The sequence below is a fragment of the Canis lupus genome, chromosome 3, assembly GCF_011100685.1.
Source record: "Canis lupus familiaris isolate Mischka breed German Shepherd chromosome 3, alternate assembly UU_Cfam_GSD_1.0, whole genome shotgun sequence".
NCBI lineage: Eukaryota > Metazoa > Chordata > Mammalia > Carnivora > Canidae > Canis > Canis lupus.
In genome coordinates, this window is record NC_049224.1 from 44,774,077 (window position 1) to 44,846,165 (window position 72,089).

Here is a 72,089-nt window from a genome sequence, read left to right on the forward strand (position 1 = left end):
TGTTACTGAGTACTATTCCATTGTATGAATATAGCACTAGATGATATTTTAAGAAGGATAAAATATGTAGTACCAGAGAAATTCCAGGGAAGAGTTTCTAAGATGACAAGAGGTTGGGGAGGCCAGGGGATTTGAGATATTTACCATAAAAAAAGAGAGCATATTTAAAAAAGGACATGAGAACTACCTTCAAATATCTAACACAAATGTCAGCAAATGTTTTTTTGTAATAAGCCAGATAGTAAATATTTTATGCTTTGTTGGGCCATATGGTTTTTGTCATAACTACAAAACTCTGACCTTACAGTAGAGTGAAAGCAGCCACAGACCCTGTGTAAATGAAGAAGTGTGATGGTGTTCCAATAAAACTTTATTTATGGACACTGAGGTTTGAATTTCAGATATTTTCATTGTCGTGAAGTATTAGGACTTTTTTTGATTTTTTCGACCATATGAGTATTTGAAATCCATGCTTAGCTCATGATCCATACAAAAGCAGGCCAGACTTTGCTAATACCTGACATAAAGGACTGTCAAACTGATGGAGGAATAACTATTACTCTGTTTAAGGCTAGGGGCCATATGAAAACTTAAAGAGGTAGATCTAGCTTAGAGAATCAAAGATCTTTCTATTAGGTCGTGTTGAAATTACTCTGTGTTCTCACCCTGTCTCTCTCCTCCCTGGTCCCCAGGCTGAAGGGACAGGCTCCAGAGCTCCTTAGTTCATTGAATTCCCCAATTTCCCTCTCCATCTAGCTATGTGACCCAGTGCAAGGTATCTAACTCCTTCCCGTTTCCATTGATTCATATATAATGTTAGAGGCATTGTAAAGACTCAGGAAGTTAGTGTATACCAAGTCCGAAGAACAGCACTGATTTACAATCAGTATCCCATAAACTTAGCACAGCGTCTGGCACATGGTATGTGTGAAGTTAAGTGTCATGATCATAATAATTATCATCATGATATTGTTGTTCTGTTAATACCACTGGGAGGCTGGATAGACGTGTATGAGAATTTTGTTGAAGGAATTCCTATTTTTCATGGTAGGCTGATCTAATACATGCTTAGATGCTTTCTAGTTTCAGCAATTAGCCTTCTCTTCAATTTAGTGCCTGAGGCCTCAACCCTGAGACTCAACTACTGTTGAAATTCAGGAAGACTCGGCACAATATTTTCATCATTTACATTCACTAGCCTCTACAATAAGTTAAAAGAATGTTTTGTTTCTACTCCGTCTTTCCCAATTTTGGATCTTAGACTTACCTCTCAGGGTCCCTTATTAACTATAAAGACTTATGCAGCTTGCTGCCTGATAGTAATGCTACTTTAATTTTTTCTCCATATGAGAGAGTGAGGAGGGATCTTTGCTTTGTGATGGGAAATGAGTTACACCAAAAGCACTAAGCAAGGTCATGATTCTTTCTGTGAGCTGTACTTACTTACCTATTTGATGATGCTGAATAACTGGACCGTGGTGGGGGTATCGTGAGATCAGGTCTAGGTGTCATGGGATGTCGTGTAACTGTGTCCCAAGACACCATGATTGCTGCTGCCTGTCGGGAGGAGAGTGATAAAGGTAAAGTTGGCTATGGCAGATGTCCATTGGCACCTCTTCATCTCCTGCTTATAACTCTTGCCTAATATTGCTGTGTTCGTTTACTTGCTCTCTGACATTTGTGTTTCCAAGCCCATTTATCTTTATTGGTGTCTATCTACTTTGCCTTACTTCACTCTGTTCCTGGCTGGAATGATGGTCCCGATGTCTAGGGGTGGTAAAGCACAATATATAGTCACAAAAGAGCCCCAGAAGAGACATGAGAGACTATTAATGGCAACATATTTACTCTCTAGATGAGAAAACCATGGCTCAGATAATATAGAACCTCATGGGCTCCTCATGTGGTCCAGTCCATTGTTCTGTTCATTAGGCCATGTTAATCTTTGTCTATAAGTAGGATCTGGTATTTGGGGGGCATGAGACCCACACTCATGCCTGAAATGTAGAGTTTTGTTACTACTTCCACATGAGGATATGCTACAACTGGAATAATAGTCTCTATTATATTGAACATTTAGTGATGACATTAATAAATATTAAAGCCTAATCCTTTTTTAAGCCCTCTTTGGAGATGTCTTTATTCTTTCCTATGTTGGAATCTCAAAACATGACATTGGTTTCAACCTTTCTGTAACTCCAAAATCCTAGCGGAGAAGAAGGGAGGTGCTCACCACAGCAACCCCCCAAGAAGTTAAGGTGAAAGGGGGAATGAAAAGCTTTCTGGTGAGTGAAGCTCCTAGCCTTTTGACATCAGCAGGAATGGACTATCCTCCTTAACCTCTCCTACTTCCACATCACTTAATAAACACTTCCAATCATCTCATATATATTTTGAAGCATGAAAGAATTTGAATCAACTCTCAATTATTTTCCATCTTGATCACCACATGCTTAATAGCAGAGGAAGCTTCAAGTTTCCACAAAAACAATATCATAAGAATTATTGATCTTAGGAGTAAAGATTATTACCTCTCTCCCTAACTGACTCTCTGGACTTTTTGGATTTGGCAACTATGGCTTTGAATGCAAAGGAATTCTGCCTTTTGTAGTATAATGGAAAATGACACACTAACATGAACTATGCTGATCATTGGCCCAAATTCTTTTTTAAAAATATAGTATAAGGGTGCTTGGGTGGCTCATTCGGTTGAGCATCCAGCTCTTGGTTTTGGTTCAAGTCATGATCTCATGGATGGTGAGATCCAGCCCTGCCTCAAGCTCTGTACTCAGCGGGGAGTCTGCTTGGATTCCCTCCCTCTGCTCCTTCCCCTCTCTAAAATAAATAAATATTTTTAAAACACATATCTATGAAATTGGAAAGCTATCTTACCCTCGTGTGTAAGAAATCTATGTTAATGACATTCGTTTAAGGAAAAGGTCCTTTTTAAGAAGAATAAAGGATTCTGCTGTCAAACAAGTTGTTTGAATTTGTTTATCACAGTGGAGGCTTCAAGATCACACATCTCCATTAGGAGATGCAGGGTCACAGAAGGGTCTGCAAAAGATAGCCAAAGCCAAAACTGACTGTTTTTCCTTTCAAAGTCCTGTCTGTTTCCTTCACTCTCTTCAAAACACCCTTAAGTAGACAGATGTATCTCGAGGTCAAGGTAAAAAAAATAAATAAATAAAAGTCAAAAAAAGGAAAAGACATAGAATAATGAGAGTTTTCTTTTACTATCCAATGGTCATGCATTTTGTGTATTTTTTTGCATTTAAAAAATTTTTATTTAAATTCAATTAATGAACACATATTATTGGTTTCTGAAGTAGAGGTCACGCATTTTAAAAACCTATCATTATGAAGAGAAAAATGAAGCCAAGTGTCTGATTAGAAGATGAGCTGCACAGTAGAACAATGTTCCACGTTGTCAGGATTCTGACTCAGGCGGCAAAAGCCACTGAATGAAATAGTCGAATCCCCACCATGGAGGAAAGATGGCTTTAAAGTTGGAGCAGAAGTATTTGTTTAGTGTGGGGAGAATCAAGAGTTTCTGGTATTTACGGCAGAAAATACAACCACCCCCAGCCTATCTTTCAGAACAGGAATGCATGGTTAAATTGCCCTGCTTGTCCTTAGCAACCTCAATTCAGAGGCCACATTTTTTCTTCTCTAAGAAGCAAGTGGGAACTTGAAAAGTATGTAGCATGTCGTGAAAAGGGAGCAGTGAACTTTGCTCAGGTCTGCAGCCAGCACTGAAATCTGAACCTTCAGAGGGTTTGCGACGGCGGGATTCCCGCCCCCTTCCTCTGAAATCCCTGTATATCCAGTGCCTTTGCAAAATACCTTGGTCTCGGATCAGAGAAGTCCCTACCCCGAAGAGAAAACCTGCTCTCTCAGTATTCCTGATGTCATTTAAAAGGAAGTACTAAAAACAAAAACCAAACATGAAATCCACCTCTCTGATGATCAAATTTCACCTGGTTTTCTAGAGCTGGGGGACGTGTAGAAAGATTTCTTTTTGCATTCATTCTGAAAGTAGCTTTCAAAATTTTTAAAGATTCCCCATGGCGAGATTATCACCGGTTGGAAAGATTTCCCTCCCTATGACCGAGGGAGAAAAAGATCTTGAAAAGCCTGTGCATTCAGGCTGCTTGCAGTACGAATCTTTTCACGACAGCAAGTTACTTGGTAACTTGAGCTTGTGTTCGTTCCTGAAATTCTTTCACATAATTGAAGATTAATTTGATTCCCTAGATTGTTGAGGGTTGTTGACAGTGGGGGGCTGGGGTGGGTGGAAATAGATTATTCAAATCACAAAGAGGTAGGTGTGTCCTAAGTGACTGTTCTATTACTGCTCAGAAGTGTTTGCCTTCCTCAGTATTCATCAGACTCGGAGCTGTAGGATCGCGCTGCTGGGAGAAAGGAGAGGGCCCTGCTAGCGCTCCAAGAGCAGGTGAACCTCAGAGAAACTGAAATATTTTGTCAAGAGAGTTCTATGTATGAATGGCCCCTCCAGAATCCATTACCGCCCAAACAAGCCAACTCAAGGGCTCTGGCTTTCTCAAGTGTCTAATGTAAACAATATGAAAGTCAATAGTGGGGGACATTCCAAGATAGTATTAACACGATTGATTTATTGATGGTTGCACAATGGGAGGTTATCTTTTGTTAATTGACTCGGTAAATAAACTCATAGGCGACAGGGGATGGGGGAAAGTAGCTGGTGCAGGGGAAGGTGAGGCCCCCCTGGATTGCCATTTGTTTCTTCAACTCCCAGCCTTTCTTGGTAAATTGCAAATACCATTCCCTCTGCCAACCTCAAACACAGGTTAGCAGAGTTAATTGTCCCCAGGACTCAGCCTCACCCCCCACCCCCCAGCCTGTGAGGGGAAGACTGCAAAGTCTTGTATTCCTGTCAAAGATTGTTTTGGAAAAATTCAAAAGCTGGTGATACTAGATGTTAAAGAAAGGGAAAAATGCATCGACTCAACTTCTTGTCCAATCTAGAAACACTTGGAAGATGCAGGTGCAGCGTTTGGGATACTTGTGACCTCTGAGCGGTGAGTGGTTGAACACTGGGGAAAACAGAGCATTTACTGCTTGACAGTCATTCTGTATTCAGCTGCTCTCATTTGGCCCTTCCTGGGAGAAAAGACAGAGAAAAGACCCACCACCAACATATGCTGTATTGGTACCACCTGAAGTGGCATCTCCTGGGTGGATGGGTGACATTTTAAACTTGTTTAGATGGATTCGGGAAACTGAGGAAAAAAGAGACAATTATATTTTTTTTCAAAGTTTTATTTATTAAAGTAATCTCTACACCCTGCATGGGGCTTAAACTCATGACCCTGAGATCAAGAGGCACGTACTCTTCTGACTGAGCCAGCCATTCCCCCTCTTTTGGGGACTTTTAAACTGCCATCAGATATGGTTTAAAAATTAAAAACCCTCACAGTTCATTCCTTCCCATCTTCTGGAGCATTTAAGAAACATCAACTTCTCCTTTCAAGATGGCTTTCCCTTCATCCTCTTAAGGCTTTTTTTTTTTTTTTTTTTTTTTTAATATGGTCATGCCTCCAACTCCAGACATTCCCCTCTCTCTGTCCTCTACTGGATCTCCCAATCTCCCCTCCACCTCCTCGGCTACCAGGTGTGCTCTCTGTAGGAGAGGCCAGAGCATGAATCAAGTGCACATCACTTACTGTACCAGCTCAGTTCCCATCTTTACCTGTGAGCCTGGCTCCTCTGTCCCTTCATCCTTCTATTATCTTTGGTCCTAAAAGTTGGAGTCCACCTTGTTTTTCCCTTCCTTTTGCTTGTCCCATCCAAGAAGTACTCAGGTCTTCTAGATCCTGCTTTTTAAAATGTATACACTAGAATGTATCTAGTTTAACCCTCCTGACTGAAATGAAGTGATCCAAGAATGGACTTGTGGTAGGATCTTCAACTGATTGTTGAATGAAGGAGTCAATGAGTGCGTAGCTTTGCCTGCTACTGTATTTTTTTCCATGATAATCATCTCTGATCATATTATTTCAGGGCTTGGAAACTATTGATAATGACTTATTTCCCTAATGAAGTAAATCTCTTATTTTCCAGACACCCACATAGACTCGCCCCCGATTTTATCTTCTGCCAAGCTCCAAAACACCCTATGCTCAATCCAGACTATTCCTGCATCCCCTAAAGTCTTCGTATGTTGCTACCTACATGTTGTAGCTTATCTTCATTTTCTTCGGCTGGAATGTTTGACCAGCTTCTCAAGTTCAAATTTTGCCAGGTTCTTAAGGTCCAACCCACATGTCACCCCCTCCATGGATCTATTTTTAAATTCCGTATGCCTCTCTCTTTCAGCCAAGCTGAATGTGTTCTCCCCCTCTTGATTCTATTCAGCATGTGTCATAGATATTTCTATACCTGATTTACTCTCTCCTGATAGAAGGCAACGCTTAGGGGACAGCAGCTAAGGAAGCAGCTTCCTTCTTTTCCTGTGACTGGATTCTCAACGCCTCCTAAATAGTAAGTGCACAGAATTTTCCTATCTTTGAATCACACTGACTGTTTTTGCTTTCTTGTTGTTGCAGGATTTCTCTTTCTGTTTTGATTGCGTGGTGTTCAGCACTGTGTGCATGTGTGTGGTTCCCCCTGCTTGTTAACCCACGTGGCTCCTCTGGTCTTGAAATACACATCTGTTAACCAATATTTTACCACCGTCTTCAGGATGAGCCGAGGCATGGTAGGAAAACTCCTTCACTGTGGACAAGGCTTGCTTGGGGTTTACCCAACTTGATGCTCTTTCTCTGCCCCTTTTAATGTCTGGGAATGAGTTACACTACAGTTCTACTGTGCGCTGAGCTGCAATTTGAGATGCAAACTCCAACATCGTGGGCTACTTTTTAGAAGGCTGTGGTCATTTGGGGAACAAAGGCAGTCCTGTTTCCTCTTCTCAATAACAATTAAGACATCAGATTAATAGAATCTTAAAATTCTTCAACGATGCTTGCAGAATAGTTTGTGTTTGCCTTAACACAAAGGAATACTTTCCAAGCCATAAAGGTCATCCAAGAAATAAGAGAGAGTGAGAAAGAGAAAGAGAGATAGAGAAAGAGAGAGAGCGAGAGCGAGCTTATGAATTGGGCATGTTTGTAGGTTTTTGGAGAATGCCATGTGTCCGTAGCAGTGCATTCTGGCTTTGGAGCTACTTGGCATGGGAGCACTCTTGTGATCTACTCCAGAGAGGCAGTTCTCAGGCAAGGAATCCCTTGTGTTGAAGGGGCCCGCCTATAGGACAAGGACAGGAAAGGAGGAGGGGGTGGGGAGGAGGAGGTTTCTCTATTCCCATCCAGGGTTCACTTAATGAGTGTAAGATTGTTGCTAATGGGATTTAACCACAATACCCATCCCTAACCTTGTCACCAAAAAGGTAGTCTACATGCTTCTTTTTTCAATACCGTCTGCCTGGTAACTATGCAGAAGTCTGTTCTCCCAATTTTCTAAGTGGTAATCCTAGAATTATCTTGGCTCAGAAATAAATGAAGAACTCGTGTACAGGACTCAAATTTCCCTACAGGGGTTGTAACTGAAACAAGGCTTAAGTACCAGTATACAAAACCTCTCAAGCAGTGGACAACGTGTCAATTGCTAAACATTCTATCGAAGGAGGCCCTCCGTCTTTCTTTTTTATTAAGCTTCGGATCAAGTTTGGATAGGGAGTAAAAAGCAAGGCAATTTAGCTCCTTTAAAGGCTTGCTCCTTGGGAAGGCTGGAGCTATATTTAGCTCGGCGATGGTCTCTCCAGGAAGCTAAAGCAACTAGGCAATGAAATGGTAAAAGGTGTGTGTGTGTGTGTGTGTGTGTGTGTGTGTGTGTGTGTGTTTAGGAGCCTGTGCAAGAGGAAGGCAGGCTTGGGGAGATGATAATAGTTCTCAAAAAGAATCTGTTCAGAAAGATTATAATAGTTGCACAGTATGCAGAGAAAGGAGCCTATCACTTGACCATCTGTTGCACCTCACAAACATTTATTCTGATGTGGTGCAAACAGGGCCTGGATGACTGTAAATTAGCTAAACTCTTACACCTCACGTCCCCTCCCTCTATGCAGCAATAATATTAATAATCCATCAACCATTTATTGTGTAGCTATTCTGTACCAAACACAATGCTTTACTTGTCATGTCATTTAGTTTTGATAACCGTGCTCTGAGAAGCAGATAACCCGAGGGTTTTGCCCCAGATCATGTAGCTACTAAGTGGTTGAGACAGATCTGAATCTAGTTCTCTTCCTGACTCTGCTTGTTGGTGCTTCTCTGTCCTACCTCCTATACTATTTTCTGCTGCCCTGGCATTGCAAGGTTTTAAATTCATATATAAAAGCACTTTGACCTTCTCAGAATAAGGCACAACACACAGGCACACCATCTATATCTAAATCTACATTTTAAGTGGACTGGTATCCTTAAGAAAGGAATAATGAGGGACTCTTATTTACATTTTAATTTACATTCAGATATCCTAGAACTGTAACTTGTACTCCTCTGTTTTGTTTTGTTTTTTTTTTTAAACCCTTTCCCTTCTTTTATTTATGGTGATCTCTGGAGACTTTGCTGTGCTCATGTTTCTAGATATGGGACCACAGTGGTGGGACAGAGATTAGGGAGATAAAAACATGCCAGAAAAGTAAATCAAAGGGTACAATTGAGTGGTATATAACCAGCTCTCAGTGGCTGTTTCTTTCATTTTGTATAGCAAACCTAAGATCTGTTCAGTTCGGCATCTTTGAGTTTTAACCCCAGGTAAATCAGGTAGTCGATGGTGAATAATTGCAAGTAGAAACTTGATTTACGGGAGGGTAAAAGATTTGACTTAATCTAAACAGAGGTTACTTCTTCTTTTTTTGTTTTAAAAAGATTTTAGTTATTTATTCATGAAAGACACACACAGAGAGGCAGAGACACAGGCAGAGGGAAAAGCAGGCTCCCTTCAGGGAGTCCGATATGGCACTCGATCCCAGGACCTTAGGTTCATGCTCTGAACCAAAAGCAGAGCTCAACCGCTGAGCCATACAGGTGTCCTTTTCTTTAGTGGGGGCGGGATTCTTCTTCTAAGGGCATTTTAGTGCAAGGTGATTTTCCTTTTTTATAGCTATCTTCTTACTGAACAGGTGAGAGTCAAGGATTGTATCTTTTGGAAGATTAGTGTTCTTTCATAAACAAACAGAATATGAATAAGAAGTATATTTCCTTGGAATGACAAAGTTGTTGGTTTAATGCTTTATGTGAAAAAGGGATTTGATAATTATTTGGCAAATCAAATACAGAAGTAAACATTAATCTACTGAGGGCCTGTCAAGGTCTCTCTCTAAGTAGACAAACGAATGCGTCCAATCTTATGCAACCTCTTTGAGCCAGGTTGGGCAAGATTACCTCCCAGGCTCTGCTAGCCATAATATTCCATGGATCTATCATAGCCAAACTAGCTTTCGTTCCTGGGCTCATTCCTTGAGGGATGGGGATGAAGTGGTCAAGGAACCAGAAATCAGCTGTTAAGCCCAGATGTAGTTACAGATATAAAACAGAATCTTTCCTTCTCCCAGATCAAAGAGAAAGAGCTCTTAGATCTTCTCAAGTTTGAAGCAGATGAAAAAGGGAAAGAACACTGAGGATCAAAAAATAGTGGTGTATATAAAAATCTGGGCTTATTACAGAGACTTGAGAAGCAACTCTTGGGAGGACATTCCTGCTGCTAGTTACCTGGGATTATTTAATTACAAGCAATTCATGATTACCCGTGAAGGAGAGAAATAGAGTGAAGAACTCCAACAGTAGATGTAGTAAAATCACATCAATTGGCTTGGGGATATTCCATGTATGATTCTCCCCCCAAGAAATTTGCCTTCCTAATTATGTTTTGCTTAGCCCAATATTAAAAATCAGTTGGCTTCCCTAGAGTCTCTCTGAGGTTAAACTGCAGAGAGAGTTGGTTAAAGAGCATGCCCACTGGAATAGAGAAGATGAAACGTTTTCTGGCACTTATGTAAGAAAAAAAAATTCCAAAAGTTATTTTAATCTTAAAGAAATGCATATTTTTCCCCAGCTTTCGCATATTGCCTGGAATGCTATAAACATTTGTAACAATCACGGAAATGAGATTATTTTTACTTAGGTATATTTTTTTCATTGAGAATGCTATGTCCTCACCCCTATCCTTCTTGGAAGCCATAGCAAATAATCACCTCTCAGATTTGAGTGTAGTGCCCTGCACATAAAACAATCTGGAATCTTTTTTGAATAAGTACATGCTCCTGCTTAGAAAAGGCCTCATTCTGTAACATTGAAGCAACAATACTGAAATGGGAAAAGTACAAGTGGCTTGGGAATGCTAGAGTTATTATCACAGGAGTTCTGGACTGAGCTCCTCATCCGTTGCCTTCCTTTCTCTGAAATTCAAGTAATTTCATATTCTAATATTTCTTAGGTATATCAAACTTGAAAGCAGGGACACTCCTAAGTTTATGACTTTGAAACAACTAAATCTGTAACAAATTTACAGATTGCATTCAAGCAAAATGATGAATACCACATTCAAATTAACAACATTGATTGAATGTGATGGATAAAGGTTTGCTGACATTACATTCCCACTCATGGCATTCATATTGCACCAATGGGCGTGCAGAAGATATTTTGATTTTTAGCCTGCCTAAATCTCCATGTGGTATACAAGACAATTCTTCTGGCACTTTCCTCTAATTAAACTACTGCAGAGATTTGGCCCGCACAGCATACTGGAACATCACTTGACCTTCCCTTGGCATAAATACAGAATTTACTTACTAGGTGGAACCAGGTTTTGTGGATCTGAATAGTATACAGTTTTGAGGGCTTTCTTTAATAAAAATGTAGTAAAAACAAAATTGTCAGCACTCTTCCCAGGGCCTCGGAAGGGATCCATGTGCACAAAGAAATCTTAAAGCTCAAGGTTCATTATTTCCAATGCTAAATCCATCTCTGTTCACATATCAAGTCCTCTGTTGTTTCCAGTAAAGCAGTAAGATCTGGCAACAATCAGAAGTAGTGTTACATTTTTTTTCTTAAATTTTAGGGAGATCAGCTTTAAATGGCACATTCATACTTTTAAGATCATGTTCAAATAAAAACAGAGAATTAAGCATTTTCATTTGATAAATACAGAGATGGTTGAGAAGTATCTATTAAATTCTTCCCCCTGATAAATTTATTGGAGGAGGGATACAAGACAAAGCTTGAGGATTTTCCTATACTTTGCTATGTTGGATTTACAGTGGTCAAAATTTGGTGTGGAAATTGAGAGGTCAGCAGGTCCCTGGAATAGCTTTTTTTAATCTGCTTGATTTCTCAGAGCTTAAACTTTGGCCACAGCCACTGTGAGTTTATAAGCCCTGGGCTCCATATCTTGCCTGGCTCCTGGGCGGATGGTGCGGTTGGGAGGACTTGTGGGCAGGTAGAGCCAAAATGAACCTCAGGCTAGTATTTCTCTCAGGGCCAGAGGGACAAACAGAATCCAGACGTCAGGACCTCTCTCAAGGTCAGTGTCTCAGAGCCTAATGGTTGTGACTGAGTATGTTGTGAGTCTGATCTTCAGGTGTCTGCAAACAGCCAGCAAAGGGGGTATGGAAGGGCCAGGTAGGCAGTGGAAACCAGGGTCAGGAAGAACTTGGAGTTGAGACATTGGTTGGCATCATGGGCAGGTATTGATATCACAACCAAGCCAATCTTATGCTTTGGGCCCTTAGTCTCCCTGCCTTTTTTCCCTGGTAGGACTCATGTCTACAGGACTGCACTTATGTTCCTAAACCCTCAGTGTGAAACCACAAATGTGGAAATGGCTGTGGATCTTTCTTAATGGAGAGATTCTGGAATTATTTTCACTAGAGTTGATTGGAGAATAAATGATAGCCAATATCTGTCTTCTCCCCCCTCAGGCTCTCTTCCTTCTTCTTCTCTTTTTTTAAGATTTTATTTATTTATTCATGAGAGACACACAGAGAGAGGCAGAGACACAGGCAGAGGGAGAAGCAGTTTCCTTATGGGGAAGTCTGATGCAGGACTCAAATCCAGGACCCTGGGATCACGCCCTGAGATGGAGGCAGATGCTCAACCACTGAGTCACCCAGGTAGTCCACGCTCTCTTCCTTCTAAGACAGCAGAATCTCCATGGTGCCAGTATCCAGAATACATATTCTGATTTCAGCGTGGTTCCAAGCAAATGTTTATCTTGGAAAATTGTGAGGCTTGTCTTCGGAGACCCTAACTTTCTATCTTCCTATCTTATGGGATTACTGTGAAGTTCAAGTGTGATTGGTAAAAAGCTCATCCTGTGCCAGCTTATTGCAGTCCCATTTCTTTCCAAACGGAGATGTTGGTTTTTGTCTCACTGAAAATTATTTTCAGATGAGATTACATCACTTGACACATACTTAAAAACTTGCGATATAATTGACGCATAACATGTATCAGTTCCAGGTGTACAATGTAACAACTTGATATTTGCATATATTACCAGAGATCACCAGGATAAATTCAATTAATATCCATGAGCACAGTCACAAAATATTTTTTTTCTTGTGATGACAAATCCTTTTTCTGTTTCCTTTTTTTAAATGTTTTTGTTTCTTTTCTATTTCTGGGGAAAAATGATTCCACTGGAAATTTTATATCAGAAAACAATTTTTAGAGAAGGGAGGGTTTCTCAGATTTAAAAGAGAATTTCTTAAAAAAAAAAACTCTCAGTGCTGTTTGAGCTATTAAATAAACCTCTTTATCTAATCAGTTAGGTCTTTCATACAATACACTCAACTGATGCTTGGGTAGAATATATATTTCCAGTCACATGAAGTCTTATCAGTTATAATACAGAAAAAGAATCAGCCACTCTTTTATTGAAAGAGGATACCCGTGGGCTCATTCATTTTTCTTGAAATATTTGGGGTGGGGGGAATCCAAAAGCTTATGAAGTAAACAGCTTGTTTTGTTCAGGGAACATTCTCTGAAATAGTTAGCAGGGTTCATCTGATGACATTAACTGCGGGTAATTTCCATGATGTCAAGGGCAAGCTGGAGAACGAAGAGGGATTAAGCCTACTTGCACGGTCAAAACATTACAGTAAATTGAGTTGGCAGGCTACACCTCAGGTTGGCACCTTTCACCACCTAATCACCTACAATCCAGTTTTGTGGTGTTAGCCTGGGTCCTTTCTCAGAGGCCAGAAGTTGTGAGGCAGGCATGGCAGGAGGTTGAAGATGGCATAAAGGTGTTGTGGGTAGACTTCCAGGACCACCTCACTTCAAGACCACCTCGCCCTCAGGAGCCGCCCAAGGATTAAAACATTAAGGAAAACCTTTTTTGTTGTGTTGTTGTGTTTTGTTTTTTTATTACCCCCCCACCCAAAATGTTTCAGAAAATGAACTTAGTTTCTGTTTGCCTTCCTTGTGCCTACTTCCAACTTTCTCAGAGGCGCTTTGCTCTTCAAACATTTTTTAGTCCCTCGTGTGTTTGTCTACTCTTCTGTGAAAGGAGTCAGGTTTGCCCAGGAACTTCACTGAGTAAAGGTAAGTTTATATTTTTAAAAAGGAAACAGCTGGATGGCAAAAGCCACGGTGGGAGGCAGCTCTTGTTTCATTAGCAAAGGGAAGTTTGGGGGCCCCAGAGAGACCAACTGGGACGGCCGCCACGGCGGGGAGAAGAAAAGGAAACACACCATCATAAAGAACTAATCATGAAAAAATGGAAAAGAGACTAAGGGCCAAGAACAACAAGCAATAAATAGATCTGGGAGGGGGGAGAGAAGTCGAAGAGAAATGCTCCACCAACTTTCAGGAAAGAGGAGAGTGAGACAGCGTGTGCGTTTCATTTGGGGGGGAAAAAAAGTAATAATCCTGAAAATCATTAAAAAGCCCTCTGAAAAATGGGCAAAGTGAACTTTTCAGGCCCAGGTTTTATTTGGGTTGGGTCATGTCAGAGTCGTGTACCATGTGCCCAGAGTGTTTGTTTGTTTGTTCCTTAGTTTTTAATTTCTGCCTGATGGTAGGGAGAGGAAGCAGTTAGTTTGGCTAGGTAAAGTAAAAAGCTGCACTCATCTGGTAAAATCAGGGGTGTTTCTGAGAATAACTCATATCCCTTCTAGCCTTAATTAGAAATATTATGTATATCTTTACCTGTGTGGCAATCACCTAATGCCTATATGTATATAATAAGGGAGAGATGGTTTATACTCACAGGTAAATCTCTAAATATTTTCAGATGAAATTAACATGAATTTGAGGAGGATCTAAGAGGAAAACCAGATCCTAGTCTGTCCTTCATCTTGAAATCTGTTCAACATAATAAAATACACAAACATGGCCAACAGTTCAGGCAGTCCTCGAGAGAAGGCATTTTTTTTTTTTTTTTTTTTTTTTTTTAACTATTTGAAGCTTTCCATCAGTTACAAACAACACCTTACCAATGAAATGGTGCCGGTCTTTTATTTGGGGCATGCTTAAGAAGTCTTTTTTTTTTTTCTTTTTAAATTAGTTTTTAATAGCAGCATTTGTTTAAGGAGGAGAAAATGCTTGGTGTTGAGTTCTGGAATGTACATTAATCTTGTTAATGACACCACAGTTCATGGTTGGCAAAACAGGACTTTTGAATCAACCTGTTTCTTTGTGGTAACTACACTTGAGAAATAAGGCCAGGGAGCTAGAGATATATGCAAAGTGCATGAAGACAAGATACAGGATTTCCTATGATTTTATGTTGTTCTTAATTAGGAAGCATATTGGCAGCAAACACTAACATGTGTTAGGGTGTTTAGTTGTAGCCAAATAAATGTTTTCTATTACAACTCTGAATCCCATGCCTAGTCAGAACTCGCGCTGTTCTGACCATGGCTCACAAAATCCCTTTACAATTCACCTCAAGGGCCAATTTTCTATTGGCTCATGGGGCAAAACTACTTTTCGCCACATGTTTTCCTGAGAGGTCATCTTTAGCTCAGGGTGGAAGTCAAGGATTGAAGCATGGTGACCTCTGTTCTTGGGACTGCTTTGCTTGGTGATAATGAGGGGTCCTTAATAAGTGAAGTCAGTTTGACCCCAGAGTCAGAACTGGTGTCAAGGACCTAGAACAAGCATCCTTTCAGTGATGTTAATGCTTGTCTTAGTGGAGGAGGAGGGAAAGGAAGAAGATGGAAAGTCTAGTGGAAAAAAAAAAGTGATGAGTTAAAGTAGCTACATTAGGGAAACGTTTTCTTGTGTAGACAAGAAACCATGTTATGTTCATTAAAACCATTGTAAAACTCATTAAAAGCAAGTAGAGACTCGGCAAAAATTTAAGTGTCCATAAACATAGGAAGGGAGCACTCTAAAACAGTCAAAAGGAATGAGTTAAGACTATTTGTAACAAGAGGCCAGCTCTCAAAAACATATTAGGGGAAAATCATCATGTTTCAGAATACTCACTGCATCATGACAGCATTTTCATGAAAAAAAAAAAAACAATAAAACAATGGTACATATTTGCCATAAACAAGACTATCCCATCAATTCTGAAAGGGTATGTATCCAGAGCAATTCTGTCTCAAAGGATCTAGGGAACAAATCAATATTGTTAATAGAATCAGTGAGAATCTTTTCTCTTTAATAGTAGATTTTTTTAAAAGAAAATGTTCTACTCCTAAAGTTAAAAGTTAATTGAAAAAAGGAAAAAAGCAAATGATTAGGTACTTGTTTCCTAAAATTCCATATCAAAACATTTTATCTATATTTGAATCTGACATTGCAAACTGGCCGTACAACCTCTGTCATCCTTGGAGAAGTAATGGGTACATAGATTATTCTATCTGGGTCCTAGAAATTTTTAAAACAAAAAGAGTTTCTATAAGTGGCCTTTTTATTGCTGGGCCTGAGAAATTTTACACACACTCATATACATAGATGAAATGATGCAGAAGCTCCATGCTTCCTGCCTCTTGGTTGGAAACATTCCTTAGTTTTTAATGCCAATGAATCAATGAAATCTTGGTTCTAAGGTGATCTTGAGGCATTCATTCATTCATTCATTCATGCTGTGAGCTCGTGCCTAAAAAACTATTCCAATCTCTCTCGATGCCTTTACACACTCTAGTCCCTCTTTTTGGAATCTTCTTCAATTTTTACATGACTTATTTCCTCATCTCATTCAGGTTTCTTATATTTTCCTTCACCCCTGAAACTTTCTTTGGTCTCTCCATCATTCATTCTTTCTTCTCTCTTGTAATCATTTGCTTCCCTTCATTTATCCATTTGTTTTCCCTTTCCTCCTCTAGAATGTACATTTTTGAGACAGGAAGGACTTTTTTTTTCATTGCTATGCCTCAGTGCCCGGAGAGTGTCAGGAACACAGAAGGAACATTTCACTAAATATTTGTTCACTGAATTAACAGGGCCATGGTGGGGTTTTTGTTAACTTGTTATACATCATTTGTAACATTTTCCAAGCCTTGGAAATTACTAGATCATTTCTCTGCATTTTATATTTACAACTCCTGCCATTCCTTTTTTAAAAATAATTATGTATTTATTTATTCATGAGAGACAGAAAGAGAGAGACAGAGACATAGGCAGAAGGAGAAGCAGGGGGATCCCTGGGTAGCGCAGCGGTTTGGCGCCTGCCTTTGGCCAAGGGCGCGATCCTGGAGACCTGGGATCGAATCCCACATCAGGCTCCCGGTGCATGGAGCCTGCTTCTCCCTCTGCCTATGTCTCTGCCTCTCTCTCTCTCTCTCTCTGTGACTATCATAAATAAATAAAAATTTAAAAAAAAAGAAGGAGAAGCAGGCTTCACGAGGGGAGCCCGATGTGGGACTTGAACCCAGGATCTGAGCCGAAGGCAGATGCTCAACCTCTGAGCCACCCAGGCACCCACTCCTGCCAGGAGTCAGTCATACGTGTCTCTTTCCTTTTCCTCATAAACGATCCCACAGGGATCCCTGGGTGGCACAGCGGTTTGGCGCCTGCCTTTGGCCCGGGGCGCGATCCTGGAGACCCGGGATCGAATCCCACGTCGGGCTCCCTGCATGGAGCCTGCTTCTCCCTCTGCCTGTGTCTCTGCCTCTCTGTCTCTCTCTGTGTGGCTATCATGAATAAATAAATAAAATCTTAAAAAAAAAAAAAAACAATCCCACAGAGGATATGGGTTAAAAATATAACAAAAGGACAGCCCCGGATGGCTCAGTGGTTTAGCGCAGCCTTCAGCTCAGGGTGTGATCTTGGATACCCGGGATCAAGTCCCACGTGGGGCTCCCTGCATGGAGCTTGCTTCTCCCTCTGCCTGTGACTCTGCCTCTCTCTCTCTCCCTGTGTCTTTCATGAATAAATAAATAAATTTAAAAAATATATATAACAAAAAAGTGAGAATGTACACAAAATTGCATTCAATAAATGATTTTTTTCTCTATTCTTACATAAAGATCTTTAATTTTCTTTTTTCTTTAAATTTATGATAGTCAGAGAGAGAGAGAGAGAGAGAGAGGCAGAAACATAGGCAGAGGGAGAAGCAGGCTCCATGCACCGGGAGCCCGACGTGGGATTCGATCCCGGATCTCCAGGATCGCGCCCCCGGCCAAAGGCAGGCGCCAAACCGCTGCGCCACCCAGGGATCCCAGATCTTTAACCAATATATCAGATCCTTCGTATACCATGAAATGAAATGACTGACTAACCAAACTCATCTTGGGAAGAAAAACTGTCATCTCCAAAGCAGTAAAATCTCCATAAAACTGTGTAAACTAATTACTAGGTTAAGTAAAATCACTGGAATATATCAGGATCCTCAGATGTCTCCAGGGCAGACATAAGACAGTAATTCCCGCAAAGTCACTCTGGGAAGATACTGTAATGGGCAGGACGAAATCTGTAATAGTCTCACTTCGTTTTGGTCCTGAGACTTATAAAAAGACTATTGGTGGTGGATCACATGTAAGAAGAGATGCCTGTTAATGCAGCATGATACGAGCTGGCCTTTTGAGGTCTGTGGGTCATGAGCTCAGTGGAACTTAAATGGAGATGATACAGCCATTTTCTGCTCAGATGCTGAAGGATATATATACCTTAAATCTATTTCAATGTTTCTTTTCACCTTCTTGTCCAAGGAAGTAGAAAGTTTCTTGTATATAGTGCTTTTTATTTTAGATTATTACCTGCTTCTATATTTTTGTGTGTGGGTAACAAAACAATAGCAAAACCTACCAGAAGCCTCAAAAGAACAGATACAAAATGAAAGATCTCAGGTTCCTTTGATTCAGTAAAAAGCTCTATATTTTAAGAAGGCAAACTGATAATCCACTAGGATTGGATAAACTCATTGGAATATTGAATGTTTATTTCATTAGGTAATTTTATATAAATTTGTATTTATGTATGCTACACATATGTTGTATGTATGTATGTATGTATGTGTGTGTGTGTATACACACACACACAGCATGTTCAAATTAGTGACAATGTTTGGCCAAACCCCAAACTAATCTTATACTCAACACAGATGATCATTGCTCTGGATTCAAATTGACTATTTATGTGTATGTCTTTCTCATACTCCTTGACGATAAGGAAGGACTCTCACCTTATTTGCTCTGTTCCCTAGTGTCCAGATTGTGGATTAAATGAACAGTCCTTCCCAGAAAAAAACCTCTCTGTGATTCCCTTCACATAATCTTTTCCTAAAGGTGTGAATCAAAGAGAAATTTGTTTTTTTTTTTTTTTAGATTTTTTATTTTTTATTTTTTATTGGTGTTCAATTTACTAACATACAGAATAACCCCCAGTGCCCGTCACCCATTCACTCCCACCCCCCGCCCTCCTCCCCTTCCAACACCCCTAGTTCGTTTCCCAGAGTTAGCAGTCTTTACGTTCTGTCTCAAAGAGAAATTTGATCAGAATATTGTTGGTTCTCATAAATATAACTTCACTAGACCCAAAGGTTGACTTCCTTATACTCCCTCATGGGGATTTCTACCCTAGCTCAAGGAGGCAATTCATGAAAGAAACGTGGTAGGAACCAGATCTCTTGAAAATGATGAGTATCAGACCACAAACTCAGAGGATGGCAAATGAGGAATAAATCTGGACAGAGACATTAATATGTACCCAAATGGCTTGCACATTAGAAGCTGTACACCCTTCCCCCTCCAATTAGAGTGGAGGGCAATCTTTGTGCTGGTTGGATTCTTTCCTCTGTGTCTGAACCTGCCATTGCCTGGTTGGCCTGGTGTCCCTTTGGAATTGATAATGAGGTTCAAGAGAGAGGGATAGCCCTCACTAAGCATGTCACCCCTATTTAGCACCTTTTTCAGGATGGCAGCTACTATTGTTTTATTATATCCCTGATCAGCTGTCACTATTCATAAAGTAATCACTGCCATTAACACGTCACGCCTCAAGCCATCTGCTGCTGCATGGCACACACTGGACTGTTGGTTGGAAGCTAAGCAGGTGTCACCTACGAATGACAGTATAATAAAGGTGGGAGGTCATCATGATGAAAAGGGATATGTCATATCAAATAATTCTATCTTTTCATGTATGATAGTGTAATGGGTAATGGTACTTCTTGTTCAACTTGCATAATTTTAAAAGAAAAAAATCTTATTTGAGATACTTAACTATCAATATTGGTGAGTTTGGAAACCGAAATGTCATGGAAATCCTTGACAACAATCACATCTAGATTGTCAATGCACTGTTGCATTAAATTTGCAGCCAAGTCTAAAACTTTCTTGAACAAAACTTCTGATATATCAAATCTTCTTCTGACAACCATTTATTGAGCATTTGCTATGTGACACTGGCATAGGGCTGGCTGGCCCAGTCAAAATCCCTACTTTAAAAAAAATCACCAAATAATATATACAGTGGATATCCTTGACCTCCACTAAATTCCTGACCATTGTTCTGTCCTTAACATTTATCTTGATGTGGGACAACTTTCATTTTCTTACTTTTTCCCATACTGATTGGATTTCATTGGAAATGAAATACAGTGTATGTATTGGAAAATGAGCTTGCATTGGAAAGATATAATGATTTAATGAAGTCTTTTAAGAAGTATAATATCTCTTAGACTAATTATTTTCTTTACCACCTTCATACAAGGGGGTCTTATAGTCATACAACTGAAAGAGAATTCAGAAAGTTGATTGGGAATTTAAGTGTCTTAGAAAGTGTGAGATAAATGATCATGCTTGGGCTGAGTAGTCTTTCTGCCCCCTTCCCTGCTGTGTATACAGTAGAATTGCATCCATGTTCATTAACCTCAGCAAATTCGCCCGTTGGCCCTTGGTAAGGAAAAAAAAAAAAAAAAAAAAAAAGGAAAAAAATTACCTGGGGTAGCCATTTCTGCCTTTCATTGAATGATTCTATTTTTTCCTGGGAGTGACAAGTGTTGGATGAGAGAGTTTGGATCTGAAAGCCCCTCCGTATCTCTCAGTAAACCCCCCAATACTCCACTTACAGTGCGAGCATCTCGCTGTATGCATTGTGATGCTAGGACATACACAATATGACATTGTTTACTATGATCATATAGCTATGCATCTTTTATGCTGCTGGTGATTTAAGAGTTTTCAAGGGTAAATTCAGTTTTACATTTCTTTTTTTTTTTTTTTTAAAGATTTGCTTATTTATTTTAGAGAAAAAAACAGTGCACCCACAAGTGGTGTTGGGGGTGGGTGGGCACAGGCAGAGGGAGAACATCTAGGGCAGCGAGGAGCCCAATGTGGGGCTTGACCTTCTAACCCTGGGATCACACCCTGAGCCAAAACCAAGAGTTGGACTTTTAACCAACTGAGCCACAAGCACCCCCAGTTTTACCTTTAGAATCTAACCTCTAAGGGGGTATATTACTTGATTACAAACCAAATTATGGAAGGCTACACAATCCTGAAGTCCACAGGGAAGTAAAGATGTCCTCTTCTATGTCAAGATTTCTCACCTAGTTTTTTGAAACCAGCCTTCTTTTGAGGAACATAAAAATCGCAAGCTTTCTCCCCTACTCCGAGTTGTAGAGTCATCTGTTATAACCAAAAAAATACAATCAAACTTCATTTTTGTAGTTTGTATTAAGAAAAATGCTTACTGGGGATCCCTGGGTGGCGCAGCGGTTTGGCGCCTGCCTTTGGCCCAGGGCGCGATCCTGGAGACCCGGGATCGAATCCCACGTCGGGCTCCCGGTGCATGGAGCCTGCTTCTCCCTCTGCCTGTGTCTCTGCCTCTCTCTCTCTCTCTCTGTGACTATCATAAAATAAAAAAAAAAAAAAAAAAAAAAAAAAAAAAAAAAAAAAAGAAAAATGCTTACTATTTTCTTTTCAAAATCTGTGATTTTGACACATATTACATATATTTGTCAAAATAGGTCCTCCTTTCTCCCTGGATCTAATTATGTGATCAGTTCTTCATCCTTCCCCAATTGCTGGTCATGCCCCAGGAGTCACAAGTATAGATTTCAAATGGGAAATAGAATAAGTTTCATTATAAAGCAGTCACTCTATTAATTCATTGAAAACAAGCAACAGGGCCATTTTCACTTTAAGGGTGAAATAAGGAATCTGAGATGCATGCCTTTCAAGATATTAGGGAAGTATCAGAATAAACAAGTATGTTTCTTCAACTGATTTATGGCTCTTTCTAAGGTTACTTAAGTGTAAACCTGTGATTATTGGTTATATTATTTGCCAGGGAAAGGCATCCTGATGGATTTGAACTTGACTGTTTCAAACTAACTTAGTAATATTAATAAAAAGCAAAAAAATTGTTTTATAATTAAGCTGCTTTAAAATGTTACAGCTCAATCACTTTATCGATTGTTCCTTCAAAATGTCACATGTCTTGGAACTGGGCTCAGATGGAAAATGAAGACTATACTAATTTTGGGTCCTGCCTCCGACACACTTACAATCCACTTATGGTTTTAGAATTTCAATAGAGAAAATGGCTAATGACTGGTAGACATTGCACTGAATGTTTTGCTACTTCTGCTAAAATAGTATCTGTTGAATACTTGATAAGACACTGTAGATTCAAAATCAAAACAAAGTGTATTTGATCAGATCTTCTCCTCAAAGGGAAGAACTATGTTGGGATTTCAAGACATCCAAGAAACCGAGTAAGGTTGGCTACAGATTTGGAAGTTACAGAAATTATAGTAGATACTGGGGAAATGTTCTCCTGAGGCATGTGTCTCGATTGTTTTGGGCATCAGGAAGGTGCTTGCACTATGTAAGCCTCTTATGAGTAAGCAGGAGGATGACTGAGTCAAATACCTCTGTAGGTTGTGACCAAATGTGGTCCAAGATCCTCCTTGATAAACAAACAAATTCATGCATTTAATTTCATGATGGCTACCTACCATCCTTGGCAAAGTCTATTTTTTCTTCATGCAGACCCTTGGAGTCTCTGTTGACTCCCTAAAGCTATCATTAGCACAACATTTATTTGAACACTTGAGGCTTCATCTCTAACCTATACCATGGAAACAACCAGATGACCTACCCTAAAGGGTTTGAGGGGTAATTAAATAATATAATATGACATTTACAAATCTCATGTATACAAATATAGTACTTATACTTCTTATAACAATATAAAATATGTATGTGTGTGGCACACGGTAAATGCTCAATAAATTAAAAAAAAGCAGTTACTATTGTAGATTAAGATAAAGAGTTAATGAAATAAAGCTGTGATATTTGCATGTACAAAATACTATAGCAGCAGGGTAGGAGGCTTGGCTAGATGGAATTAAAGAATATTTTAAAGGGAGTATTTTAAAAGTAGATGGTATTTAAACTGGCTGTTGAAAGAGAAAGCAAGAACTTCTGAAGGGAAATAGCATGAGCAAAGTTTTGGACTATGAAAGAGAACCAGCTGCTTTTTCTCCTGTATCCCACACACTGTAGTGTTTTTCTCAGTTTGCCCAAAGTCTTGTTTTATGGATTCTTTGAACTACTTTCCCATTTTTTTATGTTTACCTGAGCATAAGATCCATCATTTGGATTCTAATTATGGAGAGGCACAATTAACAGAAAGTTCTAATAAATACTATTATTCATTAGTTAGTATGATTGAACACTTTATATCTTATGCCTTGGATATAATGATTTTAAAGTTTTACTCATCCTAAATCAACTTCTTCAGTCTCACTTGAAACTCATTCTTTGTCTGTTCCCTCTTTTTTTTTTTTAAAGATTTTATTCATTTATTTGAGAGGGAGAGAGAGAGAGAGAAGAAGAAGAAGAAGAAGAAGAAGAAGAAGAAGAAGAAGAAGAAGAAGAAGAAAGCAAGCACAAGCGGGGGGAGGGGCAGAGAGAGAGGGAGAAGTAGGCTCCCCCCTGAGCAGGGGGCCCTGGAATCATGACCTGAGCCAAGGGCAGATGCTTAATGGACTTGAGCCCTCCAGGCATCCTGAGATGAATTTATATATGATTCTCTGTCAAACCTTCTGATAGATGTTTTTAACTAAAAAAGAACAAGAATACTAACAGCCATCTAGGTATATGTTTTAGAAAATAGTTTGTCCTGTGGAAAAGCAAATAGAGTGTTGATTTAAATTTCCCAATGATCAAAGCATTAAGGTAATTTGTTTTGAATAGAGCCATTGATGAGATATGCCCATATAAACAACAAAGCCCGTAAATGTGGAATGGACAAAAAATAATAAAACCATCAAATAATGTATTTTCTTTATACCAACTCTATCCATTAATTTTTTTACAGTTTTCTACCATGTCATATTGCCCTTCATGAGACGGGGTTGGCAAAAGAAACAACAGGTAGTTAATGGAAGGAGTACAAAGCTGTGTTCTGCTGGCTCAGGGAGAAGGGAAAATAGAATTTATCTGGGGCTTTCCTGAGCCAGAAGCCATGGTCTACAGACTTTACAGAGGTGAGCAATGCTCAGAGGCAGGATTTTTATATCTTTATTTTGACTCTTTGTTTCTTTTCTCTAAAGAAAGCAAACACAAGCTATTTGAAATAATGAAACTCACTTCAATATAATATGTGATAAGCCAGGTTGTGAATCTCACACGTACTAACCATTTTAAAAATTCATCATGAATTCTTGGATGACTGGATAATCTCTAAATTCAATATGCTGTTATTGCAGGCAAGTTATTTGACCTCCATGTGACTAGATTTCTTCATCTGCAAAGCCAAGATTACAGTCCTAGTAGTACATACTCGGGATATGACAGTTCCCTTTCCCCACCTCCACCCTTGATTTTGTCACTCTTTTCAATTGGGAGAGGATGACTGAGAGGCCATAATGCTATTATTCAAAGAATTGCACTTAAAATGTTTAATATCCTTTGATATTATGTGTTAAATAAAAATTTACCTGCTTACAATTTCTTTTCTTAATGCTTGCAATTTCTAAAAACAGAAACCAAACAACAAAATTGAAAGTTTGCTTCCCTTTGCTTACGTTAGAAGGAGAATCCACACTATAGTCCCATTTTTGGGAAGGCAATCATTTGGGATATGAGTGCTTTATTCTTCCACTTATCCAATAAATCCTGAGTACCCGTTAGACATTTGGTCCCATGCTAGGCATTTATAGGATAAATAAGATGTGACTCTGAACTTGGAAGAACTGGAGTCCAGGGCGAAGATCACACACAGAGAAGGAAAGGTGAAGTGCTGCATAGGAGCATTGAGAGGGGAGCCTAATTGGTGGGGATGGGTAGATGGTAACAGGGGAGGTTTCTCAGGAAACATGGTGGTGGTATGGACATGAAGACTTTGTGCATGAGTTGGGATTATTTAGGTAGGAGGAACTGGAGTGGGTGAGCCAGGAAAAACAAGGCAGAGAGAGAGAAACTCATATGAGTGGGGGAAGGTGTGGAAGGAAGTACCAGTGGACAGTGCTATGGTACCCAAGGCTGAAAGCTGGAAGTAAAGAGAATAGTGCCATTGGAGAGGCAAGCAGAGATGGTGGAAGTTGTATTTTCCTGGCCAAGTTGCTTAAGCTTTGTGCAGCAGAACATGAGAAGGCAGAAATACTGCAGTTCTGTCTATGGGGCAGGCTGAAAGAGTTTGAGCCAAGTCAGTGCAGTGGGCACAGAGCAGTGGGGGTGGGGTGGGGTGTTGGGGATTGGCAGCATGTGGGGGTGAGTATGGAAGCATGAGGAAGAAGAGTGAGTCCAGGGTGACCCCAGGTCTGAAGCTTCTGTCTCTGAGATGGTGCTGTCATCTGAGGTAGGAAATACATAGATATGAATGAGTTTAGGTCTCAACCTTAGGCATTCAATGACATAGTGTCTAAAAGATGTGCATCATTACATTATAGGTTCCTTAAAATTTAGGCCATGCTTTTGTTGTTTTTTTAATACCTCCAATGAAATTTTATTGAAATGAGCTGCATTTATGATTTCTTCTGGTACATGGTGAAGGCCTGCCCGGAGAGATCAGAAAAGCAGTGATAACTGGATTAGCATTAGCTCTGTTTCTCTGTAGCTCTAGGATTGCAGGGAAGCCATTTTAGATATCTGGACTTCCTGTTCCTCTTTGATAGAATGAGTTGATTTGACAAATAATCTCTAATTTTAAAAAAAAACTTATTCTAATTTTATTAATTAGAAACCACATAATGTGGTACCTCCACTTTTGGCATTCCCCATTTGTGCATAAGGTCCCCCTAAATTTATAAAGCAGTTAACATTTGATGCCAGAAAGACATTTTAACTCTTCTAGACTCTAACAGAAGCTCCTTCTCCTAGGAATTGCTTACAACTCTTAGGTGGTGTGAATAGCCCCCAAAGTGTGTATTCTCCCAATTTTCAAATGCTCCTAACAGAACTTGCCTAGATGTAGCATAAAGCCTTATCCACAAAGCTTCAACTCCCTTCCCTCAGCAAACTGCCCGAACCTGTGAGCCATTTCTGCAGGGTAGGTTCTACTGTGAAGGAGTGCATTATAAATAAAGCAACATGTTTTTCAAATCAGCACACATACCAAAAAATGTATTTACTTAGTACTGCCTAATGGCTTTCAAAGAGCCATTAGGCTCAACTGAGTGAAAATTATATATTACCAAAATATGCACAACATATCCTAAAATAGACATTTGACCTATAAATACAATAGGAAAGCCATTATCTTTTTGAATTCTCCTCCACTCCTTTTTGCCAAGAAAGGGGCTCATTTTAGAGCAAAAGGGTACTTTTTCTTAAGGTTTTTGTGTTTCCTTGCTTTGTTCCAAAGCTCAAGGAATAACCATGTAGTGCATTAATCTGTTGAGTGGTCTTAGTGGGGGACATGCTATCTGCTCAAGACCTGTCAGAACTTTCTTATTAACAGAGGTGCCAACAAAGTATAAGAAGCCTAGAAAGATAAATGTCAAGTGGAAAATGTCTACAGAAAAAAAATACGAAAACATCTTTCCCTTTCCCATCCATTAGTTTGAGGCACTTTAATTTGATGAACTTTGTATTTAAACTAGGGATCTGTCCCTTTGCATCTGTCACTGGAGAAAGCAGCAGCAAAGGAGTTAATAATCATTGACAATTTTTTTTTTACAGGCAGTTTTGTTATAGAAATGGAAGCTGAACTGGAACATTAACAATCAGAATGAAAGAGCAGCAAGCAGATCTGGAAAACTCGCCATTGTATGTGAAAAGGGAAAGTTTTTATGGATGCTAGAGAGGCCAAAGGAAAGGGCTTATTTTATAATTGAGAACATAGTTTAATTTAGATTTTTAAGGACAAGTCACCAAACATTCAAAATCCATATATGACAGTTGAGAGAAATGGGACAATACATCCATTTGATAATGGAAAGGAAAGCATTCATATTTGACAATATGATGTTTATAAGATGTCTCCTGGTGGTTCTGCAAGGAGTCAATGTGTAATTTAATGTATTGACTTCTATTTCTAAAGAATCATGTTGTTTACCTGGCTATCTTAGGGGTTACTGTTCTATCTTGAACTGTGTCGGTGAAAGACACAAACCAGCCAGTGTGTACCTTCTGACAATTTCCAGATTTTTACCTGGAGACACCTGGAAGCAGAGACTCATTCATGGAAGGTGTGTTACAGTAGCAACAGGACTGGATTTGGGAGTCAGGAGATAGAATTAAAAACCTCAGCCTTTTTACTTAGAAATATGTGGCCATGGGGAATTAGCTTCTTCCGGTGGTTCTTGACCACAGCTGTACAGCAAAACCATCTGTTGAGCTTTATATACACATATATACACCTGGGCCACACTGCTGAGATTCTAGTTCAATGGGTAACAGTTTGGTCCCTGTATTATTCAAAACCAACTGAGGTCAGTAACTACTGATACAGTGTCCTCATTTGTAAAATAAGGATTGCATTTCCTATCCATTGTATAGAGTTGTTGTAAAGATTAAATATGATGATATACTTAAGGCACCTGTGGCATGATCAGAGGGGTTCATTTTTTTCTTCCAGTGGGCCTTGATTGTTCTAGGTTAGGGCTCCCCAAATGGGTTCTAAGGAACAGTAGCCCCATTGGATGCTCTATGGAAAGACTGCACCTGTCAGGCACATTTGGCAGCTGTCCATTATGCTCCCTTCCAGACTGTTACTGGGACCCTTGTCACAAGGAAAGTTCTGAAAGCACTGAAGTCATTGAACTCGTGGACACAGTATTTCTCCAGGTTATTTAACCACCAAATTCCTTTTCAAGTGGCAATTATTAATTGACTTTTAACACAATACACTTTGGGGATTGCCCTCCTCTCTGATCTCTAATGTTCTAATGTTCTGGAGCCTCCTTCAGAGAATTTGCTGCATGTTTTGATCTGATTAAGACTCAGCCTTTCTCATAATCCTGAAGAATATCTGTTCCTTTTCTGAACTATTTGTTTAAATGGACACTCATATTAGAAACGATTCTATTTAACTATTGTAGTTTTCACTCCAAGTGACTGAGTTAATGATGGCAGAACATAAAGGACTAAAAAAAAAGTTGAACCATCAACTGAGAAGTAAAATTAATAGCTAAACAGTAGGAAGTCATAAGCTCACAAGTTTTCCAATAAAGGAAAGACAGTTATATTATGTGAGATCATACCTTACCCTTGAAACCAGAGGGATGGGATAAAATTAGAAATGCAAGTTATGATTACAGCTAAATTAATCCAATGGTCAAAATACTTTGGTAGACATTTTACATGAGTGCACTAAAAAAATAAATAAAAAACCATATATGTTATATGTAGGAATTTAGTAAATACTAGACTTAATTAAATAGGAAAATGTCATAGTCTTTATCTAATGAAAAAAATGATGTTTTAAATCTACTTTGGAGAAGGCCAAGAATTTAAGAGCTTTTGGGAAACTGATTATAATTATATAGATTTTTTGGCAACGTCACTTGTCTGGTCTGCACTTTTAGTCTAAGTGGAATATTTGGCTTCAAATATGCCCTCCTGGGAACGAAAGGCCAAAGTGGTAAAGTGTATCTCTGGTTGAGGTATTTTTGTAGAAGAGTCAGCCACTCATTGACACATAAGTGGAAGAGGATTCATGCACATGGATACATGGCCTTGAGATAGATGGGAGGGTAAAGTTTATAGTTAGGTTGGACAGAGTTTGCAATAAGAATTTGCTTCTGATAATTACTTTTTTTTTTCTTTTCAACCATCTTGCTTTTGCAGGTTTGGTATGAAAATCTTAGAAGAACAGCTTTCCGTTATTTCTACTCTGATCCTGGCCAGAAACACTGTGAGAACACCCTTTCATTTGGTATTTGAGCCCTTATGCCTCTGTTCCTGGCTGCAGACCAAAGGGAACGAACACAACTGAACATTTCAGAACCTCAAAATAGTAAACTAAAAATGGTTTGCTCTGCTTTTGGTTCTAAAAATGATTGACCCCAGAGCCTTGTTCCAAACGATCTGGTTGATCCATCTCTAATGTGAATTACTGGATTTTAGAAATCATTGGAGAACAAGTGTTTTGTTGTGTTTCATTTTGTTTTTGATCAACAACTAAAAACAAACAAGCAAACAAAAACAAAAACAAACAAAACAAAAATGCCCATACAATCAAAATGGTTATGATATGGATATCAGGTCACTATAGCCGAGGCTCCATTTTATGAATGTGCTTTATGGTCCAGTGTAAATTAATGTAAAGGACAAGAAGATTGGAACCTGGAGGAGGATATTTGGCTTTGAATGTTAGCTTAATCTATTACAAGCTGAGTGACTAAGGCACATTTTCAAGGCTCAGTTTCCCTTGGGTAAAATTAATAAGAATAATGGAAAATAACTACACCCATTTTAACTGGGGTGTTTTGAGGAGTGAAGTATTTTGAAAAATACTTTATAAATTGTAGTGTGACTATTATTTTATAAAAGTTAGTACATCCCAGTTACTAGAAGTTTGAACTTGAGGTCAAACACCTGGGTCCAAACCTTTATTGTTCTGCTTTCTGGTTCTTGGTCCCTGTAAGTCACTAACCAACTTCAGCCATCAGCTTTATCATCTGTGTGATGGGGATAGTGTTGCTGGGATAAGTAAATGAAATAAGGTATGTAAGATATGGGGCACATAGTTCATGCTAGAAAAAATTGATGGCTGTTAATAGATGTATAAAGTGATGATGATGATGGTGATTTTATATGCTCATAAATTTGGAAGCCAGTCTAACTATGAGAGTCTGGATAGATCCTTGAGAACTCTCTGAATCCTTCTCCCATAAAGATATATGCTCTGTCAAATTTTGCTAGATGAATTAACACACTGTGAGATTCTGGTTTGAGCCATATTTACATAGCTTACTTGGGCAGACTCAAAGTATGAGTTGGGCAAAATGTGAGGATCTAGTAGGGGAAGTGGAAAACACTTGCTAGGGTGATGCCAAGTATGAAGCAATGCTGATCTTGGCAATTTTAAGCATCTAATTTTCACCAGTAAGAAGAGGTAGGTGAAAAAGTGCAAACATATGTAAAAGTCATAATAAAATTGTTGTGGAATTAAAACATGAAACCCACAATCTCTTAATTCCAACACAGCAGTTTACTGTTTCTAAAAGTTCTTTTTAGATTTGGGATTCCACAGGAAGATTGTTGTCTTCCAAGACCATACTCACTGCCAAAAACTTTCCCGGCCCAAACTATAACTTCCATCTTCTTTACTTGATACCCCTAAAATACATATTAAATGTAGAGATTTCATAAACATTGGACATGATTAAATATTAAGATGTTATATTATTTTTTTAAACTTTTTTTTCATATTCTTTATCCAATGAAAACACTGTGTTTTTAATCTACTGTGGGGAAATGAGTAGCCTGCTCCTTGAGATATTGGCCACATGGTATTTACTTTCCTCCCTTCATAGTCAAAATGCTTGAAAAAACACTTTTCATTGACAACACTTCTTGGATTTTTGAATCTCTGGCTCTTCCTACCCCTTAGTCCCAAAGCTGCATTCTTCATAGACACCTCTGACCATCTAAGCACTGTATCCAATGATAATTTGTGAATGTCCTTTCTCTTTTGTCACTTTGCATCATTGACTACCTTCTTAGAAACTCCCTCATTTGTACTCTGCTGCACTATTCTTGTTTTCTTTCCAATTCTGATGACTTCTTTTCTCTAGCCTTAAAGGACTTGCTTGGGATTCTGTCCTCTATCACCTTTTTTATGCCAGAGATTTTATCTTTAGGTAAACCCATCCATTCTCACTACTCCAGCTAGTCCCTCCACCCCAAGGCTGGGCCACCATATTTGTTCACCCTATGCTTGTTATATGCAACTGGATTTCCTCAAACTCAGTATATAAAATCAAAATTCATCAATTTTCTCTTTGAACTAGTTCTCCTCTCCCTTCTTTTTGGATTCCGTAGTTTTGTTTGCAAGTGGAAATTGACTTCTCCTCATGTTAAAACCCCAAAACCTCAGTGTTCTCTTTGTCTCTACACTTTTTTGACCTCCAGATTCTAGGAAGTTCCTGTGCTTATTTGTCAGCTCTGTCAATTTTATCTCACAAAGTCTCTCACACTTATGGGATAGCTACACCGATGCAAGGGTCTGTGTGACAATCTTTGTGATACTTGTTCTTGGGTTCACAAGATAGGTACTAGAACTTCAGCCATCACTTCTGCATTCCAATAAGAAGAAGGGGGAAGGATCGCAGAACCAAAAGTCGTCTGTCAATGTAGGAGAGCTTTCCTGAAAGCAGCACCCAACTATCTTTGCTTATGTGTATCGTCCAGCACAGTGGTGCCTGATGACCTGATCTACAAGGGAGGCAGAGAAATGTAGTTTAAAGAATCTGGACACAGTACTGCTCTAATAAGTTAGAGTTTTATTTGTATAGGAAGAAAGTACAAAGTGATATTGGGTAGGTCATTGGCCAAAGGGTATTGATTGGGTGGACCTGACAAACTTGTTTTTCTTACTTTCCTATGTTTTCTTAAGATAAACTTCCATTGGTAAGATGAAAGAGCCTCATACTCCTTATTTCCCACCATCATCACTTTAGCTCACATCCTCATCATCTTTTTGCTTGGATTATTGCTAAGCAAAATGGATACATTTTGTCTGTGCTCTGCAGCTACTATTGCACTTGGTCATCAATTCATTTACTTCACAAGAAGTTATTGACAATAAGCACTGTGCTGCATGCTAGGGATGAATAAAACAATGCCCACTGGTTTCAGGGGCTCACAGTTTCAGGGTCATAGTGTCTTGTCAGTTGATTTCAATGTGACACAATGATTGACATAATAGAGACAGGCACAAGGAGTTATAGAAACAGAGATGAAAATGTGACTAATTCACCCTGGGAGTCACTGAGAAGACTGAGTAGGTGATGTGAGTTGAGCTTTGTATTATTAGGAGTTTCTCAGGACAATGCAGAGAGACATAAAAATACATTTACTATTTTCGTAAACTAATTACCAGTGAAAAACAAAGTGGTTGTATACTTGACCTCACTCTGAATTTAATTTTTAAAGAAAGTAACCATAAGCAAAAGCAATTTTAAATATACATTATAGGGCACAGTATTGATAAATGAGAGGAAAACTCATTCTTAAAGAGTGTACCACTCGCTTACCATGTCCTGAAATTAACTGAGAACTCATTTGTCAAGGCTGCACCTACCCTACAGAAAATTCTCCCAATTAACATCAAAAACGATCATTCTTAACCTCTCATGCATTAAGAAAATCTTGTCTGCACCCAATGTTCTGTTCATAATCAATGGAGCCCTTTATGTATATTATTTCAAATTTATCACCCTGCATATAACTAAAATGAATTAATTAATAAATGAATCTGCTGTACGTCCAGAAGCCAGATTTATTTGTTGTCTTCTGGTTCTCACGGGATTTTCTTTTGGTCTCTGCGACATTTCACTCTGCAGTTTCTCAGTTTGGGATATTTATTGATAGCTACTGACAGCATGTGTTAGTACACATGGACAGACAATGGCTCTATCAGAAAAGTGCTCTTTTTGGGATCACTTATCCTCTGAAACTGACAGGTAAGTCACTATCAGACTATATTAAAAAGGCAATGCAAGCAGATGTTATATCAATTTTCATGGTATTACATTGTTATAAAAAAAGATGAATTGAGATCAAGTAAATTATAACACTTTATGCTGCTTAAGTTATGGTAACATTGATACATTCAGAAACTGATTGAGGAGTAAAATAGTACAACATTCCTGGAGGCCAATCTCATGATATGTAACATGATCCCTAAAATATTTATATCTTGACCCTTGATTGCACTTGCAAGAATCCACTTATGGAGTTGTTTAGAAATGTAGAATTGTGGGCAGGGCTTGGTGTAGAAGGATGGCTATTAGAAGTGAACTGCAGACCATACATAAGATAGAACATTATGTTGTCATTGAGATTTGTACTTTCAAATAATGTTTGTTCACAGAGGAAAGTGCCCACTATATTCAGTGATAAAAAAAAGAAGACTGTATATTAAGGTTTTATCTATCTATCTATCTATATCTATCTATCTATCATCTATCTATCATCTATTATCTATCTACTCATCCATATATATTTTTTTAAGATTTTATTTATTTATTCATGAGAGACGCAGAAAGAGAGGCAGGGACACAGGCAGAGGGAGAAGCAGGCTCCATGCAGGGAGCTCGATGTGGGACTCGATCCTGGAACTCCAGGATCACACCCTGGGCCTAAGGCAGGAGCTAAACCGCTGAGCCACCCAGGCGTCCCTACTCATCCATATCTATCATCAATCAATCATCTATCCATCCATCCATTCATTGATATGTATATATCTATCTATCCATCTTACATGCACACACAGATACGCACACATACAAACAACTTTCAAATGAATACTCAGAATACTAACCATGCTCTAAGTGATTTCTATTATCATCTTTAAATTTCTCTAGATTCTGTGGATTTCTATGTTGAGAGTATGAGTTTCACCATCAGGAATAAATCACTCAAAAGAAAAACTAACAAGGATCATGTAGAGGAAGAAGAGATAATTTATTGGCTTTTTTCATACCTATACTGTCTGCATTGATAATTCTCAGACCTGCACACAGTGTTAAGTCTCAGTTCAAGCTCTGGCCAGGCCAGGTGCTTCAGGCTCTGAGCGAGGCTCCCTGATACCATGCTCTGCCCTCACCTTCCTCAACCTCTGAATGTCAAGTACAGTTATCGCTATGTTATTTCCTGCCTTCAAACATGATGAAAACCTTGCTGATTGCCCACAGAAGAGACCCAAAGCTTCTGCTTGGGACCAGCCCTACTCTTGAGTCTGTTATCCTTCATATCTCCCATTTCTTGCACCCCAACAAAAGAGAGCATGGAATATCTTGCTGGTATACGCCCCCTTGCTCCCTGCCCCCATCCACCCAACTTGAATTCCAGTTTTGCTTATTGAAGTCCTATGTATCCTTCAGAGTCCTGCTCAAATTCCCAGGGGAGTTCATTCAGAATTCATGCCTTTTCCCATTAGGTCCTCCTTGAACTTTGTTGATTTCTTTTATTACATATATCAACATTTATGGATACGTACATTTTTGTGTGTCTTTTTGTTTTTATATTGAGTCCTTGATTTTTAACCCTCTTGCCCCCAATTTATGTCTTTTTTTGTAATCTTTACAGAATGGCTCTTCAACATGAGGATATATCACCATCATCTGAAGGTTTGGTGAGATTGAGTGCTGGGCCTCATCTCCAGGATCTCTAATTCAGTATATCTAGGGCAGGCCTGAGAAATTCCAATTCTAACAGATCCCCAGGTGATATTGCTGCTGCTGATATAGGGACCACACTTTGAGAACCAGTGCTTTTCAAAAATGGGAGAAAATAAACTAATATTAATGAATTTCCATCTTGCTATAGTAGATAGACCCAGAAGATCAGAGCATAAGAATTAGAATCAGACACTTAGGGTTGAATTACAAGTTGGCCACTTCTTGCTTGAGCAAATCTTAACCCCTCTGAATCTTCATTTTCTTGCCAGACAAATGGAGATATTATTACTTCATCCATCAGGCCATTCTGAGTGTTGTAAGAGATCATGTTTGTAAAGTGCCCAGGAAATAGTGGCTATTATTATTAACCCATGTAATCTGTGTAATAACTTTATAAAATGGACTCTGCCACCATTTTGCGGATTAAGAGATGGGGACACATAGAGGATAAATAACTTACCTGAAGTCATCTACCTTATAAATGTTGAGACTGGGATTCTAATTCAAGTCATTCTGACACTTTCTGCTCTACCCTAATACAGCATATTATACACAATACACACTTAAAACAGTTCCTGAATTGGGATTTCCATATTTATTTGTGTGAAATCCTCCATTGACAAAACCACATCTCAAAATATTTTCCTGGATTTTCAGTGTCAGATTATTTCCATTGTTATGGGCACAAGTGCAATTTCCAACTCATTTTAAGAGGCTGTGAGAAAATAACAAATCAGGGAAGTAAAAGTAATAATTAAAAAAGGAAATTGCAAGGCACGTGGGTAACTCAGTTGGTTGAGCATCCAACTCTAAGTTTTGGCTCAGGTCATGATCTCAGGGTTGTGAGATCAAGCCCAAGTCAGGCTCTGTTCAGCATGAGGTTTGCTCAAGATTCTCTCTCTCCATTTCCTCTGCCCAGCCCCACTTTCTCTCTCTCTCTCTCTCTCTCTCTCTCTCTCAAATAAATAAATAAATCTTTAAGAAAAATCCTTTAAAGAAAAAACTCGCATTAATAAAACCAAGTTGACTAAGCCAAGTGTCATCTTACAATTCTTTGTTACTTTGTGGCATTATTAGTTTCAGGAACATTATAAAACATAGTTTAATTTTCATTATTGTTGTTTCTCTTGGGGAAGGTGGAGGTATGTTCTATTATAGATTTTATGATAAATAACTTGATTTCAACAGTACTTTCAAATTTGTTAGACATTAAAACAATAGAGAAAGACCATTTTTATAAATTGAAAATTCACTTTGTGTGAACACTAAAATGCTAGGATTTGATTTCTTTGTTTCTATAGAAACAAAAGAAAATTGAGATTAAAATAAGCTAAAATGGAATGAAGTTTTGTGAAACAGATAAAGGAGCTTATTTTACTTGTTCCCAGTGTAATGTGTTAAGATAAAATTTTTATTTAAAACCCAAGCTCTCTGTGGACACTTCTTTTTGAGGAATAGTTCAGTTGAGATGGGGGGAAGGGTCAGTTGGCATTGTGGTGAATGGCAAGATTTATACCAATAGAAAATCCACCATGTGGGCTCTCAGGAAATGTATATTCTTTATCACTTGCAAGCTAATTTGATCAAATTTATCACTCAATGTTTTTTGGGGGCCTTTTAATGGGAAGAGTAGAAGATGAGTGAGGTCAGTTTCATGGTATAAGACTTGTGTAGCCACATGGGGCCCACATTCACAAGGGCCTCACACTTGATTTAATACTCTATTGCTCTCATTTTAGGATTAATAATATTTGAATATAGGTGCCCCCACATTTTCATTTTGCACTGGGTCCGAAACATTATGCAATAAACCTTGAAGATGAGCATTATTTCATAACCTTTTTGACTTTCCTGAATACTGCCTTCCTTCATTCCCACTACAGGGCGACCATAGATGGCCCTTTTGCTTTAGGTGACTGTATACTTTGGATATGCTTGTTGGTTCAGAAGAAGACACCTAACACTGGATGGGTCAATCAGAGCCCCTTCTCATGGGCAAAACTGATTGGCCCAAAGATAGACACTTGAACCAAACTGAGCCAACTTCTAGGAACTTTGAAACTTGAACTGGATAACTGAGCTACTAGATTGTTGATGGCAGTATTTCTCATTATTTGGACTTAGGAAGGAAGAGAAAATTGGTCTCAAGAGAGAATATAAAGAAGAGGTGGGTATGAAGATACAAAGGTGAGGACTAGAAAGAGGGTCTTGTTAGCATTCCTGGGTCCATTTGTTTCTCAGGCCCAATTGGCTTTATATAGTTGGATTATGTTATTTATTATCAAAAAGTCCTAACTATTATAGGAATGCAGAGAAATTTTTTCCCACTTACTTCTATTTTGTCAGGACAGTTCAAGGTAGGGCTCTTTTTATTTTGAGAGAATAATCCTTCACCATGCCATCTGTAACCTTTTTCCTGAAATGACTTTATTTCCTGAGGTGTTACAATCTTGCTGTCTTGATGACCTGTAGAAAGAATGTGTCCCCATTGGTAGCATGCAAGAAGTAGGCAGTGTTTTTTCCTCATGCTTGTATTTATGTATTTCCTCATGCTCTATTTTCCTTGCTCTACATATGTAGCATGAACAACTTGAACCTAATAGAAGAAAGAAATGTTTTTTTTTTTAATTTTTATTTATTTTATTTATTTATGATAGTCACAGAGAGAGAGAGAGAGGCAGAGACACAGGCAGAGGGAGAAGCAGGCTCCATGCACCGGGAGCCCGACGTGGGATTCGATCCTGGGTCTCCTGGATCGCGCCCTGGGCTAAAGGCAGGCGCCAAACCGCTGCGCCACCCAGGGATCCCGAAAGAAATGTTTTTGCAATCAAAGGACACTCAATTCAACCCATCTTTAATTTGAAATTTTTGCTCACTGAGAATATGTATGTGTATGGGGGGAGGGAAGTGGCAGAAAAGAAATGGAAAAGCCAAATCAACCTTGGAGCATTAATGGTGGTGTTATTTTTAAAAAGCACTCTGTGGGATCCCTGGGTGGCAGTGGTTTAGCACCTGCCTTTGGCCCAGGGCGCGATCCTGGAGACTCGGGATAGAATCCCACGTCGTGCTCCCGGTGCATGGAGCCTGCTTCTCCCTCTGCCTGTGTCTCTGCCTCTCTCTCTCTCTCTGTGTGATTATCATAAATAAATAAAATTAAAAAAATAAATAAAATAAAAAGCACTCTGTTTGCAGTAAGGATGTCTATACTAGCCCATAAAACCACTCAGACTTTTCTTTCTTTCAGACAATATGGTTCAGTGGGAGAAGTTTGGGATCTAAAGGAAACTATTCTCTAACTTTATGATGTGTTCATTCCACCTTTCTGGATCTCAATTGGAGGATTTGCAGAATTTAACTCATAATTTCCTCTATGAAATCTATGAGGTAGCATGAGGACCTTTAAATAGCATGTTGTAGAAAAAGACAAAGATATGCATATCTACCCATTTCACACATTTTGCTGCCTCACTAGTACGATAGAGGAATTGGAGTGATTTATCTTTTGCTTTCCTATCATAGAGGCATAGTCACACTTGATATATTTTCCTATTCCTTTTTGCTCCATTTAAAATAATATAATATGTAAGTTAAAATATTGTTTTCTTAGAAATATATTATGAAACTTACTGAGAATAATATCTCTGTGGCATTTATCTCCTGGGCTTGGTACTGATGGGAAGTGAGGCTTCCATAGGAAGATGTAATCAAATCAGGAAGATGAACCAGGCAGAAGTAGAAGTACCTTTGCCAGGAATGCGTCTAACTGTATATAGGATGTCGATCAGGATGTGTTTGGCTGCCAAAAGAAACATTTACTCAATTGGCTTAAATGATCAGGATATTTTATTTTATTTATTTATTTATTTATTTATTTATTTATTTATTTATTTATTTATATTTATTTTTAGAGAGAGAGTGCATGCATGAGCAGGGAGTGGGGGTGGGAAGACAGAAGGGGATGGAGAGAAAGAGAATTCTAATAGGTTCCATACCTAGTGTGGAGCCTGACACAGAGCTAGATCTTACAACCCTGAGATCGTAGCCTGAGGTGAAATCAAGACTGGAAGGCTCAACTGACTGAGGCACCCAGGCACCATGATCAGGATATTTATTATGTAATATAATAGAAATTTAGATATAGGGTGCTAGCCCTGGGTTTGGTTTATTCAGCAGTTCAATGGCGTCGTCAATAATGGAAGATTTTGCATTTCTCCTCTCTGTTCTTATCAGCATAGGGGTCTTGCTACAGAGCTCAGCTGTAACACCTGGCACTTCATGTAGTAACATGAGCAGGACGAGGGCAGGGAGAGCAAAAACCTTTCCCAGAAGGCCTTGACTTTTCTTGCTTTCATGTCACTTTGGTAGAATTTCATCAGTGCACATTCCAAAATCAAGCCCTGCCAAAGGAGAATAATTTCTTTGATGGATTCACCCCTACAAATGTGGAACTCAGACGTCCTTGAAGGATACAAGTACCCAATATCTGAAGACTACTGGGGTTTTGTAGACAATGAATAGAAGAAGTAGGATGCCTGTAGGGAGAAAACTGTAGGTAACCTGTGACAGTAGCAAGATACAGTCAAAAGACATTTACATTTTACAGAATTGTAGAATATTCCAACAGTATGAGATGTATTATAGTCCTGATTTAAGAAGCTAGAATTATTGAAAGGTGGCCTTTCTTAGAATTCTATTTTCCTATACCTATGATATACTAAAGATATCAAGTAAAGTTCCCAGATTTTAACAAGGAACAAAGAGAAATTCTAAAGAGTGAAATCCCTCTTCAGATCTCTTTAGCCACCTGGGTTTTATACAATTGCATTTGACTCAGCCTTAGTGTTTGGTATGGGAGTTTTTTATTTGGCCTGGTTGAGTCCACCGCATGGTTTCATTTATTTGGTCTGTTCATTATTAGTTTGGTTTTGTAATCTACAAGTTCACATACAAAATATCCATTTTTTTTCCATCAAATAAATAAATAAATAAATAAATAAATAAATAAATAAATAAAATTATCTTGAAATTTTATTAAGTTTTCTTGAAACTTCCAAAAATTTTGAACTGCAACTAGCTGTCCACAGGGTAATTTGAGATCTCTCAAATCAGGAAGTACTCTGTTAAGGACAGACTCATCTTCAATATATTTGGTAATATTTCATAAAAGAAATAAATGTAAAATTCTACTTGATACAAATAATATTTGCTCCCTTTATTTTTACTACTCCCACCCCCTTGGCTCAGATTCAGATCTTCTCCTACCTGGATACTTCAGTAGCTTCCTAACTGGGCAACTCCCCTATCATGTTGTGCAGAAGGTAACCTTCTAAAGCACAAATATAATACTCTTTCTTTGTTTGCACCATCAGTGAGTCCCTGTTACTTACAAGATGGAGTCCATGGTGTTTGGTTGGATGCCCAAGACTTCTGAAACTTTGTTTCTATCTTCTTTTATAGCTTCAAAAGTTACTAATTCAGTAGAATTGGAAAGTACTTCAAGGGTTGCACTCTCTGTAGACTCCAGGTGTGGGGTGTTGTTTGTGGCTCCCAAATACCTCATGTTCTTTCATGTTTCCAGATATTTGAGCATTCTGATGCTACAATTCAGATTATAGTTTTCCAGCTCTTCTGCTCAACAGGATCCTATTTATTCCTTAAGATGTAAAAGCTCCCTTCCCAGTGAAGACTTCATGGAATTCATCTCTCCTCCACCCTTACTCCAGATAGCCTGTGGATTATACTTTGTAACACTGACTTTGTGTTTCTAGTACACAATTTGGACCTGTCCATCACATGCATATTTAACCTAAGCTCATCCCCACTTGAGATGGGTCTTCACTGATTGGACCTACATACACCAGAGACATACTAGTTAGTGGACCTTCAACAGAAAATGGATGTATATGAAGAAGTAGTTCTTTTCTACAACATTTCTTTTTAATATTTTGTTTGTTTATTTGAGAAAGAGAGAGAATGAGAGAAAGAGAGAGAGCATGAGCAGGGAAAGTGGCAGAGGGAGAGGTAGAAGCAGACTCCCCACTGAGCAGGGAGACCCAAGGTGGGAATTGATCCCAAGACCCTGGGATCATCACCTGAGCAGAAGGCAGATGCTTAACTGACTAAACTACCCAGGCGCCCGCTGCAACATTTTAAAGACATTGCATAAATAAATCTGTTCAAGACAGATTTAGGTTCAAGCTGAGCATTGAGCATCTCTTGGGCGTTTTCACTCATACTATCTCAAAATAACAAATCTGTTAAGTTATATAGGTTTACTGAGGTTATAAACATTTGAGAGGTTTAATTTTTCCAAAAATTAATAGATCTTTGTAGTTCAATGGTGATATTTTAAAATTTCTATGACTCCATTCATTGGCGATTAGATAGTTATGTTAAAGGTTTTAGAGGTCAAGGCAACTTAATAGATTTTCTGTTTGGTTTATTCTTTGGTTCTCTAACATGAATAAAAACTATAATTACCAAAATAAAAAAAATTACATGATAAAATATATTTATTATAGTTTAGGGATAATTTATAATGCCTTTTAAAAGGGTATTCCTAGCCCTTACGTAATTAAACTAGTGTGACATCTTCCCTTCTTTTCTCTGAGCTTATGGACAAAGCCCATTCTTCTTTGGCATCTTTCTAACCTATAGTATAAAGTTTTGCACTCAAAATATGAATACGATAAATATTTGCTAAATAAATAAGTGAAATTATAAATGTTAATGGTTTTTATTATTATAATATCTGGACATTGTCAAGATTTAAACACAGTTCAGGCTTACTCTACAACAAATTAGTCTGGATTTTTTCTAGTTATTATTATTTTTAAAATTTGAGTACAGTTGACTCACAATGTCACATTAGTTTCAGGTATACAACATACTGACTCAAAACTCTATATATTATGCTATGTTCCCCACCAGAGCAGCTGTCATCAGTCACCTTTCATTACTAGAATTTTTTTAAAGATTTTATTCATTTATTTGTGAGAGACACACAGAGAGACAGACAGAGACACAGGCAGAGGGAGAAGCAGCTCCATGGATGGAGCCCAATGTGGGACTTGATCCCGGGACTGCGGGATCATGCCCTGAGCCAAAGGCAGACGCTCAACCACTAAGCCAACCGGGTGTGTCCCACAGGAATATTTTTTTAAAAGGGGTATCAATAAGGAGCTTTTCTTGATTATAAGGAACACATCTATCAAAGGTGTGTTTGCAGTTACATCTATATTTCCACATGCAAGATGCAACAGATTGGCTGCATCAAATATTTTGATTCTTCCCATTTGGCCAAAATTACATTGAAAGCCAGTAAGAAATTCAAATTCTATTGTTTCACACAGCTTTTCAATATAGAGAAATCATGTTTCAGTATGTCAGTTGCTAGACCAAAGACCTTGCTTTTTCCCTGTTGCTGATTTTTTGACGATTTCACTGTTTCTCAGCATTTTCATCATGGTGTAGGACCATGATGAAAGGACCCAGCCGTTGATTCTGTTCCCTTTTGACATCCTTGACAAAATTCCTTGTTAATTTAGATGTGGGTACATGGCAAACAATGAGAAAGTGGCTCGAGAAGATCATGACTTCCCAGAAATCCCAGATCAGAATAGATGTATCATGGGTTCTGGTTCTTAAGTATCGGTGTGTGTGACACAGAGGAGTACCTTAGGTCTGGGCAGGGCCCTAGGAACCTGCATTCTTGACAAGTGCCAAGGTTCTGCTGATGTGAGTGGTCCCTGGACTCCACGTGAACATAGGCTGAGGTAGTTCAAGGAGGTAATTAAGCAAATGAAGCATAACTATTTGACTGTGCTGCAGTTGGGTGATTCTACTTTACACATATGTTTGGTGAGATAGTGCAGTGGTACACATTTGAGAGTCAGAATGTCGAGTTCAAATCCCAGCTCAATTTCTTACCTGTATGTGCTCGCAAGAAAGTTACCTAACCTCTTTTTGCCCTGGTTTTTTCAACTGTTAAGTAGGGATAATAACAATTATTACCTCTCAGAATCTTGGTGGGATTAAATGTGTTAATACATGTAAAGCACTTGGAACACTCTCTGGCACACCGTAAATATCATATAAGTATTAGCTCTGACTGTTGGTTCCAAATCTTCAAAATGAACCTCTACTCCTTCTATCCTGAGGTCACGCTACATTTTGTCAGCCTGCTTATAAAATGCTCCTATATGCCTAGGAGTGGGAGTGTATTTAAAGACGCTGAAGACTTTTGCTCTCTCGTGTTAATCCTCTCCATTAAAAGAACCAGAAGACTGCATTATGAATTTATAAATTCACTTAAGTAAAGACGGAGAGAGGGATCGATCCCAAAGGACATATTATCAAAATTGGGCTCCAGATGGAGAATTTATATCAATTGATGTAAGTTTAAATTTAGAGTTGTTTCATTCCAATGCTGAGGAGAAGAGGAAGGAAAATTTGGGCCTCGGCTAGTTAAATGAACGTAAGGAATCGTCCTTATTTCCAATAGTATTAGGTTATTCACAGAATTTGTCATTTATTTCCACCACCTTTCTAACTTCTCTCCTTACCTTATCTCTTTTAATGATTAGTTTTAAAAGTCTGGATTATGAGGCAACTCTGGTGGTTCTTAATGGGAAGAAAAGAAGATTCAGAGTGTGCAGAGATCAGAATTGTCATGGGAACAAACCTGTCTGAAGAGGAACAGGGTGGAAGATCCATGGGTACAGCTATTAAGTGTTCTGTATGTCTTAGTAATAAGCCCTCTGCCTCCTTTTTCCTGTATTCTTTCTTTCTTTCTTTCTCTCTTTCTTTCTTTCTTTCTTTCTTTCTTTCTTTCTTTCTTTCTTTCTTTCTTTCTTTCCTTCCTTCCTTCCTTCCTTCCTTCCTTCCTTCCTTCCTTCCTTCTTTCTTTCTTTCTTTCCTTTCTTTCTTTCTCTTTCTCTTTCTTTCTTTTTTATATATATAGAGAGAGTGCGAGGGAGAGTGGAGGGGAGGGGCAGAGGGAAAGAGAGAATCATAAACAGGATCAGGGCTCAGTGTGGAGCCTGACATGAGGCTCAAGCTCACAACCCTGAGATCTCGACCTTAGCCAAAATCAAGAGTCAGATGCTGAACTGACTGAGCGACTCAGGCACCCCTCCTCTATTATTTCTGGCCATCACCTTCAAGTGGAACAATCATTCACTTTTCTTTTTTAACTAAATGAGAAAAAGATGCCTACAAGTCTCATAATCAGTATCAGTGAGTCCAGAGTGGATGAACAACTGAATTTAGTGAGAAATTTCTACACTGCAGGCTCTGTTTATTCTAACTTTGCTATTTCATCTTACTGTGGCTTCAGAGTTTCACCAAAGAAACACATGCCAGGCATAAAAATAACATGCTAAATAAGTAGCGATATATGATCTTTTCCACAAAACAGAGGGAATGTAACCAGGGCCAAATGGCCTTAAATTAACTTATTTAAAAACAAAATTTGTCATTGGGTTATGGATTTTATTTCCTCCAATGATGCGCTGGTAAATGTTTAACAACCAGCTCTTTGGAAAGGTAGCTCTTTTGTGGTGTTGGTCAATGTCCATAGTTTTCCCACCATAGCCAATTTTGAGCTACCATGTGACACCCCCAAAAGCAGATTTGAGAAGAAAGGGACACAAAGGCTCTTAGAGCCTGTTCACTTGTTTGAGCCAGCTCCTGCACACCTCTGCTTATATCCCAGAAAAGATTAGGGAGAGGCCAACCAAAGTCCTGACAACTAGCATTCAGAAAAAGATCAATGACTTGCTTAGGCAAACATGAGGGGTGGCGTCCAAACTGGCAAGTTTGATCAACATGTGTGTCTGCCTAGCATTGGATAATCCAGCCAATACTCATGGATACACTAGTTTAAAGAAATGAATTAGGCAAGTGTTTAGACATTCCTCTACAAGTCAATCTGGGTATGTCAAAGGAAGCACTCAAAAACTGATTTTCTAAAGTATATTCTTTTTCTTTAAATTTTTAAGGTTATGTCACTTGATATAAACTTCTTTCAGAAGATTTAGCCTACAAGTCCAAATTCTTAGGTTTCTTATGTTTTGGAGGAATTCATTCTGCATTTCTTTTCCCTGATATTCTATCATCCTAACTGCAGTGTAAGGATGGGGTGATCTAGTACCTATCTCTAAGGGATGAAGTGAAGTCCAGAACACAAGATCATCAAGCCACTGTCAGAGACTGTATATACACAGATCTAGCATGCAAGAATGTAAAAACACCGTATGTGTGAAGTATTAAAAAGAGAAGTTAGGGGAGCCTGGGTAGCTCAGTTGGTTAAGTGGCTGGCTCTTGATTTCTGCTCAGGTCACGATCTCAGGGTCCTGGAATCAAGCCCTGAGTCTGGCGCTATGCCTAGGAGGTAGTCTGCTTTGGGATTCTCTCTCTTTTTGCTCTCCCCCTGCCCTCTCTCTTTTTCAAATAAATACATCAATCTTAAAAGAATAAAAGGAGAAATTAGAGCAACTGAGTGTGTAGTGGGTAGTCCAGATAGGGGACAGAGGGAAGGGTATGATGGACAGGGAAGGCTGCCCTGAACAAGTGATATTTGCACTGAGATCTGAAGGAGGTCAGAGGCCCATGCACTCAAAAGACTTTGATGTGAGGTGGAGTGCCAGGTTTTGGGCATAGGGGACAGCTCTTGCTGAGACCCCCTGGTAGGAGGAAACATGGGGCATTTACGCCGAAAATGGAAGGCCAGGCTAAAACCTGGGAACCTGAGGGAGCCTCTTGCAGGATGAGATGGGAGTGAGTATGCAAGAGGGCAGCACCTAGGAGCTGAGATTTTGTCCTTGGATCCCTGGGTGGGGGCTGGGGAACACTAGAATGAAAGATTGGATGAGGTCTCATTGCCAGGACAGAGAAAGAAATTCCCTGGGAATCTTCATGAGGGATGTAATAACATTTGGGGTCCAAGTGGTGCTGCTTTAGGGCCCCAAGGTGCCAAGGGTGACCTGGCACCAAGGAATGGAGATGCTCCTCATTTCTGGAAAGTCTGCAGAGTGACTAAGTTCCACACAGTCATGACTAAGAGGGTGACTCATCTCATGTTTGGTGAGATAGTGCAGTGGTACACATTTGAGAGTCAGAATGCTGTGAGACAGAGGGGAGGGGACCCAAGGAGGGGAATGCAAGAGAAGGAGGAGCCCCACTTTCTAAAGGCAGCAGTGTTGGCTTTGAGGTGGGGTGGGGAGTGGCTTTTGGGTAGTGGGCTACCGTGCACAGTTGTGAAGTTCGTGGACCTGGCAAAGGAGCCCAGCTCCCAGGCAGTGACAGCCTTGACCCAGCCCCCTCTCAGTGCCTCAATTCCACATCATGGCAAGAGATTGCTCAGAGGTATTGTCTCCTGGACTTGTTCCCTAAGGCCTTAGGCCAGCTAGACCCTGCCCAGGAATAAGTTTGGAGAATATTGGATGAAGGGAGAAATTCCTGAGGCTCTATGTCAGCTGGGAGAGGTTTTGAACCTGCAGAACTGAAGTTACTATTACCTCATTTGTGCTTACAAATTAATGTGGGGACAGGGATTACTCAATTGTATCAGGTACGTGCTTATATACAAACTCACCCATGTATATGGGTAGGTGTCCATGTGTATACACATCTATGAATATTTAAATGGTGATGGTAGATCCTTCATGCCCTTTCTTTTCTCTAATTGCTAGTGCATAATTTCCTACCCACCTTCCCACAACCACCAGTACCTGTCTTGTCCAAAGTACTTAATTGCCTCGGGGAGGATTAAATTTATTCTAATGGAAATTAAAAAAAAAAAAGAGGGACACAATATTGAGCTTCTAACATCAGACTAAGATTTTTTTAAAAAGATTTTATGTATTTATTCATGAGAGACACACAGAGAGAGAGAGGCAGAGACATAGGCAGAAGGAGAAGCAGGCTCCCTGTGTGGAGTCCAATGTGGGACTTGATCTCAGGACCCCAGGATCAGGACTGAGCCGAAGGCAGATGCTCAACCACTGAGGCACTCAGGTGTCCCCAGACTAGGATTTTGTTCCATTTGCAGAAAGTTAGCCTTTATGGGGAAAAAGAATTCTAAATTCCTTTAAATTCTTATTAACTTATTTGGAGTCAAGCTTGGAAGATAAGATCATCTATTTCTTCCAGAGAAAGGCCACAACTTCTTTCAAAAGGCTAGGCCTTGGGGCTTCACTTTCTGAAAGAAGGGATGATTTTGCAAGTCAGAAAAATGAAGAGGAAATTCACTCAGGTAGAGGATGCAAGGCAGGTGGGAGACAGAGAAGATATGTCAGGATTAGGTTTGATTCTGAGTGATAGGAAATCTGAACAGTGGTTGAAACAAGAGAGAAATGTATTTCCTCTGATGTGATTGTCTGGAGAAGGGCAGTTCAAGGATGGGCTGGCACTCCCCCATATAAGGCAGTCAGGTTCCTCCTCTTGTTTTACTCTACCATGATCCCCATTCTAAGGCTGTCTCATGGTCCAAGATAGTTGCTCTAGCTCTATCCAACTCATTCATATCCCAGTCAGAAAAAACAAAAAAGGATAAAGAAGGCCACACTCCCTAACTTTAAGGATACTTTCCCAAATTTAACCATTTCATTTATATCCCATTAGCCAGAACACGGTTGTTTATCCACCTAGATGTAAGGGAAAGAGGTAAATGTGAGTCTCATTCAGGGAAGTTATGTACAAAGCTAAAGTTCTGGTGAATCAGTACTGGGGGAAAGGAACAGGGTGAACTGATCTGGATGTGTGTTAGAAATGACCAGATAGGGGCAGCCCGGGTAAGCTCAGTGGTTTAGCACTGCCTTCAGCCCAGGGCCTGATCCTGGAGTCCTGAGATTGAGTCCCATGTCAGGCTCCCGGTGCATGGAGCCTGCTTCTCCCTCTGCCTGTGTCTCTGCCTCTCTCTCTCTCTCTCTCTCTCATGAATAAATAAAATCTTAAAAAAAAGAGAAAGAAATGACCAGATATTTTTAGGGTTGTCCAGGGAAGGGAACCTTGCTTACTTCCTTGGCATAATCTGGGACATGTCATCTTGCTTAGAAAGGCCTTGTTGAGTACTGGAGCCACGTGGTGGCAACTGGGTTTGATAGATGTACCTGAGCCTGCACTACTTCCATGCTCAGCCTGAAGCCTGTTGGGTCTCAGAATTTCCCACAATCCTCCATGAGAAGATGTATTTGGTAGAGCTGTGAGTTAGCAGAGGTCTAGAATCAGAATAAAGGCACAATGGTGCATGGGCCCTTTGAGACCAGAGGATTGACCCATGAAAAGATGTCTAGGCATGGGCTTGCCCTGCCCGTCCTCATCAGACTCCAGGTGTGCCCAGAGTCCCTGGTCTGCCATCTTCCCACTGTTTCAAAGACAGAGAGCCTCCTCATACACAGGCACCATCCCAAGAAGGAACAAGGAGAAGACAAGGAAACTCAAAAGATTTATCCGAGAGAAGAGCATTTATCTGAGAGAAGCTTAGTTACCAGAAATTAATGTTTTTCAAGTGGAGTTTGGCTCTCACCATGAAATTTGGTAAGGTCACTTTCATTCTCTTTCCATGTGACCCCGTGGGCTGTATTGGGGGTGGGGGTGGGGCAGGAGGTAAGAAACCTCCTCCTCCTCCTCCTTCTTCTTTTAAAGATTTCTTATTTATTCATTTGAGAGAGCAAGAGAGAGCATGGGCAGGGAGGAAGGGCAGAGGGAGAGGGAGAAGCAGACTCCCCATTGAACAAGGAGCCCAACATGGGGCTCAATCCCAGGATCCCTGGAATCATGACCTGAGCTGAAGGCAAATGTGTAACTGACTGAGCCACTCAGGTTCCCCAGGCTCTTGAAGAAAGCTTAGATGAATTATGGCAGATAAAGAAGCCAATTTTTTTCACCACACATCCAAGTATAGTGTGAGTGAATTTGCTATCCTGTTTGTGTACATAAAACCAAACTCATAATACCACGTCATTTCCTTTTGTATTAGACCTCATAAGAGTGCAAAATGAATGATAATTCAAGTTCAAATTATTTGAGATTTTAGATTAATGTATCAGTGTGGAATTTAGCTGAGTATTAGCCTGAAGACTTGACTTTAGAGATATACCATTTATACAATGACTTGTTAGCAAGTGACAATTCTTTTAAAATTGGAACTAGGAAAGATAAAGTTGAATGGCCAAAAGAACAACCTCCCACAAATCAGATGCTTTCCAGTTATTCGAGCATGTGACATCCACACAGCTACTCTCAGAACTCCTTACGGAATATCAAATACAAATATGGACATGGGACATTAGACATTTCAGTGACACAAAAATTCCTTTCCATCAACCACACTGTTCAGATGCACTTCAGATATGGTGATTTCTGAAATAACCAAAAAAATTGGTTTGTTTGTTTATGCTTTCAGTGTTAAACCTAGACTTACTGATTCCAGACAGAGAGCGATTATGTGGGGGATATTGTATCACTATTGCCCCAATTGAGATAAAACCAGGGTGTGTGTGGTATGCAGGCACACACGCGAGTATGTGCATACACACAAGCCCAAACTCACAAACACACAAACCACCCATAAAGTACTAACATCATGAGGTATATCAATGCATGCACGCCCCCACAAAACCAGCCCTAGTCCAACAACTGACTTAAGGTTTTCCCCAGGACAAAATGATAGTTTTTGCTCTTTGAACACTATGGCTAAAGAAAAAAAATCAGCTTGTTGTTTGAGCACAAAGTTGGGATCATGTTCTCCAGGTACTCGTGGAGTTTAGGCAGACGCGCTGACACCTTCTGCAATATTTCAATACTTGAATTGATTGACACTGAACTCTGATCACCAGGTAAGGAAAGTTACAAGGGAAGGTTCCTTTCCTCTGTTTGGTTCTCTTTGATTAAAAAAAAATGTGGAGAAATTAAAAGATGTGGTTTTTCATTAGATAAGGATTTCTGTCCATTGCCTTTCTTTTTATGCTTGGCCTCACTAACTGGACTGGTGGCCTGGCGTGGCCTGCTGTTGACACAGATTGGCAGCACGGACCTTACACTGCTGTAAACACCTATAAAATGTGGCCTTCCTCACATGGTCAGTGATGAGGCCCTGACAGCATGACACCCGTCATCTGATAAGCCAGGGTCAGGAGTCACTCAATTGCTTTGCTTTTTCTTTGGATGTCAAAGAGCCAAAAGCTTTTAATGTTTTTAATAAGTAAATTACCCAAACATGCACAGTCTTTTGCACATATTAACTCATCAGAGGCCAAAGTGAACCAGGGAGGGCCCCTGGGAAGGTCAGGGGCTATTCACCTGGTGTATTGTAACCTTGAGACTGAATTTTGGTGAGAATCATCTAGGTATCTGAGATCGATTTTGGAGAGCTGCCATTGCTTAGTGACAGTGGGATCTTAGCAGGGACTCACAGGGCATCATTTTAAGTGAATGGTTGGACGCTTTTGCAATGTTGACAATGTCTGCAACCTAGGGAAGGAAGTAATCAGCAGGACTTTGATTATGGAAGAACATTTTTCTGACAGCAAAATGAATTTTAGTATTAGAATTAGCATTTCAGGTCATCCTCTTGTGTATATACCATGTCTGTTTTTATAATGTCTTAGAGCTAGAGGCAACCAGGTTTTCTTGGTGTCACTATTTGGGATTCAGTGAATGTGAGATCAGGTGGCTAGGCAAAAGGACAATAAATGATAACAAGAGTTCCTCCCAATAGTCACCATGTGGAAGATAGCTCACCCAATGAGTCATAAACTCATGAACAGAAGTGCCTGGGTAATTGATACTGATAAATCTTTATTCTCTTCCAGATCTCTTTTATATCACCGAGGATAAGATGTGGGATGACACGCAAAACAACCATTTTAACACCTTGGACAAAACACTATGGGTGAAAAAAGAGAGGGGTGCTTCTTGGACATAGTGGATGTTCCTCAGTTAACTTCCTCTGGTTTCTTCTTGTGTTTCAATGAACACTCAGGAGTAGATGGGAAAGAATCAGCTGGGACATTTTTAGAGCTTTTGGTAATAGCTATTTACCACTGGAAAATTCTCACTTACATAGGCCACTTCAAGTATGTAATCCTGTCAGATTTTGAAGCAAATAAAGGTATTTTTCTTGGCATTTCTGCCATGGGTCTCATCATCCTGTCAGATTTTGAAGCAAATAAAGGTATTTTTCTTGGCATTTCTGCCATGGGTCTCATCATACTTTTAATTCCAAATTTAGTGTTGCAGGTAGTCACAATGTTGGAAAGGACTCAGTCCACACAACTCAAAAGCCACTTTTTCCTTTCTGATCACAGATTCCAATCCAACAATTAATCTGTGGATACCTCTAAGTTGAGACTTGCAGAGATTTCTCAAAATAAATAAATAAATAAATAAAAAAGACCAGGAGGTCAAAAGAAAATGTTGAGTGTTACCAACACAAGCAAGCTCAGGAAGGAGGCAAGTAGTTCCAAATGAATTGAATATTTGGCCTCTTTTTTTCATCCACACTGTTTAATTCCATTCTGGGCCAAAACATTTTGTAGCAGGCAAAAACAAAGTTGATTTTTAATTTATCCAGCACTGAGGGTGAGGGGATATCTTGTTACCCATAAGAGATGTAAATTTTTATTCCTTATCTAATCTTTAACTTTCTGCCTTTAACAGAACAGTGAAGTAGTGATGGCCCAATATCTAGCACCAATTTCCTCTTGAAACTGTGGTTTCCCTTCTCACTTCCAAAACCTTCTCCCCTCTTATCCCAACTCCAAACAATCCAGAATTTTTTGGACTCCAGAGCCTGTCTCCACTCAACCTCCATATGAGCTTGAATATAAACTCCCTTGGATATACATTGTGGAAGAAGGGTGTAGTTTCCATGTTTTACATCATATTTTTGTTTCTCTATCACCAAATTGTGATTTGACCTGATTCAGAGATTCATTTTTTTAACCTATCCTTTAGGAGGTTAGTTTATAAAATTTTTTCCAGCTTCATTGAGATATTATTGACGTATAACATATGTAAGTTTAAAGTATGTAATGTGGTGATTTGATACATATATATTGCAAAATGATCACCACAATAGGGTTAATTAGCACCCCCATCCTCTCACATAATTATGATTTGTATGTGGGGGTGGGTGTGTATGTGTGGTGATAACATTGAAGATATACTCTCTTAACAACTTCCAAGTATATAACACAATATGGTTAATTATAGTCACCACCCCAGAACTTATCCATTTAATAGCTGGTGGTTTGTAACTTTTGACTAACATCTCCCTATATTTTTCAACACCATGGGTCCTGGAAACTAACCATTCCACAGAGATTCATTTTCACAAATAATTTAACCAACTAAAGGCATAGTAGACTCATGGAAATTGGGTATAATCATGAGATGGGGCAACAAAGCTGGGGTTTGATCTGGAGTTTCCTAAACCATGTGATCTTCCAGAATTGACCTTGTATAAATCATACTGAGAAGATATGTCACTGAACTTTTTTTTCCTCCCAGACTTACACATCAAACATATTTCCCCCACAGGACTATCTAGTATCATCTAAGTGGATAATTAACATTCAAGGTGCTAAGACCATGTCCACATGATGAAAAGTGTTTTGGAAAAGAATAAATGAGTGCATTACTAATGAAAGATTTTTTTCCTTTACAAAAAGTCACTGAATTATGCTATCCAGACAGCCCACTGTCCGATAACGCATTGATAAATGAAGGGATAGACAATCACATTAAGAACGTCAGAACATCATTTGCAATTCTCAAAGCTGGTATTCAGAATCAACAAACTATGAACTTTCTCTCAAAATTAGAGGTAATAATCCACCCAACTGAGTGTCAGTGATGTGCTCAATTGGAGACAGAAAAATGAGAGACCTCCTTTCTGCTCACAAGAGCCTTTATTGTAAAGAAATGTTTTTCAAAGTATTTTGGCTGAGACCAACATTAAGAAATATATTTTATATTGCAGCATACACCTGGGGATGCATGAATGCATGTATGGAACAAACAAAAATGGCCAATGTAATGGTTCCTTGAGCACACACAGATAGTTTCTATAATATTCTCTTTGCTTTAAAACTAAATGCTATTTGTGAACCACAGAAATGATATCTTTAACAAGAGACTGTGACCCACTGTTTGCAAAAGAGTCCTTCAGTAATTGCAGTCCATCTCCATTTGTGATGAATGGAGCCGATAGAGTATGAACTTCTTCAAAACATTTGGATTCATAAGCTTGGTGGACCACACACTACACTAAGGATACAGTGTGATGGGGGTGCAATAAAAGTTTGATGAAATAATTTATAGGGCATAGTAGAAAAGAAAAGGTATTGTAGATACCCCCAGCAGACTTGCCAAACAATTAGAGGAGGAGTCACTGAGTTGGGGCCAAGATTTTAGGCTGATTGCTAAGGAAAATGGCATATGAGTGCTAAATATTTTCTATAAAAAAGAATGAGATATTGCAGAAAGTTCAAAACCTTTTGCAACAAGTGGATCTGGATTTGAATCCCAGATTCTTCATTTTGTAAATGTGGGCATCTTCCCCAACTCATCTGGACCCTAGCTTTCTGGACATCAGAAATGTTGGGGTGATGCTATCAGATTAACCAGGTTATGATGAGAATTTCTTATAGTGTGTATAATGAATGTTATGGTGCTTAATATGTAGTAAGGGCTCTATAAATAAATAATAATATTATTTTGCATGTCAGATGTTGGGTAAGTTTACAGGCAGCATTTCCTTTTGCCCAACATCTGGCTTTAGCATTCTATCATGCTAATGGATCTGTCCTTTCAAATATCTCATCAGGCCCTGCCATACCTCTCTGTTCAAATTGTTAACTAGCAGATAATCAGGATGATTCCATCTCTGTAACTGGTGAGAAATCAAGGGAGGCCAGTGGAAATGGTAGTTAAACACAAGGCACAGGGGCACCTGGATGGCTCAGTAGGTTAAACCTCTGACTCTTGATTTCGGCTCAAGTCATGAGCTCAAGATCATGAGATCAAGCTCCGTGTCAGGCTCCACACTCAGTGGGGAATCTGCTTGAAATTCTTTGCCTCTCCCTCTGCCCCTTCAGTTCATGCTCTCTCTCTCTCAAATAAATAAATAAATAATAGATAAATAAAATCATAAAGACACAGCACAAATAGGAGACACTGCCCTGGGTTGTGCTGACTATGACAGGAAGCTATTCAACTCAAGGTCTGCATAAAGCTCTAAGTTGTCATTAATATTACTTTTAAAATACATGTTTTGGGAGCCATGTGTTCAGGAAAATTGGAGAAAACAATCTAGACTGCATGAAGTGCCAAGTTCTGAAATGCAGGGAAGTGACACATGCCTGGTTGCATGGGCCCAGTGGGAAATTCAAAGAAAATTCTAGAAGGTTGGCTTTTGGTGCTTTGATTAGTGCTAGGTCATCAAAGTCTCCAAACTGGACATTATCCACTAAAGCTTGATTTCATTCTCCTCTCCTTCCCTTCCTTCCCGGTTACCTACTTTCCTTTATTCATGTAATTGGAAAATGCATAATATCAGCAACTATAAACAACATACTACATACTCAGCTGTATTTTCATATATGTATCTAACTGGGTGGCCTCTTAATGAAAATTAAAGATTCAAGATTGTCGTTAGAGAATTCTTAATAAGATGGCTCTGTAGGGGCTTCTGGATGGCTTAGTCCATTAAGCATCTGACTCTTGATTTTGGCTCACGTAATGATTTCAAGGTCGTGAGATGGAGACTTGAGCTCAGCAGGGAGTCAGCTTGAGATTTTTCTCTCTTCCTCTCCCTTCTGCATGCTCTACAGAGCTCCATGATTTTGGATAAAATGCCAAGTCAACCCTGAAGATGGTTTGCCATGGAAATGGACCATTAAGATACAGGGTAATGGGACTCCTGGATGGCTCAATCGGTTAAGCATCCTAGTCTTGATTTTGGCTCAGGTAATGATCTCAGTCAGAGTCATGAGATTGAGCCCCGTGTTGAGCTCTGAGCTCAGTGTGGAGCCTGCTTAAGATTCTCTCTCTCTCTCTTTCTCTAAGAAAAAAAGAAAAGACACAGGGGATTAAAACAAGATTTATCTTTCATATATCTGTAACTATCCTTCCTAAAACTAATAAGGAAATCCAGGGAACTTACATAATTCCTGTGAGTTTCCACAGCAAATGAGCTTATGCCTACAAAATGTTTTATAATCCATAAAACTGTAGGTATGGACAATTGGACATTATTATTATTGTTGTGGTTGTCACCACTATTCCTGTTTTGTGAGCAGTGATAATCCTAAGAAAATCAGAGGAGGGCTCTGTGCTAGGTTCAGGTTGGAGAGTAAAGAAAATATCTGCATGGCTACAGTTCACTTCATGGTGGGTTTCAGGCAGTTAAAGCTTCATGTACCCCAGCTCAGGGGGTGCTGAGTTAGGAATCAGAATCCTTCCTAGTGTTCTATCTCAGATCAGGGCTTGTCCTTGAGGCCCAGCTCTGACCCTCAGAGCCCTATCCTTGGCTTAGAGGGCTCATCTCTGATGACACCATCCTACGAAAGCCCTTTCTTCTCACTGTTCCTTCTACATCCATTGCTCTGCACAGTTTGGTGACATTCCTACCAGGGACAAGGAGGCCACTCTCTTGAATGCTTATTGGAAACAAAGGACAAAAAGGTAGGAGAGAAGCTTCCTTATTTCTTGCTGCCCAAGACAACTCCCTGAACACCCCTTACACATGCTGGCAAAGCTTTGATTGATCTTTCCCCACCGGAGCAATGATAGTCTCCAAGGATATATGGGTTATTGGTCTTGGAACAGAACAATAGTGGGTCATGGTCTTTACAGGAAAATGCATTCTGAGATCTAAGCCATCAACTTAGTAACACATATTTAGGGCTTAATTCTATTCACAAGTTAAAATTACCTTTCCCATGTGTGGTAGTATAACTTCACAGGCAGAAATTCTGATATCCCATTCAAAGAATGCAGGAAGCAAGGAGGAAAACACTCTGGGAGCAATAGCAATTTTTTTTAAGTTCGATTTGCCAGCATATAAGTATAACACCCAGTGCTCATCCCATCAAGTGACACAATATCTTTTTAGTGACTAGAAAGAGAAGCTACACACGATGGAAGGACAACATACAGTGAATTCTACGAAATGTATGGGGGAGTTTCTCACTCCTGAGAAATAACACACCCACATAAAGACTCTTGTTGTAATGTTTTCTTTGGTTTAGCCAAAAAAAATTTAGACTTTTATGCAATCATGTGCTAAGAAATGTACCTCATTAAAGATACAAAACTAATATGCACGGCTTTATTCTTGTTACATAGCCATACATAATCAGTGAAGAGTTATTACAAAAATAAAGTGAATAGAAAGAAAAATATGAACTAAAGAAATATAATGCTAACAGCCATCTAACAGTGATCTCTTCTGATATTCTGATATTTTAGAGAATGTGTATAAATATACTATGAATATATTTTTAAAAAATATTGTATTTGTATTGAAATAGGTAATCTGCTTTTTTATTTAAATATAACCGAGATATCTTTCCATGTTATCTATGTTGTAATAATTAAAGTGAATATGGTTAGTATTTCATTTATGGCTGACTGTATTTTATTCAACTACCCCTCCATCTTGGCATTTAGGTTATTGTTAAATTTTCATGACTTTATGTTCTTCTAATCTGATTGTCGTACAAAGGCATATTTATTTATTTTGGATGAGCAATTTATCAGATATTTACATTATCCTGAATAGGATATTGAAGAGATGCACACACTCTCATGTTTAGTGCAATATTATTCACAACAGGCAACATATGGAGACAGACTTAGTGCCCCTGATGGAAGAATGGATGTGGTAGACACACACCATGGAATGTTACTCAGCCATGAGAAAGAAAGAAAGCCTGCCATTTGCAATGACATCGTTGGCCTTTGAGGACTTTGTGCTAAGGGAGATACAGTAGATAGGAAAAGACAAATACTGTATCATATCACTTAGGTGAGGAATCTAAAAAAAGCCAAATTCGGGGGCTTGTGGGTGGCTCAGCCGTTGAGAGTCTGCCTTAGACTGGGGTCGAGATCCCAGGGTCCTGGAATCGAGTCCCGCATTGGGCTCCCCACCGGTAGCCTCCTTCTCCCTCTGCCTGTGTCTCTGCCTCTCTCTCTGTGTCTCTCATGAATAAATAAATAAAATCTTTAAAAAAAGGGCAAGAGTACAAATTTGGAATGCCTAGTAAATAAGTCTTAGAGATCTAATGCACAGTATAGTGAATATACAATGCTATATTATAATCATCAAACTTGCTAAGAGACTAGAACTTAATTATTCCAACCACTAAGAAGAAATTATGTAATGCGATAGAGGGGCTAATTATTGCTACAATGGAAATCATATTAAAATATGTAAATGTATCAAATTAACATGTTGTACACCTTAAATTTACACAATGTTATATGTCAAATATATAGTTCAATAAAAACCCCACAGGTATTAACAGGGAAAAAAATCTTTTGAGCAAGAGATGTTGGTTTTCTAAGTCTAACGGCTTGACCATGTTGCCTGAACAATTCAGATAATAAGATACCGGAACACTTGATTATTTCCGTCAATTGGAAGAAACAACTGGTCAATTCAGTACATAATTATCCCCCCCCCCTTAAATGGGAAGACATATCAAATTCTTAGGATAGCTTACAATCTCATCCTGCCTTATGTGAGGCAGAAAGTGCTAAGTGACAGAAGACACAGGTCAGCCACAGGCTTTCATTTCTCAGATGTCATACAAGAAAGAATTCCTTGTATCAGTTTTCTCTGTTGAATCTGTAGTTCTTAGTTAATTTCTCAATTAAGTCCAGATAGGGGCTAAACTAATTGGCCCTTTTAATATCTTTGGTGATGACTTATTTATATGCAATGTTAGTAAAGAGAAAGCAATACAATGTTGCCTATTGTAGATGAGCAATAAAAATTTGGTGGATGGAGTTGAGGGCTCCAGGGTCTTTATGGAATCATTCCTCAGCCAGAGCAAACTCATGAGGCTCTACATCAGAACTCCTGGTCACTACAGTTAAATTAACATCCAAACATGCTGAATTCTTCACTCTTCACTCCCCAGCCATCTATGCCATCATTTTCAAGCCAGATTTCTAGGATTAAAAAAAAAATGGTGAATGGAGATTAGGAAACTGGAAGAGACAGAATTTATAATCCAAAACTGTGAGTGAATGCTGGTAGATGCTCCAATGGACAGTTTTACATAGACCCTCTCTGATTAGATATGAATCTATACATAGCACAGACCTGTTTGTATTCACATGGGGGGGGGGTGGAAAGCAGGCATAGCACCAGCTGTTTACTTTGTGGCTGTCATTATTTTCATATTAGCACCTGTTGAATTAGAAATATTAACACCAGTTGATTTTGCCTGTGCATCTATTTAGTGAAGTGTTCTTAAATGTGAATGTGGTAGGCTAAAGAGCCTTATTAATGATCATGATATATAAAGAAATCACAAAAAGTTGTCCTTGCTAAAAGTTTCTAATAAATGAAAGAAACAGGCTGGTGGATGCTTAAAAAGACTTCACCGAACCACTTCAGGATGAGTGCTTCCGAAAGTTCTAATGACACCAAGCAGCATTTTCTTATCACATTCTGACTTCTGAAACCAGTGTAGCTGATTTTGAGTTTTAGTGCTGGGTGTAACTTCATGGCCACAGACTAAGTGAAGGCATTTCATTTAAAAGTGTCTTTAGGGATCCCTGGGTGGCGCAGTGGTTTGGCGCCTGCCTTTGGCCCAGGGCGCGATCCTGGAGACCCAGGATCAAATCCCACGTCAGGCTCCCGGTGCATGGAGCCTGCTTCTCCCTCTGCCTATGTCTCTGCCTCTCTCTCTCTCTCTCTCTCTCTGACTATCATAAATAAATAAAAATTTAAAAAAATAAATAAATAAATAAAAGTGTCTTTATCCTGAAAAAAAAAAAAAGGCAAAATAATACAGAGACCTTAGTTTGCTTTTTCCTCTATTTTTTTTTTTGCTTTGATTAGAATTTCCATGGGGGGGTTATTAGTTACTGAAATTTGTATTTAAGATTTAGGAAAAGTTCTGCATATGACTTGTGTTTCTACTGCTAGGTTTATGATTATTTACAATGTTAAAAAACAAACAAACACCCAGGGGCACCTGGGTGGCTCAGTGGGTTAAGTATCTGACTCTTGATTTTAGCTCAGGTTATGATCTCAGGGTCACAAGATAGAGCCTCGAGCTCACCAGAGAGTCAGCTTGAGACTCTCTCTCTCCCTCTGCTCACTCTTTCTCTCTGGAGTAAATTTTTAAAAATCTTTAAAAAATTAGAATATCATCAGACATAGGTAACTATTGAATAAAGAATGTGGAAACAAGTTCATATCTTTCCTAAATCTCTTCCCTCAATTTCTGCTTCCCCATTAACAATGTTAATATGACACTTTAAATCAAAATGCTTCAGGCATCTCTAAGTTAGATATTAAGGTGAGATGCAAAAAAGACACTCCCTCTTCAGATAAATGTTTTCCCTCCTCCCATCCAGGTGCTATGAGAGATTTTGGTACTATGTTAATTTTAAAGATACATAAAGTACAATAGCTGCAACATTCTTTTGATACTCCAAATAGTTTTTTTTTTTTGAGGTTGTGTGTAAAATGCTTCCAAATAATTATGAAGACTTTCCCTGTTACAGGATGAGGGATTAAACCCTGTTTTTCACCCATCTTTGGGTATTTAGCTTCACACCACATTTTGAATTTTCCCAGTTTCAGCTTCCTTGAGCAAAACATCTTAGCAGCATCCAGAGAGCTGTCCAGCATGATGCATCCAAACGACGCGGAGAGTTCCTTAATACGTAGGTTGCTGGACCCACCCCCAGAGTTTCTGATTCAGCTGTTTTGGGCTGGGCTGAGAATCTTCCTTCCTTCCTTCCTTCCTTCCTTCCTTCCTTCCTTCCTTCCTTCCTTCCTTCCTTCCTTCCTTCCTTCCTTCCTTCCTTTTTTTTTAGATTTAAGATTTTATTTATTTATTCATGAGACACACACACACACACAGAGGCAGAGACAGGCAGAGGGAGAAGCAGCCTCCCCCAGGGTACCTGAATTGGGACTCAATCCCAGGATCCTGGGATCACGACCTGAGACGAAGGCAGATGTTCAACCACTGAACCACCCAGGCATCTGGAGAATCTACATTTCTGATCAGACCTCAGGTGGTCCTGAAGGTGACAATCCTGGGACCACACTTTGAGCATCACCACTTTGAGGAGATTCAGTTTTGTGTTTCCTCTTAGATGCTATATTTTTCAAATACATGTGCAACAAACAACCTTAGACTTTTAAGATTAAGCTGGTAGAGCAGAAAGAAGTGCCTGCTGCCCACTATGGAAACCATTTTTTTATAAAGTTACAAATTCCTCATCTCTATCCCTCCAAGTGATTTATTTTATTGATATCCAGCCATTCCCTTGAATTCCTCACTTGGGAAGATGCTACATAATAATAGAAGCATCATCAAACAGCAGGGGAGGTTCTGTTTAAGATATGTGGTGCAGGAATGTAATTAATAATTTGCTGAATGTGGGGCATCTGGATGGCACAGTTGGTTACAAGTGCAGCTCCTGATTTTGGCTCAGGTCACAGTCTCAGGGTCACGAGATCGAGTCCTGTCCTCAGCATGGAGTCTGCTTGAGATTCTCTCTTCCTCTGCCTCTCCTACTTATGTCCCCACCCCCATAACCAATAAATCAATCTTAAAAAAAATAATTTGCTGAATCAAAACAGAAATCAGTTATATCCTTTCAAATGGATATATTCTGCTATATGCCACCATTTCTTTTCTTTTTTTATACCACCGTTTTTATTATTCTCACCATGGATGCATTTTGAGAAGAACATTAGGAGGGAAACTGCTTCTTCATGTTTTCCTCTCTCTTAGCCACCACATCGTATTTCACTTTTCTCTAAGATCTCTGTGGGCGAAGGGGTTTTCCTAGGCCACTGAGCTCGTAAGTGATGGTATAAGAAAGCATCAAGGCTGCAAAGGATTGGGGTGGTCTTCACTGAATGGAGATGTCACCCGCTGTGTGAAGGCAAACAAAAGGTTACATGTAAGGAGCAGCTGTCTGCTCAATGCAGGCCTGGTGGGTAATGAGAAGGAATCAGCTGGCTGGGCTGCAAGAACTCCCCAAGGACCAGCTGTCCATTGGCCCTGCAATCAAGAACTTTGAACATTTGTGGAATGTCACCTTACCCAGGGAGCCAATGTACCTATTGGCCACTGTCTTTCTACACTCAGACCCAGACAGGATACCAGAGCAGAGACTATAGGTGGTGGTAGTCGTCCTAGGACCACCTGGGTGTCTGTCCCTCATTCCCTCCTTCCTCCTTGTGTTACTACCATTCTTGTGCAGGATCTAATGGTTTCTTCCTGTGCCTCACTGCATCTTAAAGCTGAGGCTACTAACTCCAAACCCGGACTGCTTGCTCTTCCATGGGAGCTTGGTAAACAGTCTAGACTGACTCATTAGAACTCAGGTACCTTTAACCTCATCCTAGTGACACAGGGGGCAACCTAATTAGTATTTGTAGAATGAATGAATATTGTCTAGAAGACAGAAGCAGGTCACTGGTTGACATCCGATATTCAAAAAATTGTGCCTGCCCTTGGGTGGATAGTTTGCTATGTATTGGTAGTGTGTTGGTGAAGGAAACAGAGCCATTCCCTACCTTTAAAAGAGTTTAGTAGGGAGTACAGACACTTAAACAAGTGATGGCCATGCATGTGATGGTATGAGATCTGGCAGATGAAAAGCTCTTACCACCTCTAGGTTCTGTCTTCAACAGAATCATAGGATATCGCGGAGCCCTCATATCCAATCCAGCTGATATTGCAATCTGGATGTTTCTCTTCAAGGCCAAGCGTTAACTAAGAATTCATTGTCTCTCTGTCTTTTGCACTGCCTTGCTCTCTTCCTGATCTTATTTGGTCATGGGTATAGGATAGGGGCTTCCCCGGCTCCTGGTGTAATTTCGATTCTAAGTAGTGACACCAGCATCAGTGAATAGCTATAGCAGCTGTGTAGAACTCTCTATAAATTAAAGCTGTAACTCCAAATGTGGAAAGCCAAGGAAACACAGCAGGCCTTCCCTTTCAAATGCCTACCAGTCATCCTGCTGAAGAAATTTGGATTTGCAGCCTCCCTTCAGTCTTCTGGAATAGAAGGTGTGAGAGAGACTGAGTGATCTAGGGTCCAATTAAAATTGTCCCTAAATGGAGGTGAGAATTTCAAAGGCCAATAAATGTTGTCGAGTGCAAAAACACTGCAGGGTCTGGATATTCAAGTAATAGTTCTTTTCCTCAGTTTTGGAAAGAAAGTTGTCCATCTAAAAAAAGCAGTGTTGAAGAACATGCTAATTAATCTAGCCAAGTGTGGCAAAGGGGAAATGTTGTAGAGCATTTTTTTTCCTAAGTAAAATCCCACTCTTTGGAATTGGCTGAGTTAAAGAAAAAATCTGGGGACACTTTTTGGCATTAATAAGAAGTTTGGCCCTTAATGTAAGGTTAATTTACTTGGATGAAATCATAGCTATTCAACTTCCTATCACTCTTTCCAGAAAACCCTGTAGCCTGGGATCCTCCAGGCAGAGCTCATTTACATTTTTTTATCTCCCTATAGTCAATTCTGAAATTCCAGTGGTCATGTTCAGACATAACTTACCAGAAGAGTTATTTCATTCAAAAACATCTTAATTTTCAATGACATTTTGAATCTCCAAATCTATGCTACGGAGACCTCTTTATTTTGACATGTTCATTCTGGTTGAGTACATTTAATGTTTATGAAACTAAATTGAAAGCTAAAGACTATGTGCCTCTTCCTCCGTCCCCACCACCTTTTGGGTTCCTCTGTCTGAGCTTGGAGGGCTCCTTCTTCCATTTCCCTCTCTGATATACAGACTTCCAATTTCTATTTTTTGGCATTTGTAAGCTACCAAGAAAATGTGCCTTCTGTCAACCCTGAGTTGGAAATGACATTTTTGAGAACTTTGGGAAGATTGGCAAGGATCCCACCAAGGTGCATACCAAAGAAAGGTGATATAACTACAAAATATTTCCCTTGGAGGCTGAGTTGTATGGTGGAAAGAACCCCACTTGGGGAATAGACAGACCTGTGTGTAGATCCTGGCTCTGCCTCTTTTTCATCGTGTGATTAACCTCTGTACTGAAAAGAGGGGATTATATGGTCTTTCTTGCTGTGTGAAGATTAGTCTGTGAAAGGCTTAGCACAGTGCTTGGCCCATTGTAAAAGGTGGATAAATGGAAGCAATTATCATTACCATTCTCTGTTGGCAAACTTGTCTACGATACATTTGACCTGATTCACCTGGGGTTATTCTAATTTTTCTGTTGAGAAATGAGGTGCCCCATACAGATCCACCCTTTAAGTAAGTGCTTGCACAATGCTGACTGGTTCATGGTACTGGGTCATTGGGTAAAATGTACTTTCCACTTGGAAAGTCAAATGCCACTCAGAATTCTAAATAGTGGAGGGGAAAAATAATGACATAGAAAGTAAGAGCTTGCCGGTAACAAAATACTTCAAAGAAATAAAGGTTAGATCCAAAAATCAAAGATGCATTCTTTTGTTCAGTCAATATTTAATTGCTTAACTTGTGCTGGACCCTGTAGGGGATATATAGAGAAAGGATTTATTTTTTTTAACTTTTTAAAGATTTTATTTATTTATTCATAAGAGACACAGAGAGGCAGAGACATAGGCAGAGGGAGAAGCAGGCGCCCCACTGGGAGCCCGATGCAGGACTCAATCCCAGGATACTGGGATCATGACCTGAGCCGAAGGCAGATGCTCAACCACTGAGCCACCCAGGTGCCCCAGAGAGTGTATTTAAAAGTTACAGTCACAACTAATAATTTCTTTTTCCTTCTATAGAATTGAACTCACTCAACTTAGGAACTGACATTGCTTCTTAGTAGCTAGAAGGTAGGTGTGATGGTTTAATTTTCAATCCAGTTTAATGTCCTAAATCTAACTTAGTCACTTCTGCTTTATTCTGGCATCTCTAATTCAACTCAGCCTATGGGGAAGGAGCCCTTGGGACATACTGTTTGCATTCATGGGAAGGGACTCTAGTTCTCACAGGCACACCTGAATTTGGCTCCACCTGATCTTAGAGGAAAGGCCTCTGCCTTTACTGGCCATGTTGCAGAAGTGTCTCTGGGTGAGGTATATGTAAGTCTCTTCCAGCATTGCTCATGCACAGCGGGATCCTATCCCTGCTGCCCCTGAGATCTGGGTGTGAGCTTACTAAATCCCCATCTTGGAAGGTCAAGGTATTATTTTCAGTTTGGTATGTAGAAGATAGTTGATCCCACTAATGGAAGTGAAGAGGGATTCTAATGGATTTGAGATGCCCATTGGATAACTGGGCAAGATGCCTGCCAGCCTTCCGAAATGTGGGCCTGAGGTTCTAGAGAAAAACTAGGTATAGGAAATGGACATTGGGGAAGTCATCTGTTCAGTGGCAGGACCTGAAGCCATGAGGTCAAGAAAGGTAACCAGTGAAGTGTCAGCAGCTAGGTGGTTGGGTTGATGATCTGCCAAGCTCCATCGGGAAGGGGCTTGCCTCCCACCTGCAGATTCAGCCTCCACAGACTCTGGATTGCATCTCATCAGGAAGAATGGAAGTGATTTCCCCTGCCAGTACATTGTGCAACCCCCTGTTCTTGCTGGGGTGGCATACTGTTCTATACTGGGGTTCCAGTAATCCATTCTCATTCTCACCTGATGTTGTTCTTCATGGGGAGTAGACACCTAAGTGCCCACGGTGACTGAGAACATGGTATCTATGCTACCTGGGAGCAAATACTATTCTAGTATCTAACGAGACTTCTGAGTCTATCATACATGAAACCGTATTCAAGCTCATATCAGACAAGATGGTAGAGGGGAAGCAAAATGTAAATTTGAGAAGGTTCAAAAACATGGAAGCTGACGTGTAGTTGAGAGGTGAGGAGGAGGAGTTGAAAAGTGAGCTCTGCGGTGGTGGTCCTTCATATGCTTTCTGGGTCTCATGGCCTAGATGCATTTGATTCAGAGATTCTTGCTTAAATCCTGGCCTAATTCCTAATCCTATTGCCTAATTCCTTGAACTCCTCCATGTCTGAGTTTTCCTACAGGGGGGCTAGGATCAAAGGTTTGTGATACCTATCGTGATTTTCTGAATTTTAATTTTTGGATTTTTCTGACAATTGCTACCTGCCAGTTTAGATCCTGATCTTAATCTGTTCTCTATGCCCTCACAGCCCCCACTAATGGCTGCTTGGTTCCATCTGTTGGATTCGCATTGACAGTGCCTTGCCTAGGACTAATCTCTGTTTCTGGGACTTCCTTTGGAATGACTTTCCTAGCACTGTGGGTATCTCTGGTCTTCTGGTGTTTGTTATATGATTTTAGACATAATCTTCTGCCCAAAACCTGGGCACTTATCGGCCCAGGGCACCAATCTTCACTGAGAACTACTATGTGTGCCCATTATCTTTCAAACAGCTTTCAGTATAGATGTATAGTTCTTATTTTGCAGGGCACAAAAAAAAAAAAAGCATGTTGGGATTCAGAAGCTTGCCCAAGGTCACACAGCTAGGAAGTGGTAGGCCTAGGATTAATTGTCATATTGGATTGGTTCCAAAGCTCATCCACTCTTCACAACTATAGGTGGCTTCCAAAGAGGTGTGGGGAAGTTAGAAGGGTGAACAAGACAGTGTCCAAGAAGAGCAGGCCAGGAGTTTCAGATCTTTATGGTACCTCAGAGGAATGGGCTTGCTAATGACTGGAATGGAGAGGAAGGTCACAAATGTGAAGGAAGTGGGGGGAGATTCCACTCCAGGTTTCAGAGGAGGTATCAGCGTTAACACTTATCACAATGAACAAATTATGCTTGTCAGGATTTATTTATTTTTTTAAGATTTTATTTATTTATTCATGAGAAACAGAGAGAGAGAGAGAGGAGAGAGAGAGAAAGGGAGGGAGGGAGAGACACAGGCAGAGGGAGAAGCAGGCTCCATGCAGGGAGCCCAACGTGGGACTCAATCCTCGGTCTCCAGGATCACACCCTGGGCAGAAAACGGCGCTAAACCGCTGAGCCACCTGAGCTGCCCTAGGATTTAAAATCAAGATGAAATACACTATGTCGGGGCACCTGGGTGGCTCAGTGGTTGAGTGTCTGTCTGCCTTAAGCTCAGGTCATGATTCCAGGATCCTGGAATCCCATATCAAGCTCCCCTGCAGGAAGTCTGCTTCTCTCTCTGCCTATGTCTCTGTTTCTCTCTCTGTGTCTCTCATGAATAAATAAATGAAATCTTAAAAAAAAAAGAAATGTACTACATCACCTAGATCCTATGAAAGAATGGTAATTGGAATGATGGTTGCAGATTTCATGTGACCTCTAGACACGATCCTGTTATTTCTGGGAGGTCAAGACACACATGCTGTGTACGTTTGTAGCAGATCTGCCTGCATTATTGGGCCAGTAATCTTGACCACCATCTCCAGGAAGTATGAGCTCAACATTTGTGAGAGAAGCACAAATGTTGCATCTCTGGTTCGCTATGAATAGAAACGGCTCCACTTTGCTAGATGTTCCTGATGTAAACGCATCTTTATCCAAACTATGGCTTTTTTCCTGCCCTAAGTATATGCAGAATAGCTAACATTCTTCCTTTTCCTTTTAGAAGGCGGATTAGTACCACCTGTCTCAGCTAACATTCATGGGATTGAGCAGGAAAAACAGTATTAGGGGAGGAAAGCTCCTTTGAATGCAGTATTTTAGGATTATTTCTTTGGTTGCCAAACTGCTACCTTTGTATTCAAAGGTGATGAGACATTCTCTGGCTGGGAGACAGACATCCCAGAAAGGTGTCAAGTTAAAAGAGGACTGATGAAAAGATTTGAGCCAGAGCCCTTGGAGGAGGGTAAGCGATTGATTGCAGGCGTTGCTTACACTTGCTTCTTACTGTTACAGTTGAGGGAAGGATTGTGGTCATCACCTTGCTGCCCCATCCCACCCCTTCTTCTGTGGAAAGTATTAACCCGGGCTCCCATTCCAACTGGATCTTTGCCATTCAGCCCAGGCTGCTCAATGGTTTCTCTGTACAGGGTAAAAGGGGGAAGGTGCAGTGTGTGGAGGTTCAAAGGGCTGTCTCTGAGCTGGGAGTCCTGAAATCTGTTCTTGGATTTGGCATTCAACAGGGGTAGCATCATGGACTAGGTATTTAACCTTTGGCTGCCTGCATGGTGCCCTTTTCTAAAATGGAGATAATGGAATTCTCTTGCAGGAGCATTGGAAAGATTAATGAGTTAATGTTTTGTGAAGTGCTTTGAGATTCTCAGATGAAAGGTGCTACATAATAATTATAATAACACTTTGTTCTTACATAGTGCTTTTCTTCCAGGGAGCTCAAACTGCTTTACCAAAATTATTTCATTAATCCTCACAGCATCCCTCTATGGCAGGTAGCAATTATGATCCCCTTTTCTCATCTCAGGAATCGGGGACACAAAGAAATAAATAGACATGGCCAAGGTCATCCAGCAGATTATTGGTAAAGTTATTGGCTAAATTGGGGTCTGATTCATTCATTCACACATTGGTTCATTCAGTTACTCATCACCGAACATGTACGCACAGTTATATGCCAGACACTAACTATTTGCAAGGGTAGTATGTGATACAAAGTTAAATAAAAATACATTCTTTGCCACTGAATAGATTGAGTTAATTAATAATAATTAATTATTTTTAAGATTTTATTTATTTCACAGAGAGAGAGAGAGAAAGTGAGCACAAGCAGGAGGGAGCGGCAGACAGAGGGAGAGGGAGAAGCAGGCTCCCTGCTTGAGGGACTCCATCCCAGGACTCTGGGATCATGACCTGAGCTGAAGGCAGACACTCAATTGATTCACCCACCCAGGAGACTCTAAATAATTATTTAAAAAATATAGCAAGCATGTCATACGATGGAGTTTACCAGTGGAGAAAAATAAGTTGAAGAAACATGTCCCAGATAAGAGAATAAAAAAGCATGATAAATTTGGGGAGAGAGACTGCCCCTCCCCCCCCCCCCCCCCCCCCCCCCCCCCCCCCGCCGGCCCGGCATGATGGGAGCACAGGGTAATTTGGACAGAAGAGTGGGCTAAGAAATTTGAACTTTATGCACAAGGCAATTGAGAAGCTTTGGAGGTTGTTCAAGTAGAAGGAACGAGGTCAGCTTTATATTTAGAAAATTAGCTCTGGTGGCTGAGTATTAAGAGGTTTGGATGCAAAAGAGACCTGAGTCCAAAGACAAGGAAAACAGCTCCCTGATTCCAAGTCCAGACCAGTTACTTGATCATTCTCAATGGCTTTTAAGCTAGAGCTCCAATGTTGTTTTGAAATTCTGCTCATGGTACTTCAAGAAAACAGCCATAACAGCGCTCTTTCATGGCTAGGATGTTTTCTCATTTCAAGAAGCATACAAATGTCTTAAAAAAATCAAATCATTTAGAATACAGCTTTTCATTGATGGTACAGTGAGCAACTGTCACTCTTCAGCTCTGAAATCCATCAGGCAAAATGCTTAAGTCTACATCAATTACTTATTATAATAGAAAGAGAGTCTTTGTTAGGCTATTTGTTAAGTATCTCTCCAAATTAGATACAAGAGAATGATCTTCAATGCAAAAGAGTATTCATTTGATTTCACATGATAAAGCATTCTGTGATTAGACATATTTATTTTTATTTTTGCCCATCATTATAAGCATACAGTCAATTTTAAGAACAGTTTTTGATCACTTGTATTTTTTTTCTCATCAAATGTCTTTTAAGTGTCTGACAATGAAAATGGTAAAGCCATCTTCCCTTCGTTAGAGGCTCTTAAAAGGGTTTTTTCAGGTATGTATGGATTCAGACCCACAAGCTACCCGTGGGAGAGAAGAGGAAGATCTACTTGATACTTAGCTGCTCTGCTTTGGGTCCCTCTGTTGTCACTCTTCATGAATAGTAGTGAGCTGGGTAAAGTCATACACTCAAAAAATTCCTCAAAATTAAAATCCTGACACATGGCTAGTTAAACTACTCAGAACTGCGGGTACATGCAATAAATGCTTGTTGACTAGCTGGCAATGAGCTCATTCAGAATTAATATATTTCTTCGAGCAACACTTGCTTTGTAATGAAGACATCATATCTGCTCTTAAGTTTAATGAGTATAATCAGTTAGGATAAGCACAGTTACACGGCAGTAACAAACATGTCTAAGTATCATGACTTTAACAATAGAGATTTAATTCTGGCTCAAAGTTCATTGCAGATTTACGTGACTCTCCAGGTGACTGCTCTGAATTTTACCTTCCTATCTGCATGCACTTCAGCGATTGCCAGAGGAGAACAAAAGAAAATCCATTTGCTGGCCAAATAAAGGCTTTTTAAAAAAAAGATTCTTATTTATTTATTCATGAGAGACAGAGAGAGAGAGAGAGAGAGAGAGAAAGAGAGAGAGAAAGAGAGAGAGAGAGAGAGGCAGAGACACAGGCAGAGGGAGAAGCAGGCTCCATGCAGGGACCCCAAAGTGGGACTCCATCCCGGGTCTCCAGGATCATGCCCTGGGCTGAAGGCAGCGCTAGACCACTGAGCCACCCTGGCTGCCCAAATAAAGGCTTTTATTGAGAAGTTCCACTCTTTCCTTCTATTCCTATTACATTGACTAACGCAAAACACATGACTATGCCTAATTTCAGGGGGACAGGGCATTACGATCCTTTCATGTCCCCAGAAGAGGGGAGCTAAATATTAGGGGACAATTTAACATTTGCCATGGGCTTTTCTGATGGTCTTTGAAAATTACTGTTTTCAGAAAAAATCGTCTTTTTTGATTTAATGAACGGGCACCTTAATATTTGAAAACCAAGTTATTTGTTATTTGTGGCATTCCTGGAAGATTTACTGGTATTATTTTTTAAGATTTTATTTATTTTTTTGAGAGAGAGAGTGAGCAAGCACAAGCAGTGGGGGCAGGGGGCAGCAGGCAGAGTAAGAGGGAGAAGCAGGCTCCTCACTGAGCAAGGAGCCTGATGTGGGCTTGATTCCAGGACCCCAGGATCATGACATGAGCTGAAGGCAGATGCTTAACCGACTGAGCCACCCAGACTTACTGTTATTAATGCCATTGCTTAAATATAACCTACAATAAAAAATATTGGTTAACTTCTCTCAGCTGATGGTAAAATGTTTGAGGGAAGGGACTAAGTCTGATTTTTCTCTGCATTTCCACAACCTGGAGGGTTGGCTGTCACACTCACCACTAAACATCTTCCTATGCCTTGTGACACGGACAATTTGTACTTCATATACACCTGGAAGAAAATATAGGTAAGCTGAATTTTTTTTCTTTAAGGAGAAGAAACATCCCCAATTTTTATCATAGTAGGAAGTGTCCAGAAAATTTCTATAGTTGAACTTCTGATGTGTTTTTTAATTATATGTTAAGGCAAGCTAAAGTATCCAAGAAAACTAAATGATTTCTTTTTTAAAAATATTTTATATATTTATTTGAGAGAGAGAGAGAGAATATAGAGTATGCACCAGCACAAACAGATGGGAGAGAAAGAAGCAGGCTCACCACTCAGCTGTGAGACATGGGGCTCGATCCCAGAACCTTGAGATCATGTCTGAGTCGAAGGCAGATGCTTAACTGACTGAGCCACCCAGATGCCCCAAAACTAAATAATTTCTTGAAGACATTTTTTATCTTTGGATGGGGTGGGGTGGAATTCATTTGTGCTGGATATAGTGAAGAGGTTACCAGGAAATTCTACTTTCTAAATGAATTCAGGTAATGAAATCAAGGAAACCTTATACTTCAAGTAGAAAGGCTTATTCTAATTCATGATAATTTCAGAATCATTAATAAAACTGTCAATATGTGCTTCTCGTGTTTGTTAAATTTACCTTTAACTGTCTTAAATCCATGAAAAGGCTAAACTATTATAAAAATCTTAAGATGTAGCTGACGTGTTTTCTCCTTGAATTTTATTCCCATATGTCTAGCAATTCCTTCCAATATATTTAAAATAATTTGTCTTCCTCATTGGCAAGGATATGCTTTCTAAGGTTTTCAGTATGTCCATCCCTGTTAGCTACGATCTTTGGTATTTATAATCTGTCTTCATGCATCCATTGCCTCATTCCCATAAGTGTCTGGTCACCCATTGATGTATGTATCTGAATCATTTTAATATAGAAACAGCAAGCTGGGGTGCCTGGGTAGCTCAAGTGGTTAAATGTCTGCCTTCGGCTCAGGATGTGGTCCCCGGGTCTTGGGATTGAGTCCAGCACTGGGATCCCCACGGGGAGTCTGCTTCTCCCTCTGCCTATGTCTCTGCCTCTCTCTGTGTCTGTCATGAATAAATAAATTTAAAAAAGAAGCAGTAAGTCCCATAGTAACATGATGTGGTTTAGTCTTTGTATGAAGCACAAATAACAGAGTTGGATTTTTTCTTACTATTTTGGATCCTCAGCATCTTCAATTCTTTGGATTCACCTATATCTGTATTTCTATTTATTTATTTATTTATTTATTTATTTATTTATTTATTTATTTATAGAACGAGAGAGAGTGAACACACAAGCCAGAGGGTGGGGACAGAGGGAGAGAATTTTAAGCAGGCTTCACATCTAGCGAGGAGCCCAGTGCAGGACTCCATCTTACAACCATGAGATTATGACCTGAGCTAAAATCAAGAGTCCAAAGGACTGAGCCACCCAGGCACCCCCATCTGCATTTTAGATAAATTTCTTTGGATGTCCTGCTGTTTAGAAGGAGCCGTTCTTCTGGATTCCATGCTAGGTCAATGGGTTCCCTTTCAGTATATCTTGCACCAGAAGGGCCAGAAGACCTGAAATGTAAGCCAACAGTTCAGGTTGTTTTCTTGTTTAAACGGTCCTGTCAAAATGACTGGGTAATGTAGAGTGACCAAGATTGTTGGCATGGGAGTAGATACAGAGATGGAAGAGAGAGTGAATTCAGGAAATCACAGGCATTCAGGGATTCTCACCTGAAGACTGAAAGGTTGTCAGATGCTGCCCCATGAGTCTCCTATGTTAGCAACAACTTAGGCAGTGTCATTTTTAGAGTTGTCTCAACTGTTGTTTGGATGGGAAATGTGAAAGTGCGGGAGATACAGAGGCTAAAGGTCAGGGCTTCTAAGTTGTTCTGTGATTTTTTTTTAAAGATGCATTTATTTGTTTTTCCAAATTAGTGTGTATTGGAAAAGTAGTTTCTGGGTGAAGACCTCCAGGGGCAGTTTAATGAGCATACATATATCTCATGTTTGTGTTACGTTATATTTTATCATCATACACATACATTATGTTCTGCCTTTTTTCACTCCACACTGTTTCATATATTCTGCATGTCGATATTATTCATGCAGAAGTCATTTTTAATAGCTATCTGTGCCGTATTTAGTCAAGCTACTACATTTGAGTTGGCTTGCATCTAAATTTTAGAGTTGGTGATCTTTCTGATTCTAAAGACCGTATAAATTTACATAATGTAATGTAAAGTGTTTACATTGGTGTCTAAATTAGATACCGGCTAAAGGTTGCCCTCTTTTTCTTCCTCTTAATTCCCAATTGGATGCAGCCCCCAAACTTTGAGATTTCTGACTCCCAGTGCTCATCTCCAAGACTATCAATCCCGAGAAGGTGATTTTCATGTAATAAT

General features: G+C 39.6%; 1 long non-coding RNA gene across 3 annotated transcripts; it reads left to right on the forward strand.

The window, feature by feature from the left end:
* Nucleotides 1-6,369: 6,369 nt before the first annotated feature.
* LOC111095206 lies at nt 6,370-50,311 on the forward strand. 3 transcript variants are annotated; one of them, XR_005357006.1, is made up of 6 exons: nt 6,370-6,525; nt 23,772-23,940; nt 26,576-26,662; nt 28,685-28,751; nt 42,831-42,962; nt 50,061-50,311. It is a non-coding gene; the product is annotated as an uncharacterized LOC111095206 (long non-coding RNA). The 3 variants fall into 3 exon arrangements; XR_005357007.1 differs by lacking the exon at nt 6,370-6,525 and adding an exon at nt 13,259-13,592; XR_005357005.1 differs by lacking the exon at nt 6,370-6,525 and having other exon boundaries at nt 23,329-23,940.
* The last annotated feature ends 21,778 nt before the right edge of the window (nt 50,312-72,089 follow it).